General features: G+C 39.0%; 1 long non-coding RNA gene across 2 annotated transcripts; it reads right to left on the bottom strand.

Annotated features, from left to right (window-relative positions):
• Positions 1 to 43,291: 43,291 nt before the first annotated feature.
• On the bottom strand, positions 43,292 to 55,477 carry LOC132521849 (uncharacterized). Of its 2 annotated transcripts, none has more exons than XR_009540975.1 (2): positions 55,342 to 55,477; positions 43,292 to 43,604 (listed from the first exon to the last, which is right to left on the bottom strand). It is a non-coding gene; the product is annotated as an uncharacterized LOC132521849 (long non-coding RNA). The 2 variants fall into 2 exon arrangements; XR_009540976.1 differs by lacking the exon at positions 55,342 to 55,477 and adding an exon at positions 51,285 to 51,364.
• Between the last annotated feature and the right edge of the window lie 16,612 nt (positions 55,478 to 72,089).

Raw genomic sequence — 72,089 nt, 5'->3', positions numbered from 1 at the left:
TAAGTAAGATCTCTTAAAAATCTTAAGATCTCTTAGAAAGAGCCGTTATCATATGCTCTATAGTAAGATATTAACTGTTTGATGAAGATAATAAAAAATTTTAAATTGAAAGACGACATTGGGAGAAAAAAAGAATTCACAGAGGAAAGAACTGAATTGAAAGGACTCTGAAATTCAAACTTTTTAGTATGGCATCCAAGACCCTTCACAATCTGGTCCCAACTTTCCTTTCGAGCCTCATCTCCAACATCCCACCACCATAAATCTCACACTCTTGGCTTCAGGGTGCTATTCACCATTCCCTGATTTTGGTCCCAAGTGACTGAAAATAAGAAAATGTGATTTAAAATAAAAACAAGATAAATCAAAACAGAGATGAAAATCCCTCTGTTTCTCCAGCTCTTAAGACTTCTCTGTAACTTGACAGAATATCTCAACATATCTAAAGGGAGAAAGCATAAAAAAAAAAGGGGGGGGGGCTTCCCTGGTGGCGCAGTGGTTGGGAGTCCGCCTGCCGATGCGGGGGACACGGGTTCGTGCCCCGGTCTGGGAAGATCCCACATGCCACGGAGCGGCTGGGCCCGTGAGCCATGGCCGCTGACCCTGCACGTCCAGAGCCTGTGCTCCGCAACGGGAGAGGCCACAGCAGTGAGGGGCCCACGTACGGCAAAAAAAAAAAGAGGAAAGGGGAGGACTGGTCAGCAAAGAAATCAGAAAAGCCATCTAGGCAAATGTTCACAAGATCAAACTAAGCCACAGGAGAGGAAGTCTTGGCTGAGTTGACTAGAATAATCTGGTTTCCTTGGCAATACTCTTCCTAGAGTTGGTAAGATAGCCTTAAGCTAACTCAGCTGAGAGATACTTCTTCAAACAAATATCCCTCCAGGTTCTCTTGCCATGCTCACCAGGTGGTCTGTGGCAACATGGTTCCCATGTATCTTGCCAGAAGAGAGAGAGCGTGCTCGTCAGAAATGCTGGGTCAACTTGACAGCTGTATTTCTCAATCATCAATTGACATCCATATTAACAACTTGGCTTCCCAAGAAGCCTGCCTACAGGGAGACAATGAACTGATCTGCCAAATCAAGCAATCCAATCTGCTTGACAGTTGTATCTCTCATTGGAAATTAATCAATTGACAAAGACACAAACATATAGATATAAATATCTGTATATCAGTTTCTAAGAGTATGGCTAACGTGGCCCTGCTCCTGAGAGAGGTCCACTCTCAGTGGGCCCAGCATACCAGGTGTCTGAAAGTATAAGGTCAAACACCAGACCAATGACTCCATGAAGGGAAGGCCAGTCACTTGAGGCCCACTGGTGACAACACACCACTTGCATAGCCCTGCAACTTTTAATATTCACACACCAACATATGGCATACACACTTGTGGTTTTATCCCTCTATTCATACAATATGTCCTCTTTCCACAAAGCCCACCTCCCTTCCCTTCTCCACCTGGAGAACTCCCCCTCCTCCTTTAAGGCTATAGCCCAAAGGTCAGTTCTTCAGTTCTGTCTTCCCCAACAACTCACGTAAAATTAATCACATCCTCTTGAGTGCTGCCATAGCAACCCATGCACACCTCTCTCTGCTAGGGCTCTCAAATCAGAGTGGGGAATCCAGTGTGGCTCCTCCCATTCCCTGCTCATCTCCCCAACAAGAGCCATTCATCTATATTAGCAACTGCTATCATAGCACCATGCATGCTTTAAGTGCTTACTAAATGTTAGAATGAGGAAAAGGTAAAGAGTTGGCTATGGATAAGTAAAGAGGTGGAGGTGAAATTATTCTACACAGGGAGTAAACAGCATGAGTTAAAGTGATAAAGTGAGCCTAGATAAGGTCTGTGTGAGATGAGAACAAGAGCAGAGGATTCGGGGCTTCCCTGGTGGCGCAGAGGTTGAGAGTCCGCCTGCCGATGCAGGGGATACGGGTTCGTGCCCCAGTCTGGGAAGATCCCACATGCTGCGGAGTGGCTGGGCCCGTGAGCCATGGCCCCTGAGCCTGTGCGTCCGGAGCCTGTGCTCCACAACAGGAGAGGCCACAACAGTGAGAGGCCCGCAAATCAAAAAAAAAAAAAAAAAAAGGGCAGAGGATTCACTGAGGAGGGTTACTGGTGAAAATAAATAGAAAAGAAACTTACCAACAAATTATTGAGGGTCTGGAAGGGTTGATAAAGGGGTACAAATGGGGTTAAGAAGGCAAAAGGAATACACAGTAAGTTCTTAGGAAGAAGAGTAACATCAAGAATTTGATAAAGGGCATAATGTGGTTGTAAATAGAACCAGAGCTTGGGAGTCAGTTTCAATCTCCACCCCACCCTGATCCCATCACACAAAATGACTAGCAGCTTCTTTAACTCCTGTAAGCCTCAATTTATTTATCTATAAAATATGGATAACAATATCTACCTTGCACAGCAGTTCTGAGGATTAAACAATATTATCTAGCACAGTGACTGAGACACTGTATCAATCTCTGATAGCTGCTACCTTGATTGGTTTTATAGACATTAATGTAGCATTGCAAGTAAAGTGAATTAAAGGAGAGAAGTGGAAGCTGAAAGATCATTAATAGGAAGTTACAATAGTCACTTGATTTGGGCACAGATATAGACTTAAAATCACATTAGCTTGGCTTTAGTAATAGCTCTCACCTTAACCAGTGATGATATCTCAGACAAGTCACTTCTCTCACTATGAATGTCCTGACCTGCAAATTGGAATAATAAACTCTACCTTTCCTATTTCATAAATGTATTATGTTGGCTATTTTAAATTTTAAAAAAATACACTGGAAGTGTTACACACTCTATGAAGTACTTTGGGGAAGATGAGGGAATGAAGTGCACAGGATAAATTTACGAAATATTTTCAAGAAAGACTGAAGAACATAAGAGACATTGGGAGATAAGCGACACCAAATTTAAAATGGCAAGGTATTAAGAGACTGTGACTGTAAAAGAAACTCAGAAATTCAGAGAAGAGAGGCTGAAGGAGATGACTAGAGAAAGATCTGCTCTGAGGCAAAAGGACATCTACCTAAAAGCAGATGGGAGTGCAGGACTAGAGTTTGGGTGATGGGCAATGATGTGAAATGAAGCTCTGAGAATTGCCAGCAATAGCCATCACAGTGAGAGTTATGAGAAATGATGATTTATCTATGACACAATGCAAAGCAAGAAGCACTAAAGTGATAAGATTCAAAATGCAATAAGTAAATACCTAGCAAAGGACAAGGTCAAAACCCACCCCACAAAGAAAAGACAGGTATTACAGGAAGAAGCGTGGGCAGCAGAGAGTTCAAAGCAGAAATCCAAAATAGAGTGCTCATGTAACTGAAAAGCCGAGGTCATATGGCATTATAATGTCAAGGAGATTGAGAACTGAGGGAAAAATTCTACAGATGGCTAGAATGTGGTCACCAGTGACCTTCAAGAGTGCAGTTCCAGTACAGAGGTGGGACCAGCGCCAGATTGCAAGGAGTTAATCATAATTCAAAGATCCTAACACGAAAAAGCAGTTGCCAGGAAACTGAAGGTGAAATTCACAGATAAGAGGAAAGCACATTTAATAACTGAAAGGGGACAAACTTTATCTGAAGAAAGTTTCTTAGGATTTTTAACACTTCCACAGGAGAAAGAAGACACTGGTTTTTCAAAATCTCCCAAAAGACATATAAAAGTAGCAAAACACATGGAAGTTAGATTTTGCTGCAACTGAAGGACAAAAAAAGAAAAAAAAGACTTAGCCCTAATAGTGATTTAAACTTTCGATTACAATTAATTCACATACCCTAAACAAGGCATTTTGATAACTAAGTTATATTAACTACTACAGGCAAGTCACAGTATCCTTTGTGTGAATAAATTACATATTACTAAAAAGGATAGTTAATAACATTACTATGTTTTATGTGACAAGTAAATATTCCTTTCTAATGCCCCAAATTTCCATTTCTTAATCCTATGTTTATCTAAGTAAGACATACAAATGTCTTTTTGTGGTTTCGTTCCTAATGTACACTAACAGATATTTGCTTTACATAAGTACTCACTTGCGTTTAATTCCATTTAAAAGTATAACACATTCAAAAACATCAGTTAAAAATAATAATCATTATAAAGAAACATAATGGGAGAAAATAAGTAAAATTCTTTCAGGAATCATGAGGCTCCCAACATCAAGCTTGAGGCAGGTCTTCAAAAGGGAAGAGAAGAATAAAACAAACAATCTTAAAATTTGCATGGAGCCACAAAAGACCATGAATAGCCAAAGCAATCTTAAGAAAAAAAGAACAAGGCTGGAGGCACCATGCTTCATGAGTTCAAACTATATTACAAAGCCATAGTAACCAAAATGGTATGATATTGGCATAAAAACAGACACAGAAATCAATGGAACCAAATAGACAGCCCAGAAATAAACCTACACATACATGGTCAATTGATTTACAACAAAGAAGCCAAGAATATACAATGGGGAAAGGACAGTCTCTTCAATAAATAGTGTTGGGAAAACTGGACAGCCACAAGCAAAGAATGAAACTGGACTTCTATCTTACACCAAATACAAAAATTAACTCAAAATGGATTAAAGACTTAAACATAGGACCTGAAACTGTAAAACTCCTAGAAGAAAACATAGGAAAAAAGCTCGTTGACATTGGTCTTGATAATGATTTGTTGTATTTGACACTGAAAGCAAAGGCAACAAAAGCAAAAATAAATAGATGGGACTATATCAAACTAAACAGTTTCTGCACAGCAAAGGAAGCCATCAAAATAATGAAAAGACAACCTACAGAAAATATTTGCAAATCATATATCTGATAAGGGGTTAATATCCAAAAATATATAACTCATACAACTCAATAACAACAAATCTAATTAAAAAACTTAAAAATGGGCAGAAGATCCAAATAGACATTTTCCAAAGAAGACATACAGATGGCCAACAGGCACATGAAAAGTGCTCAACATCAGTAATCATCAAAACATTAAAAACAGAACTACCACATGATCCAGCAATTCCACTTTTAAATATTTATCCAAAGAAACAAAAACACTAACTCAAAAAGGTATCTAAACCCCCATGTTCATCACAGCATTATTTACAATAGCCAAGACATGGAAACCACCTAAGTGTCCATCAATGGATGAATAAATAAAGGAAATGTGGTGTATATATATATATATATATATATATATATATATATATATACACACACACACAATGGAATATTATTCCACCATTAAAAAAGAAGGAAATCTTGCCACTTGTGACAATATAAAAGAAACTTGAGGACATTATGCTAAGTGAAATAACTCAGACAAAGACAAATACCACATGATCTCACTTATATGTGGAATTTCAAAACAAAACAAACAAAACAAAACAAAAAATTCATGGATACAGAGAACAGATTGGTCGTTATGGGGTGGGGGAGTAGAGCATAGGAGAAATGGGTGAAAGGTGAAGGTGGTCAAGAGGTACGAACTTCCAGTTATTAAACCAATGTAATGGGAAAGTAATGAACATCATGGCAACTACAGTTAATAACACTGTATTGAATATCTGAAAGTTGCTAAGAGAGTATATCTTAAAAGTTCACATCACAAGAAACAAGAATGTGTAACTGTGTGGTGATGGATGCTAACTAAACATATTGTGCTGATAATTTTGCAATATACACATATATCAAATCATTATGTTGTAACCTGAAACTAATATATGTCAATTATATCTTAATTTTTTAAATTTAAACTTTTTTTTAAAAAAAAGAAGGGAAGGAGGAAGACAGGTCTGCTTGCATCTCAATCACCAAGACTTTGCTGTAATATCAAAAGTACAGATGATATCAAGTTAATTCTTAATTTCTTTTTAAATAATAAAATGTTGCACCAGATTAATAGAGATACAATCAAAAAATGTCATTTGGGTCAAGTTTTATCTTTCTCACTCCCAAATCTACAGTCAAAAGTACTAATTACAAAAAACTGATTTTGTAGAATTGGCTTTTTTGCTTGGATGGAAAAATTCTAATGAAACATACCAAAACAAAATGACCAAAGCAAAGAATCAGTGGGCCAGAAAAATCCAAATTTCCCTGATTCTGACTAACGTCCAGTGGGAAAGAGCACTAAACCAGAAGTCAGGCGCCCTAATTTTAGTGCAGCCCTACCCATGAAAAAACAATTTAATTACTAAACTACTCAGTTTTCCTCATTTAGTAAAGAGAAATCTCACCTACTCCACCTACTTCCAAAACCGTTGTGATGATAAAATGAAACAGCATATGTAAGAAATATAAATAATTACGTTTGTGGAGAATTATAACTATACACATATACACACAGAGCTTCACAAATATAAGGCAACAATCCATTAATCATTATTTTATAGTACAGATGGATTATTTTAATTAATCCATATATTATCTTTATGCTTAACAAATTTTAATATTATAATACTTCGTTATTTCAATTATTCTTTGAACTTTAATAAACATATTTAGTAGTAAATGTCAATAAAGTGAAATCTTGATTATTCAGCCAGTTAGGTCTTCTACATTGTTCATAAGGCAGTTTACCCAGGAAAAAATAATAGCAATTAAATTCAAATCAGATAAAATATATTTCTCAGCTACTCTTTTAAAGATCTGGTAGGAAAGAGAGGCTTAAATAAATGATAAATTTAAGATTATTACGATTAATTTATATTTCATTTAGCAGAGTTCACATTCTCTAAAAGAAAAATATCGCAAGTACTCAATATTTTTTCTTCTTATATGTCTGAAATCACTCCCAGTAAATGTACAACTCTAATTCCTATTAAGTATTGTTCTCCAGGTAGAACAAAACTATTCAACTGTACTTATTTTTCTTCATAGGATAGACAAACCTTTCAACCTGATTTTCAAAGGGAGAATGAGTGTAAAGATTTTCCTTACATTTTCAAGCAGAGGTCTTCCATTCTGCAAATAAACTCCATGAAAATAGCTCTTAGATAAAATCATCCTGTCATAAAACAGGACAGTCAGTAGTCACGAGCATTTGAAAAGCACTTGAAGTGTGACCCTATTTGCTCACACTCTAGAAATAAACATATAATCCATGCTACTTTCTTAATCACTGCAATCTAAATATTGAACAGCTTGGCTTTCGATATTATTTTTCCAGCATACAGGAGGAAACGGATTAGCCATTTTGAGAGTAATCAGTTTAAGAATTAATCCATTTCAGAGGCGGAGGCTCTCTGAAACCAGTTTTAGGACCAAATGTAATCCTAGAGTAAAGAAATTTTGCCTGAGTAACTTTCCAACATAAAGACTGAGAAATCACCTGTAAAAAATATAAGTATTTCAGAGTAGACAATAATATAAATGCCTACATTTAACCTAAGTCTGGAGGAAGTGAGCAGAACTGGGATGAAGTTTGAAAAACATTTCAATACCTTTTTCTGCAGGGCTTTTTCCAGAATCTACAACCCTCTAACCCCCTTACCCCTAGCTTTTCCCTTAATCTCTTCCAATTTACCTACCTTTAAGAAACTGTACAGAACAAGCCAGGAAATAACTGGAAGAAAGGAAGACAAAACCAATTATTCCACTACCTTTGCCCCAACTTGAATCTCTGATTTCAAAATCTCTGACAACCTATAAATCTTGGCTAAAAAAAAAAAAAATTGAAACTTCTCTGTTCCCCTCCCTGATCCCACTTCCCTCCCTCTTTCCCAGAGGTAACCACTTTGCTGACATGTGTGTCTATCATTCCTATCATTGACTATTTAAACATCATCTATATATGATTGCTTTTATAGAATTAAACTCCACAAGCCCACAGGCTGTGTCTGATATTGCCTTCTGTATAGCATCTAGTAATCAGCATACTCTTAATCATTTAAAAGCTACAAATATCTCTAAAGAAAATTAATAAATATTTAGTGAAACTAAACAAAACCATACATTGTCAGAATAGGGAAAAAGAAACAAATTTCTTCCCCATTTATGAAATTCAGCTAGGTGTCTATTATGTAAAGATGATCCAAAAATTCAAATTATTGAAAAATTGGGTTTTGGACTTCCCTGGTGGCACAGTGGTTAAGAATCTGCCTGCCAGGTTTCCCTGGTGGCGCAGTGGTTAAGAATCCGCCTGTCAATGCAGGAGACATGAGTTCGAGCCCCAGTCCAGGAAGATTCCACGTGCCATGGAGCAACTAAGCCCATGCGCCACAACTACTGAGCATGCGCTCTAGAGCCTGCAAACCACAACTTCTGAGCCCGTGCACCACAACTACTGAAGCCCGTGCAGCTAGAGCCCGTGCTCCGCAACGAGAAGCCACCACAATGAGGAGTCCGCGTACTACAAAGAAGAGTAGCCCCCGCTCACCACAACTAGAGAAAGCCCGTGCCCAGCAACGAAGACCCAACACACCAAAAGTAAAAATAAAATAAATTTTTAAAAAGAATCCACCTGCCAATGCAGGGGACACGGGTTCGAGCCCTGGTCTGGGAAGATATCACATGCGATGGAGCAACTGAGCCTGTGCGCCACAACTACTGAGCCTGAACTCTAGAGCCCATGCTCCACAACAAGAGAAGCCACCGCAATGAGAAGCCCGCGCACCACAACGAAGAGTAGTCCCTGCTCACCGCAACTAGAGAAAGCCCATGCGCAGCAAGGAAGACCCAATGCAGACAATAAATTAATTAATTAATTAACAAATAAAAAATAACAAAAAAAGATATATTCATCCCCATATTCACTGAAGCATTAAAAAAAATAAGTTGGGTTTTAATTTAAAAGACTGATTAAATAAAATGTAAAAGACCAAACAAAATTTAGGTTGGAAAAAATGTATCTTTCACCCAAATAATTCCCTATAAACTCAACAATTATAATTTATTCTAATTTTTTTTGTTGTTGTTTTACCACATTAGAAGTTATTTTTCTGTATTCCCTAGGCAGCAACAAATAACACCATGCATGAGGACTGATATAATTACATGCCAAAAAAGACAGACCAGCACCCTCACACTCCAAACTCCCCTCTGTGGCTCCTTCATGCCCCATATGTTGCTAATAAAACTGTTTCAATCATACCTATGAGACAGTTTTACTGACATAATAGCAGGCCTCTTGGTTCTTCACAAGGCAAACCATACCACCAAAACTGTTGCAAATTTTAAGACTGAGGCAAGTAGAAATCTATATTACATCTGTGTGTGTGTGTGTGTGTGTGTGTGTGTGTGTGTGTGTGTACATAGATATATATATTTTGGAGTACAGAAACCTGCATTAAAACTACAATTCCACTACTTGATTCTGTAAACTTTAAAATGCCCATGCTAGCTATACAGACATATAGAAGGTTCCGAGATCTGAAAACAGTATGCCGTCGAGAAACTGTAACCATAGCATTATCCTTTTATATTGTTAAAATGATCAAATCAAATATCTAACTGGTAGAAAATAATGACTGTCAGAATTACTAGTAATAATCATATATATATATATTTTTATGTTAGTTTCAGGTTTACAACATAGTGATTTGATATTTTTATAGACTATAGTAGGGTATGTTCCATGTGTACCTGAAAAGAATGCAAATTCTGCTGGTTTTGGATGGAAAGTTGTATGCATATCTATTAAATCCATTTGGCCTAATGTGTCATTTAAGGGTACTGTCTCCTTATTGATTTTGTTTGGATGATCTATCCATTGATGTAAGTGGGGTATTAAAGTCCCTTACTATTATTGTATTACTGTCAATTTCTCTGTTAATATTTACTTTATAAATTTAGGTGCTCCTATATTAGGCGCATATATGTTTATGACTGTTATATCCTCTTTTGGATTGACCCCTTTATCATTATATGTCTTTCTCTGCTTTATTTTTTTAATATACTTTGTTTTAAACTCTAAGTAGTCTGATATAAGTATTGCTACCCCAGCTTTCTTCGGATTTCCATCTGCCTGTAATATATTAGTAATTTTATAATTTTATAATTATTAGTAATAATTATAAAAAGATCCAAAAAGGAAGGGAAAACAATGGAACACTGAAGCAACAATTAGAAATTTTACAAACCTACTAAACTGATAAATGATCTGGTGTTCATGTGCCTCTCTATTTCAGGAAACTAAAACACTTTCATCACATGTATGGTTAATTTCACCATATGTAAAGTTTTCTCATAAAACATGAATGCTGAAATTATTTAACAAAAAGGTTTTTTTTTTAATCCTGCTATTATAGGAAATGCTCAGTTAGATCAAGATAAATGCATTTCTCAATTTTTTCCAGAAAACTTCTCTAGGGGACCCTCCCTAAGATGTTTCAACATGACCTCAATTAGTAAATCCTCTGGGGACAAGACTCCTTTTAATAAGTCAGCCTAAGAACAAAGGGGTATATGATGAATTCTAGTCTCCTTTGAGCTGTGATGACAACAAATAGGAAACAGGAAGCAGGGGTGGTAGTTCAAGTACAAATCTTTCATAGGACCATATGACCATTATCTCAGGGCTCAAAAGCCCCAATCAACACCACCACGCAGAGGAGGGAAAAGGGCCTAAGCTGAGAAGGACTGGAGAAGTGGTCAAAAGGACTGATCTTCTAGGGAGTGATCAAGCCTAGAAAACATACCAACTCTAAAACACAATAGCTTAGCCTACAGGGATGAACTTCTAGCATTGACATAAGCAACTGGAGGGCATAAGACGAATTACTGCATTTGAAATCATAGAATTCTAGAGTGGGCAGGAATCTGTGGATCATCCATGCTTCCTTCCACTAAATGCAAGAAGGCTTCATGTAGCATTCTAATCAGGTAGATGATGACCCAGTCTCTTCAGGAAAACTCACAATCATGGGGAGCTTAAAAGCAACTGTTGACCCATTCCTTTAGGCTTTGCTTGCATACGAGTGTGTCATTTCAGCCTAAGCCTTCTTGCTCATCAATGACGTTGGCCTGCCTACTTAGACTTCAGATCTGACCTGCTCCATCAGACCCAAACCCAGACTTTGACTTTGTCCAGTTTCTGGACTCCCAGTATCCACATACAGGTCAGACATTCTAAATGGAATTATGACCCTAGTCTATCACTACCTTAGGCCAGTTCCCATGTACAGCTCCCGTGGTCTGCCCTCCTCTATGAAACAGCACTGTTACCACCACCCCTAAGTCTGCCCACTGCTCAGTCCTAACAGCCCTATGATCACAGATAAGCTTAATACTAGAGGAATCCATCTTGGCCCCTCCAATCCAACAATCTTCTCTGACCCATTGCCTTTGGCTAGTTATTAACATTCTACCAGGGCCCAAGAGCATCTGGAGTTCTAATAAAAACTACAGATCTTCTCCGGAAAAGGCCCAATTGCATACATAATATTGTACATAATTTCAAAGGGTTCCCATGAACCGCAAGTTAAGCATCCCTGCTATCTATAACAGGGGTTCTTATATTTTAAAAATTAAATACAGATTCCACATACACTGACACACTAAAGGGTACTTTTGCTAGACTCCCTTGCAACTTGAGATCTGCATGTGCCCTAGGTTTCCCAAGGAGGAACACTCCTAGGAGAACAAAAGGAGAAAGGAACAAGGAAAGTTAGCTACCAAGGACAGTCAGATCAGCCCATCCAGCAATGATGGCAGGCAAGACAATGATTCTTCTGGGGCCAGCAGCAAAAGCCAAGCCTCCTCAGTCACCAGCTTCCAAACCTGAACAGGGGAGCATGGCTCTGAGACCAGAGATGGCTGTGGCTCCCTTAGCAAGCCAGATGAGAAGTGTGGTTCCAGGAGCTGTTCCCATAAGCTCAGCCTGCAGTCCATTCTCTCTGCTCCTCTACTCCTCAAAGATCCTATAAACTATTACAACTTAATAACCCCCCTTCTGCTTAAACCAGCTATAATGATTCTGTTATCTGCCACTAAGAGAGTCCTTTCCAATATATGGACCAACCAAACGGAACGCATGAAATAAATATTCAAATACAGTACCAAAACTAGGCTTTAAAATATAGGCCTATGGTTGCATAACAATGCGAATGTACTTAGTGCCACTGATCTATACACTTAAAATGGTGAAAATGGTAAATTTTATGTTATATATATTTTATCTCAATTTTTAAAAATATGATTTTTATAAACACCCCCCAAAAATCTATATTTCAGCCCAGGAATCAAGAACTCTTAGATAACCTTGATTTAGTTAACTTATTCCTGTTCCAATAGTATCAAGCAAGCAAGTCACTTAGCCTCTCAGTCTAGCCTCTTGGTCTCCTAAGTGTAAAAAGTGGAAGAAATCTCAACATATATTAGGGATAAGTCAGACACTAAAATTCTGCAATGGGTCAAGTGGAGGGTGGGAAAGGAACAAGGCAATATTTGTTGCAAACTTACTATGTGAACACTTACTATATGCTTTCCATATATCCTCATTTAATCCACACAATAATAACACCCACCCAACCCCATTCATAATAATGCTTCAAGGTAGTTGTTACAATCCTTTTCTTACTTATGAGAAAGTGGAGGAAGAAAAGCTAAGCAACTCACCCAAGGTGCACAGCTACTACTGACTGCTGGAGTAATGACAGATCAAGGTCTGTCTGACGCCAAGGCCCCGGCTCTTTCTATACCACATTTCTCTTACTGACTGCCACAGCCACAGTGCTCAGCAGGCAAGGGCTAATTAAATTATCCACAGTGACGGAACCATCGCCCAGCCAGGAAAGCAATTCCTGAAAAGCGTCACCTAGACCATTAATATAGTATGCCCTGTAGAGTCAAGTGTGATGTTCAAATACAGAAATGACTAGATGATGATGATTATAATGATAATAGCATCCAGCTACCATTTACTGAGTGCCTATTATGCTTTAACTGCTTCATATACACTACTTCATTTAATCCCCTGAACATCCTAGTAAGAAATGCACAGTAGGTGTTACCTTCATTTCACAACAGAAGAAAATGAGATGCAGAGAGTTAAATTAAGAACTCTGCCAAAGATTACACCGCAAGTCAAGTTTAGAGCCAGAATCTGAACCCAAGTCTTATAAAGCCCAAATACATGTGTGGGGACCACAACGTGTATTTCCTTTTCTCTTCTAAAGAGCCAGACATGGGCCTTATACCCATAAACATTCAATAAACCAGTGGTTTTACTTTGAAATTAGGGACACCAAATGCAGACCAAGAGGTTACACAAATTTAGCAGTTTAGTGCTGACATGAAGGGAAAAGACATGAAGGAAGAAATGATAATGAAGAGTCCATCCCTGAAGGTCAACATGTGTTTGCCAGTGAAAGGATCAGAATCCCCTTACTTCACACTCTTTCAGCCTAGCCCATCTCTCACTTCTCCCTACCACAAGGAAAAAAAAAGCTATAGACAAGCAATAAGACTTGCTCCATCAACCCTAGCACACTGTTAGAAATTATACAGACTACACTGTCCTAAGAGAACTGTATGAAAGGAAGGAAATCACCGGGAAGGCATCTGATTCAGCAGGTCTGAGGTGGGGCCTGAGAATTTGCAGATCTAACAAGCTCCCAGGTGATAATGCCCCAGACCACACAAGTTTCATCTGGTATCATCCTAAAGCTTCTTTTTGTCCACCACGTTCAGCCACCAAAGAGTAACTAATGACAGTTAGGAAGACGATGTTTATCTCTCTTTGATACAGCAAGGCTTTAAATGGAGATATAATTAACAAGCTGGAAAAGAGCCAAAGGGTTGGCAGGGTAGAAGCTAGGGAGGCGACCACACGGTCTAAATCCAGATATCAATGGGCCCTCAATGAATCCAGTAAATTTCTAAAACTATCAATGACACATGTAATATGTATTTGTTAGAAGTTATAGGGTGGGGTGTGGGGGAAGAGGAAAGGGAATAAAATTTTAATAAATGAAATAAATTTTAAATAAAGGGAATAAGATTATAAATTATATAACCAACATGCGGAAGCACAGCACCAAGAGAAAATGTTGCCCTAGCCCGGTACAAAACTTTATCTTTTGATTAAAAATAGGCCTAACTTTTAGTAAAATAACTTTGTTTCCCAAATAAACTGTAGCAGCATAAAAAGTTGACAGCAATAGGAATTCAGTGTTTTCCCAGATGATAATAATGAGCTGCAAAGGTCAAGAAAACTCAAGACAGAACATACACAATGATGGAGTCACTGTTCTCTTTTATTTACAAACGGAGAAAGGAACTTATTTATTTAGTATAATTATGACAGACCCACCCATATATGGAAATAGTAGCTTGTGTAGTTAACTCAAAATATGGTCCAAAACCACATGTTCTGGACTACAAGGAAAATCCAGTCTCAAAAAGCAAAAACACCACTATTTAAAATTACATGCTAGCAAAATTAACAGCTTATAGAGTCCAGCCTTCTATTAAACAAAAGCCAGGACATGATTTTGGTTTTGTTTGTTTCAATTCAACTGACATCAGGACACTTAAAGTCTACCAAGATACCATATCAAAAATAAATAAAAACTGAAAAAGCAATTATAAAGAAAAAGAAACTGATATAGTGGAACTGACACAGTGGGGAAAAAATGGAAAATAATCTAAATGTCCATCAACAGCAAAAAAGATAAATGGTGTTATAATCATAAAACTGAATATAATATAGCTCTAAAATTCACTGAACTATAGCAGGGTATTATGGGCTGAACTGTACCTCCCCAAAATTCATATCTTGAAGCCCTAACCTCCAGGGCCTCAGAATGTGACTCTATTTGGAGATAGGGCCTTTAAAGAGGTGATTAAATTAAAATGAGTCTAATAAGGTGGGCCCTAATCCAATATGACCAGTGTCCTTATAAGAAGAGGGAATTTGTACACAAAGAAACACCAGAGATATACACCCACCCACCATGTGAGGACAGAGCATATAAGGTGGCCAGCAAGAAGGTGGTCACCTGCAAGCCAAGGAGACCTCAAAAGAAAGCAAATCTGCCAACACCTTGATCTTGAATTCCCAGCCTCCAGAACTGTGAGAAAATGAATTTCAGTTGTTTCTACCACCCAGTCTATGGTATTTTGTTATGTCGGCCCAGGAGAATACAAATGATCTCAAACTCAAATATTCATAAGAATCACCTGGAAGCCTTATTAGAACACAGACTGCCAGGCCCTACTCTCAGAATTTCTGTTCAGTAGGTCTGGAATGAGGCCTGAAACAGAGCTAGCCTCATGGATGCACAAACATGCTTACAAGGGCCCCACTCTTGGTGTAATGCTTTGACATTACCATCTCCAAATTATTAATAGTTTGAACAAGGGTTCTAACATTTTCATTTTGCACTGGACTGCACAAATGTATCCAGTCCTGGCCTGAGAATTTTTATTTCCAACAAATTCCCAAGTGATGCTGAAGCTGCTGATCAGGTACCACATTCTGAGAGTCACTGAACCACAGCAACATCTATCAACCCAGTTAAGTCTAAAAACATAATATTGGGCAAAAAAAATCAAGCTACAGAAGAACAAGGATAGACGGCATTTATATAAGGTTTTTGTTATGGGTACGCATATATTAAAGTATGAAAACAAGCATGGCAATGTAAACACCAAACTGAGAATCCTTGCTAACTCTGAGGCCAGGGAAAAGAGAACGGAACTAGTGATCGGCACCACAGAAAGCCTCAGCTCTGTCTACAAAGTTCTACTTCTCAAACAAAAATTGAAGTAAACATGGCAAAAAGGTTCAGTTTTGATACAGCTGAGAGAGTTACATTGTGTTACTCTTTATACCTTTTTGTACTTTTCTATAAATTTAAAACACTTGAAAATTTTTCAAAGAAAAAAGAACCTTAACTTTTATAGAATCTGAGTAATTTGGTGTCACCCACAATCTAGTAAAATATTCCATTCAAAATTTTTAAATTTGCCAGTTGGAAGAATAATTCTACTTATGAAAAAAAAACTCTTCACAAGAACCAAGATATAAAGTTATTTGAAGTCTGAGAATCATAATTTAAAAGAATAAATAGATATAAATCCACTTTAAATAAACAACACATCTAAAAAATAACTAACATACTATGTAAATTAAGAACACTAAAAATGAGAACTACTATCCCTTAGAAATAATAATAGCTGCAACATTCAGGTTAGTTTGACTCTAGTATGTCTTCTGCATGCAATGACAAATTTTAAGCTGTTTAGTGAAACCAAATAAAACATAATAGGTGGTGACATTTTACCAAACCTAGAGAAAATATGAAAAGGTTATATCTCTAACAAATAGAAAATCCATGCAAATTAAAATGAAAGTAATAAAAATAAATATTAGAAAGAAATTTTCAATCTAAAAAATATAGAATAAATACAAATTTCATAAATAATAACTTTTAACTATCAAATTAACCAATTTGTATAAAAAATGAATAATCAGTGCTATTTTGATTTTACTGGGAATATGAAATGGAAAAACTTTCCAGAAAGCAATTTAAAAACATAAATCAAGGGCCTTAAAAATATTCACTCCCGGGCTTCCCTGGTGGCACAGTGGTTGAGAGTCCGCCTGCTGATGCAGGGGACACGGGTTTGTGCCCCGGTCCGGGAAGATCCCACATGCCGCGGAGCGGCTAGGACCGTGAGCTATGGCCACTGAGCCTGCGCGTCCGGAGCCTGTGTTCCACAACGGGAGAGGCCACAGCAGTGAGACGCCTGCGTACCGCAAAAAAACAAACAAAAAAAAAATATTCACTCCCTTTGATGCAATAATTTTCTTTCTAGGAATATATCCTATGGAAAAAATCAAAATTATGAAAACATTCATACACAGATATATTCATCATAATATTATGTACTATAGAAAAAATTACAAAAAACTAAATAAATCATGATACATGCATATGATAAATGAAATTTTAATGATTTGTGGGAATTGATTATGATATAAAATTAAATAAAAAGGAAGATTATAAAGTTACACATACAATGATCCTAACTATGGAAAACTATAAAATTTCAAGGAAAAAAAAAATGAAAGGAAATACACAATATGAAAGGAAATACACAATATTAACAGTCTGCCTCTGGATAACAGGATCATGGATGATTTGTTTCCTTAGCTTCTTTTCTATAACATATATGTATTATTTTCACATTTAAAAAAATAAAAACTAAAAATATTAGCACTTTTCACTAAATATAAAACATTTCAATCTAAGGTATTAGAGCATTTAATAAAGTACCTTAACTAAGTGTTAGTTTAATAAATCTTTGAGGGCTTCCCTGGTGGCGCAGTGGTTGAGAGTCTGCCTGCCGATGCCGGGGACACGGGTTCGTGCCCCGGTCCGGGAAGATCCCACATGCCGCAGAGCGGCTGGGCCCGTGAGCCATGGCCGCTGGGCCTGCGCGTCCGGAGCCTGTGCTCCGCAACGGAGAGGCCACAACAATGAGAGGCCCATGTACCGCAAAAAAAAAAAAAAAAGAATAAATCTTTGAAACATTCATTCCAGTAAAAAGCTGATTATATCTGAGAAGATATAATATACTTTTCAAACTACAGACATTCTTTAAGAAGTTCTTCATAGTTTTTCTTCTATTCTAATTCCTTTCAGTCAAAGGCACCTACGGTTCTTCTAGCATCAAAGTATCTATTACATATCTTAAATTGGTTTCCTAATCTATCATTTTAGAATACAATCAATGTAACATTCTAAATCACACATTTTCATCAACCTGCCTAAGGATAATGGCTGAGACCCCAATACCTCCCAGTCTCTGAGCTGTCCCTGTACCTATAATATCTCTATTTTACAAACCAGCTCTATAAGGAAAGAATCATTACCTTGACTTTGTAGATGTATGAACTCAGAGAGGCTAAGCAATTGTCCCAACATCACACAGCTAGAAAGTAGCAGAACTGGGACTTAAACCCTGGTCATTCAACTGCAGTACATCACAGCACCTTTCAATAAAGCTGTCATAACATAAAATCCTGGTTTGTTTGGTTTTTGTTGTTGTTGTTGCAATTTTAACCCTGCCTCCTATGGACAAACAAGGACAGCGTTCCAGAAAAAGATACAATTACAAAAAAATGTAATTAAAGGAGATAGTTATTAATCATAGAAAAGGATTTCAATCTGTATCCTTATCACCTACTTTGTACATTTACCTGCTGAACACTGACCTCACACACCTGAATCACTCAGCCAGAGATAAGAGAATACAGGTAACCAGGTAGAGCTGTGACAGGCTATATTTTCCAAAAACAGCCACAGCAATATTTCCAGTCCCACATGCCCTTTCAGGCACTTGCCACTCCCTCACCCAAAGGCAGGAACAATTTCCCCTTCAGCTTATGTTGAGCTTTGTATCAAGGAACAAAATGCCTGAGAGGTAATACTGTGTGATTTCTAAAGGTAACCTATAAAAGGCAATACAGTTGTCCCTCCGTATCCGCACCTTCCACATTCTCAGATTCTACCAACCACAGATCAAAAACATTCGGGGAAAAAAAAAAGAAATTCCAGAAAATTGTGAAAAGCAAAACTTGAATTTGCCACACACGGGGCAACTATTAACATGGTATTTACACTGTAGTTACACCCATTTACATAGCATTTACCTTGTATTAATTATAATTGTATAATTATAATTGATAATTATAAGTAATCTAGAGATGATTTAAAGTATATAGGAGGATGAAAATACTACACCATTTTAAATATAGGATTGATCATCCCCCGATTGTGGTATCCTGGGGAGATACCAAGGACAACTGTATAGGTTCTTTCTCTCTCTCTCACTCTGGCTCTAACTCGCTCTCTTCTCCCTCCCTCCCATTTTCCTCTCCCGCTCTATTTTCTCTCCCTCGTCCCCCCCTTCCCTCCCTCTCACCCTTCCAACCTAGTCACCATACTGTAAGGAAGCCCAGGTGACATGCAAAGGCTACAAATAGGTGCTCTAACCCAGATTCCCAGTTGTAATCTCAGCTGACAGCCAGCATCGCCCAGCAGACATGTTCCTGAACAAACCTTCACATGATTCTGGCCCTCCCCTTTGAGCCACACAGCTGACACAAAGTGTAGCAAAGACAAACTATGCCAAATGGACCATTCCAAATCACAGACTCCTGAGCAAAATAAATGTTTTTAAGCCACTAAGTTTTACAGTGGTTTGTCAAGTAGTAAGGGTCACCAAAACAGATATTTGGGGCTGTATTCATAGCAAATTAAAGAGTTTTGTGATCATTCCATTCAAACTTGTATGATAACTTTCTGCAATTATCCTCTTTAAAGTAGCTAAACCATAGCCAGCCCATATAGCTCCTTTGACTTCAATCGGTCTTTGGAAACCTGAACCTTCAGGGCTGCTTGATTCTCCTTTTAGAGTCAAACTGTATACCTTGGGCTTCCCTGGTGGCGCAGTGGTTGAGAGTCCGCCTGCCGATGCAGGGGACACGGGTTCGTGCCCCAGTCCGGGAAGATCCCACGTGCCACGGAGCGGCTAGGCCCGTGAGCCATGGCTGCTGAGCCTGGGCGTATGGAGCCTGTGCTCCGCAACGGGAGAGGCCACAACAGTGAGAGGCCCGCGTACCGCAAAAATACAAAAAAAAAACAAAAAAACAAAAAAACAGAACTGTATACCTTGTTGAAATAAAGTTTCACTTTAAAGGTTGGTGTGAGGTGTCACATCCTTTCAGGGTGCAGTTCTAAGCAAGGATGCCAAGAAACTCCCCTCTAGAAGACAGTCGTGGCACCCGTGTTTTAGCTGATACCACAAAAGACACTTGTAGAAAGTTATCATTAATTACCAATGATCTCTAGAGTACGGTAGTTCCACAAAATATTTTTAAGCATAGAGAATGCAGAGTAAAACAGTGCAGAGTGAAATAAGACAGATTTGAGTAAAAAGGGAAAAAAGAATGATAAAACATTGCACTTCTTATGCAGACACTCTGTACTCTGCAGATTTGTCTACCAATTTAGGCCAGTGTACTGTTTATTGACTGCCTTGACTTTTCATTTTTTTATATAGCTTCAAATGCAATTTCTAATCAAATGAGCTGAAATAAGTTAAAAACTTCTCCTTTTTCATATAAATATAATTTTACCAGCTACAAAACATTTCAGTGATGAGGTGTGCATGAAGCCAACTAAATGTAAATAGAACAGAAACCTTGAAATCAGTTTACTTCATAGCTTTTAGGAAGGAATTTTAGAATGGTAGTGGCAAGTATCACATTAAAAATTTAACCAAAGTTAGTTATTTGTAGAGATAAATGATCAAATAATATGATCATAACATGTTCCTTGATGATAAAATACATCAGGTTGGTAATCAAATATAAAATCCATGAAGATGAGCCCCCCCCAAAAAAAAAGCTTTTGTTTTAGGCATAGTTTTCACTAGCACAAGACCTTTTTTTTTTTTAAGACCCTTTTGATAGTATAATGAAGACCAAACCTTTTTCTCCTGTTAAACCTAGGTCTCTCACAGCTCTAACCTCCCAATAAAATCTTATTGCAGCTCACACAGTATAGGAAATACTAACACCACTGGAAAAGTAAAATTCTTCTGTTCTTCTTCATTAACTTTTGAGGGTGTGGTTTATGTTCATCAGATTGTTAACGAACCATTGACTGAAACCGTCCCCCGTGGCCAGGCACGATGATCACCACCTGCATGAGTTGTCTTGCAACAGGAGGTCCCAACACGGAACATGGTGCTGCAGCCGAAATGTAACCAGGAGGATTCAGGAGGGGCCAAGAGGAGGGAGGAGACGCCAGTCCTTATGTCCTGCCAACCTCCCAGAAAACTTTGCACTGGAATCCATCTTGGCTGAGAAATGCACACACCACCAAGAAGGACCCTGAGTCAGACCAAATATGGGCCCAGCAAGATGATTGGCCAGAGACAAGCCAGAAACTAACCCCATTACCATAAAACCTGACACTGCGAGCCATGTGGCAGAGCAGTTCTCCTGCTGCTCCTCACTCAGGCACCCCTTCCCCATAAAGTCTTTTGCTTTGTCAGCCCATGTGCCTCCTCGGACAATTCATTTCCGAGTATTAGACAAGAGCCACTCTTGGGCTCTGGAAGGGCTCCTCCTTCCTGCAAAAACATGAGTTGCTAAAATATATGTCATATATAACGGATACGGGGTTCATTGCCAAAACAATTTATATCCAATCCTTTGATGGAAATAATATTCTTCAAATACCTAAACTTCAGATTGAAAAGAAAGAAAATGAATCCAAAAGTTTATCTGTTATCCCTCCTTCTTTTGAGGGGGGAAAAACACTGTACAAAAGAAATTACAATCTATAAACCTGCAAAACTATAGAGAACAGTGAAAAACAAGGTGAAGGTTTACAAATATTTATGCTTTTTGAAATCAAATGTTAAGATGAATTTATCCCTTGTAGTCCATATCTGTTGTGTAAAACACTAAGGAATCTAATAAGTTTTAAGGGTTGGTTTGATATAATGTGAACTAAACAGTTGAAAATACTCAAAACTTTAAAGCACACTGGTTACTGGAGCAGGTTTTCAAGACTGATTGGGTAAACTAACCTATACAAACCTAAAAATAGGAAGCGACAAGTGAAAGTTTGTTAAGAATTTGCAACAATTCCTACTACAGAGAAGGTTTTCATTAAAAAAGAAATGATCCATGGCCTGCAGACCTCTTTTGTTTTAATCTCAATGAGAATACCCTTGGAATTGGCTATAGATCCTACCATGCCCTATGGTGTATTCCTGGATATTCCAATGCTCCTTTAAGAATCTGAGTTAGGGCTTCCCTGGTGGAGCAGTGGTTAAGAATCCGCCTGCCAATGCAGGAGACACGGGTTCGATCCCTGGTCTGGGAAGATCCCACATGCCGCAGAGCGACTAAGCCCGTGTGCCACAACTACTAAGCCTGCGCTCTACAACCCACGAGCCACAACTACTGAAGCCCTTGCGCCTCGAGCCCATGCTCCGCAACAAGAGAAGCCACTGCAATGAGAAGCCCGCGCACCACAACGAAGAGCAGCCCCCACTCACCGCAACTAGAGAAAGCCCGCGCTCAGCAACAAAGACCCAACTCAGCCAAAAATACATAAATAAATAGATAGATTAAAAAAAAAAAATCTGAGTTCGTGAAATCTACTTTAGACCCTAAGACTTGGGAAGAGACCATCTGATTTATACATAACAATATCTCAAGCCCCTGGTAGAGCACATACATTCAAAATATATTTGTTGAATGAATTAGAAGGAGGGATACAGGTAAGGAAAGAACAAAAGAGGAAGGAAGAGAGGGAACAGATGCCCTGCTACAAACATGAATAACAAAAGGTTCAAACTGCACAAGAAAATGTAATTGTTTCCCAAGAAAAAAATTCCCAATAAAAATGTACGCTTAGATTCTTGCTAAAAATCCTTGCTTTGGAAATTCTTGCTGTTTTACCCTTTGACCATAGCAGTTGTTCCAAAATCTTTTCCTCTTTTTGAAAGTTCTCAACACCACTTCTGCCTATTCACTCTTAGTAGATGACCACTCTTTTCCTTCAATAAACTTTCTAAGTCATTTAACATGAGTAACTAAACTCTTCCTACAAATTATAAGTAGACACTCAGCCTGGAACAGGAGGGAAGGGGGCAGGGCACAACCTTTACAAGAATGACACAGCCATAGGACATGACAAAAACTGATTAGAACCAACTAGATCCAAGCGAGGGAAAGATTCGACTTCCAGTGGACCTTGAGCCTCATATGCGCTCACTGTAATACACTACCATGCTAAGTGACAACCCCCCCACACCCGACCAGCACCATGACAGTTCTGAGGCCAACCATAAAAGGTCAAAGAGTGGGCAGTGGCCCAATTCCTAGAAATCCCTGCCCCTTCCCCAGAAATAGTTGGAATAGTCCTCCCACTCATTAGCCCTATGAAATGACCCAGCCCATAAAAACTAACCACCACATTCTGGGGGACCTCTTGCCTTCTGAGATGACCCACACTCTCTGTGGAGTATGCTTCTCTCTAAATAAATCCACTTCTTACCTATCACTTTGTCTCTCACTAAATTCTTTCTGCGATGAGACATCAAGAACCTGAGCTTCATTAAGTCCTGAGACCAGGTGTGTGATTTCAATTAGAAGACCGTGGGCTCAAGTCCCAATCTGGGTTTAGGCTGGGTTCCAGTCCTGGCACGTGGGTTCAAGTCCTATCTGAGTTGCACAGTGTCAATCCCACATATTTTATTTCCCTGCCAACTCATAAAGAAAAAAAATCATTTTTCTCTCAAAGTTTAGCCCACATACCTGTGTTAAACATGCCCACTATCCTTTAATTAAGACCATGAACCACCAATCACTCCCTCTCTAAAAGCTTCAATCCCTTTCTTAACCACCTATGCCTTTGTAGCTTTTGACAAATTAATCCATTTGCCTCAATCATTAAAATCCTTTGCCTTAATCCTTTACCATTTCAACTCTGTCCACTAAATTCTTCACCAGAGTCTATTTTACTGTCTCCACATCAGTGAAGACATATAGTTGTGTATCTTCAAACTCACTCTTCAATCCTTTATTTGGTTTCTAATCATACTACTCTGCCAAAGTTGCCCTCAAGAGCCTCCAGTGGTCACCAAACACCAAATGAGCTTCACTTGGTCCTCATGTAATTGAACAAAGTTTGTGTGCCAAGGCACAGTGAGGCCAAATAAACTTGAAGTCGGAGTTTGGAGCAGAGAAAGGTTTACTGCAGGACCAAGCAAGGAGAATGGGTGGCTCATGCTCAAAAACCCCGAACTCCCTGATGGTTCTGGGGGAAAAGGTTTTATAGGCAAAATTTAGGGTGAGTGCTGCAGACTGATTGGTTGGTGGTGAGGTAGCAGGGCAGTGCTCCAGGAACCTTGTGCTCAGCCTGAAGTTGCCATCCTCCACCTGCATAAGAACTTCAGATAAGATATTATGTATATTCCTTGAAGGAGGAACCAGGCAGCCCCAAGTCTGCACTACTGTTTCTTATATGCTCCTCCCTTGCCTCTGCATCCCCTCCCTTCCCTGATTAGCAACTGTTTGAACCTGCCCTTTGGAACTCAGGGAAGGTCATGGAGGCTAAATGAAGCCAATTTTCTACAAACAAGAAACAGGGGACAGGGAAAGGACTTGTACCTGGGAGCCCCACAAGGTCCTGGTCTACTTCACTCATGTACCTTCAAGTCTACATAGTATTTAACGTAGTTCATTACCCCATCTTTGAAACTTTCTTGTTTTGACTTCCATAATAGTATACTCTTCTGGCTCTCTGTTTTCTTTCCAGGCTTCCCTGTACCTCCTAAATGTGAAACTGGAGGGAAGGGGGCAGGGCACAACCTTTGAAGAATGACAAAGCCCCAGGACATGACATAAACTGATTAGAACCAAATGGGTCCAAAATATTGGACAAGTCGACTTCCACTAGACCTTGAGCCTCAGTACAGTTCATTGTAACACATCAGCAAGCTAAATGACACACCCACAGGCGCCATGAGAGTTCCAAGGCCAGCCATAAGAATCAAAAAGTGGGCGGTGGCCCAATTCCTGGAAATCCTCACCCCTTCCCCCCCCACCCTGAAATAGTTGGAATAATCCTCCCACTCATTAGCCTATGAAATTACTCACCCCTATAAAAACTGACAACCCCAGACTTCCCTGGTGGCACAGTGGCTAAGAATCCGCCTGCCAATGCAGGGGACACAGGTTCAAGCCCTGGTCCGGGAAGATCCCACATGCCGCGGAGCAACTAAGCCCATGCGCCACAACTATTGAGCCTGTGCTCTAGAGCTCGCAAGCCACAACTACTGAAGCCTGCATGCCACAACTACTGAAGCCCACATGCCACAACTACTGAAGCCCACGCGCCTAGAGCCTGTGCTCCACTACAAGAGAGGCCACCAGAATGAGAATCCCGTGTGCCGTAACGAAGAATAGCCCCTGCTCGCCGCAACTAGAGAAAGCCCGCGTGCAGCATGAAGACCCAACACGGCTAAAGATAAATAAATTTTTTTTTAAAACTGACAACCCCATACCTGGGGCCACTCTTGCCTTCTGAGATGGCCCACACTCTGTCTGTGGAGTGTTTTTCTCTCTAAATAAATCCACTTCTTACCTATCATTTTGTCCCTCACTTGAATTCTTGAGACATCAAGAACCTGAGCTTCATTAAGTTCTGAAACCAAGTGTGTGATCTCACTTGGGTTTTGGCGGGGTTCCAGTCCCAGCACATGGATTCAAGTCCCAATCTGAGGTGCACGGTTGCAAATGCATGCGTTCTTAATTAGCCAGACTTGACAATTCTGCCTCCTTAATCTCATATACAAACTCTCTTTTTCATTCCTATTGTATTACCACTTGTCTGAAACACTAAAATAGACTCCCAATTGGGCACCATGCCTCTCCAGTATTACTCCCTCATCCAAGAAACCAACTGCTTTGGTAACATTCCTGAAGTTTAGCCTGCCTCATTCTTCCACTTAAAAGACAGAAAACACACAGGTTCAAAAAAACATTTGGTTTGAATCCTAGCTCTGACAATTATTTGTCATGAGACCTTGGGTAAGTCACTGAACGCTTCTGGTCCTCAGTTTTTCTTTTCTTTAAAATAAACATTGTAATATCTATTAAACAAGGGTTGTTATAAATAAATCAGAAGACCTGTTCAGATCTGACACATAAGAGGTGTTCTATAATCTTCAAGGGCTGTCCAATGCCTAACAAGTAAGATCTATATATGGTTACACAGTTAAACCCAATTATTCTAGTCCAATAGCCAATTGCTCCCTGTCTGCTCCCTATGTAGGACCATAAGACACCCTTCAATGATACACTCTGTACCTTTTGCCTGTTATGTGATCAGCCTGAAATATCCTTTCCCCAAATCTCCCCCTGCCAATTTTCTACCAGTTAAAGTCCAGCTCAAGTATCACACCTTTTAAGAAATGCCTAACATGAAATCTTTTTTTCTCTGAATTTTATTTGTACCTCTCTTACACTATGTATTCCATTGAAGTTATTTATACACTAGCCTTTCTTTCTTATTAGAATATAAACTCTCTGAGGGCCAGAATTATATATATATATATATATATATATATTTTTTTTTTTTTTTGCGGTATGCTGGTCTCTCACTGTTGTGGCCTCTCCCGTTGCGGAGCACAGGCTCCAGACGCACAGGCTCAGTGGCCATGGCTCACGGGCCCAGCCACTCCGTGGCATGTGGGATCTTCCCGGACCGGGGCACGAACCCGTGTCCCCTGCATTGGCAGGCGGACGCTCAACCACTGCGCCACCAGGGAAGCCCCCAGAATTATATATTTTAACCACTGCATTGTTCAGTACCCTATTCTACAAACAGAAGCATTAAAAGAAGTGACACTTAGAATTGTGAAATTGATTTTCAGTACTATTTATAAAATTTATCCCAAATAATTTACATAGCCACCTATCTTGTCTATATGCTCACTATGAAAATCAAAGTAAAATGTTCAATAAACTGGGGCGTGTCTAAAGGGAGATATGATTTATTTGATTATGTAATTGAACACAAAGAAGAAATAAGACTTTTGTAAGTCTGTTTTATGGAGAATAATATGATTTTAATAAGTTACATCCAATCAATTCAAAAGGATAAACCTTGTCATTTTATTTTATTTTTAAAGATAATTTACACAAATTATCAAATAATTTCATTTTAGAAACACTCAAACATAACAAATGACCATATGCATGAACAAAATGCAGCATAAAGCCGTGTCAATGAAATTGCCAAGGTATTTTACAAAAAGTAATCTGAGTTGACCATTTTTGCTAGAATATATATGTAATTCCTGAATACTAAGCAAAGAAATAAACAAGCAAATCATACATAAGAAGAGTGATCAAATAGTCAACTACAATATTCAAGCACCAAGTGACATTAAGAATGAATAAAAAAGACTACATTACAGCTTTTTTTTTTTGCAGTACACGGGCCTCTCACTGTTGTGGCCTCTCCCGTTGCGGAGCACAGGCTGCGGACGTGCAGGCTCAGCGGCCAAGGCTCATGGGCCCAGCCGCTCCGTTGCATGTGGGATCTTCCCGGACCGGGGCACGAACCGTGTCCCCTGCATCGGCAGGCAGACTTTCAACCACTGCGCCACCAGGGAAGCCCTACATTACAGCTTTTTTGTCACACATCTATTCCAGAACCTATAGAACCTAAACCATAGAGATGCCTATAGTATACAGAGTGTGCAAGCAAGTACAACGTGAAAAAACAGAAGCAAAGATTAGAGAGAACGGGAAGCACATGCTTCCAATTGTCTAGTATATACAGTAAATAGTACCTGCTTCCTTGGATAGAAAAGCTCTAAGAGGAAATTACACCACTGCACTAGTGTGTGTGCAAGTATATGCTTATGCTCTCACATAGTTGTACCAAAAGACATTACTTGGGTTGCAAAATTCAAGCAAGAGCAAATCTGGGTAAGTATCAAGATAAACATTAATGATGCACCCTTGGTAAGGTTCAACAAAGAAGAATAGATCTGAGCACAACTCTTAACACTCTTCAGTCTTCCTGTGTTCACACAACTTGCTTTTCAAACTGGACTAAGCGAGGACCCTAACTAACACTGTCTGGGGAAAGAAGCAGTATTTTTACTTTGGATATGATATCATCTCTCCAGTTGTTGAATCCCTGGCCTCTGGGTAAAACGACTAAACCAATTATTTCATATTTTAAGATACATAATCTATAACTATCTACATAACTGATTTCTCGGCTATAAGAAGAGTACAAATACTTATTTTCCTATCTATTTGCAATAATAAACATTACTTGCAGTTGACTAAACATCTGTCTCTGAGTCTCTTGGTTTTTCAACCCTCATGAGGGTTTAAGTTGACCATTAAGAAATCCTTAACTACTACCAAATCCAATTCCTTTATAAGGGACTATGTAATGGCCCTATTTTATCACAGACCTCTGAGGTCTGATGAAAACTAAGGGCCCTCTCCACAGAAATACCTACTTAAGTACATATAGACAAGATTTTACATTCCACTGGGGGCGGTATCTTAGACTTTCCTAATGTCTGGTGAACTTTGACTTAACTTGCTCACTTTCTCCAAGACTCCCTTGGAAGTGTTTCCAGAGCCTAAATTTGTATACTAATCTCCATCCCAACACCCCTCCAGTTCTACTACCTATCATCAAGATAAAGCTCCTTTCCTGTACTTTTTCTTCATAATCCTATAATTCTCTTGCAAATTAGATGACTGTATGCATCATGCTGTACTATTTTAACTGATTTTATTTTCTTCTCCATTGGAATGTGAGCTTCTTAAGGCCAGAAACCGTGTCAGGTCCTATTCTATAGCTCCAACAACTAGTACCACACCATGTACAAAGAAAATACTCATTCCAATGTCTTTCAAATAAAGCCATGAGTTGATAATTGCTGAAGACGGGCAATGGGTACATGCAGAATAAGGCAGGAAGGGTGCGTCATTCTACTAGTCTGTCTCATTTTGTATATATTCCAAGTTTTTCAAATATTAAGGGGAAAAGTCTAGAAAAAAAGAGGCTTGTAGCTATACATCAGTAGCCTCCACATACATGAATGCATCTAAAAACAAACTGAGACTTGTTCATTTTGCCTCAGAGAACTAGAATCAATGAGTAGAAAACAAAATTCTGGCTTCACAAAAGTAAGAACTCTAATAATTAAAGGTGTCTAAAAATGAAGCTGCCACTGGGCTAGGTACAGGCATACCTCGGAGATACTGCAGTTTCAGTTCCAGACCATCACAATAAAGCGAACATGGCAATAAACTGAGTCAAACAAATTTTTTGGTTTCCCAGAGCATATAAAAGTTATGTTTACACTGTAGTCTACTGTATGCAATAGCATTATGTCTAAAAAGACAATGTACATACCTTAATTTAAAAATACTTTGCTAAAAAGTACTAAACATCATCTGACACCAGAGGGTTGCCACAAACCTTCAATTTGTAAAAAAAAGCACAGCGTCTACGAAGCACAATAAAGAGAAGTGCAACAAAACAAGGTATACCTGTATATTCAAGCAGGAGTTGGCCATTCAGAATGGATTACTATTTAGGGGGAAAATGGGAAAAATGAATTCTAAGGGAACTTCAAATCTGTGAGTATCTGAAAACAGTTTATTATTTTAAAACAGATACACAGAAGTCAATATAAAGGTAACTGTTGATTTCATAAAACATCTACAAAGAATGAAGTCCTTTCTCAAAACCAATTTCCTCGCAAGCCTCATTTTGCAGGCGTGCACTCTCTGGACATCAGCTTCCCCAGCCTTCTGTCAGGTCCTTAACGTGCCCTGCAGCCTCCACTGCACATGCTGCTCCTACTGCAACACTCTTCAGATAGCAGCTAACGCACACTTCCTCAGGGAAGCCCTTCCTACCTGACCAGATCATGCTCTCTGACAACTACCATTCTTTTCTAGAAAGCAGAGACACCGTGTTTTTGCTCACCATTGTATCCCCAGGGCCTGTCACAGAGCCTGGCATGTTGTAAGTGCTCAATAAATATTTGTTGAATGGATGAATGAATACAACATTCCCTATGACCCTAGCATTTTCATAAATTATGATCTAAACTGAATACAAGTCAACTTGCCAAAATATAACCAAGCTATTTCTTTATCACAAGTGATTAAACTACCTCCCTAGAGGCTAAGGACAATAAGAAAATAGTTAGCTAGCTCCCAAGGCAATCTTTTTATACTTGTTTTATTATGAAAATATAACACATTTTCAATAACTTTTAGCTTCACAATAAACACAAAAAATTTATTTCCCAGAACTCTAAGCTTTTGACAAGCCAAATGATTCTCAAGTCAAACTGTGGGTTATTAAGCTGAAAGAATATACTGTATGAATGTGAAGTTTAATGAGGACATTTAGGTAATGAAGAAGCAGTGAGAGCTTCAGGACAGAGGGACAACCATCAGGGCATATATTTTCAAATGTGTGTTTATAAGAATTATATGAAAATGCCCAGCACAGGAATACTTTGTGTTGCTAAAAAACACTGAACACTGATGACTAAATTGTCTCTTACAAAGGTCAACAACAATCGTCTCATTTATCAGTGCAATTCCTTTAATTATTCATTCTTAAAACCTTTACATAATATACTAAGCAAAAAGGAAGACATAAATTGTGTTTAACACTCAGAAATCACTAATAGGGCTTCCCTGGTGTCACAGTGGTTGAGAGTCTGCCTGCCGATGCAGGGGTAAGATCCCACATGTCGCAGAGTGGCTGGGCCCGTGAGCCATGGCCGCTGAGCCTGTGAGTGCGGAGCCTGTGCTCCACAACGGGAGAGGCCACAACAGTGAGAGGCCCGTGTACCGCAAAAAAAAAAAAAGAAAGAAGTCACTAATATATCTAATGTATACAGAGACAGAGTGGTATTTTATTGACTTCCATCAAAACTGTTTTTTAGGATAAAGTTACAAGATCCTACCTTTAGTATTAAGATTGTGAGAACAAAATTTATTAAATTATTAAAAGTATAAAAAAATTCTATCCACACCAAAACTATCACTATGGCTAATACACAAAATATTTGAAACTCTAAATAAATTCTAACAAAGCTAAACACTAGGTTTTAGGACTATTTTATTTTTAGTTGGGAGAAATTACCCACTGCCATCTTATTCAGAATTGTGTATTACCTGATAAATTTGAGTTAGAGCCAGCACTGCAATATGTTGAAATCCCTTAGACTCAACCCTGCTTCTTATAACCTTTAGCTTCAATTTTGAACCCAACATGAACCTTCACCCAGGTCATCCACTCCATTATTAGCACCAATCCTAGGCTCAGTCCCTCCTCCACTTCAGAGAGAAATGACAAACTAAGGAAAAGACAAGGTAAACCTTCAAACTGAGTAATAAACTCCAAAGAATGATTGTTTTTCAATGAAATAAATAAAATTTACCTGGAGATGCTGGAATGTGAATGTGGAACATGTAAAAGATTTAGCCTAATGCCTGACATTTATTAAATACTCAAAAATTGGAACTAAATATTATTACCACTGTGTTTTAATTTTATAAATTGATTTCCTCTGATATTAATAGTGTAACATAATACATGATTTTCTAACATTCCAAATCTACAAATTAGAAAACACAAGACTCTAAAAATCCTTTAACTTTTTATTATGAAAACTTTCAAACATACACAGCAGCAGAGATAAGAGTTTAATGAACCATATCACCTGGCTTAACAATTATTGTCACTCTGACAATTTTGTTTCATCTATAGGAAATCTATTCTTGAACAATGCAAAAGTACAGTGAATTGAGATACCCTTTCAAAAGTGTACCCAACTTGTTGACCACACAGAAATGATGGGTTTCATGCAAAAACTTTATTTTTGTCTCTTACTGGTCTATTAAACCTGTTCAGCAGTAAACTAACCTCTGCCTTAGAGAAAAAAACTCAAGTAATCCTCATGACTTTCTGGTCCCTAATAAGTAACAGAAAATCATATGATCACTTGAAATGGTAAGTCTCAGTTCAGTAATTTAAAATAACTAGTCTCAGACAGACAACTGGGGAAATTTGAATATGGACTATACATTATATAACTTTATTGTACCAATGGTAAATCTTGGGTGTGATAATGGCATTGTGTAGGAGAATATCTTAATTTTTCAGAGAGAAAAGCTAACGTATTTAAGAGTGAAGTGTCATTTTCAAATGGTTCATTCCCATTCCACTGGCCAAAAAAGTATACCGTATATATAATCTATACTCGTACCTAACGTTGTTACCTGGTAAAAGGTATGAGGTGTTTATTAGATTACTATTTCACCATTTCTGTAGGCTTAAAATTTTTCAAAATTTAAAGACTACATCCAAATAACAGTCAAAACTCCAAAGTACAGTTAACATTACATCTCATGTTCTCTTTTCAGCTAAGGCCTGCCAAGAGCCGGCCACTGTCAGTGAGGGAGATCCTTCTCTTCTCACCAAGAAGCTTCTCTTCTGCCAGCTTCCAATGCCATCTTCCAAGTTTTCTGACCCCACCAGGATCAAGGTCAGGGAGTCGAGAAGAGCTCAGGCATCACAGAACAGTTCTTATTTGTCTGCTACTGTACCAAAATGACCTAGCGTTATATGAATACGGCAGGTGCTTAAAGCTGATTTTCCTTCTCTTGGGAAGTGCATATGCATTCTTCCATGGGTATGAGCCTCCAAGTGCAAAATTCCTGCCAGGAGCAGTGCTCTCCTTTAGCTAACAGTTCCCTCCCAGTGTCCCCTCAGTTTCTGACCTTTGGCCATATACCCCACAACTCTTCACTGCAGGGATCTTCTTTCCCTGGCAAAAAACTTCCTTGGGCAGGATTCCTTTTCAAATAACACCAGGGTGATATTCATATTCTGGGATACATACATACCCTTCTGACCTGCTGGAAGAAAGCAGTGCAATTACTTCTCAAGCCCAGGCCTACTGCCACAGAACACTTAGGCTTTCTCAGGCATGAGTCAAGCATCAGTCCCTTGTGACCTCAGCTGCAGACCACGTACTACAGTTGACGCTCCCCTCACTACGTTTCAGGAAAGATTCAGATGCCTAACTTGTGAAAGGCAGGACTAAAACACACAGCACTCCAATGACATTCCAGAGAAATTAGCCTAATGAAGTCTTTCCCTCTTTTGATATCCTCTATGTGAGTGAAGGGATTCAAAGGTCACAAAACTAGCTTTCCACAAATCTGTATATGTTACAGTACTTCCTTGGGATATAGAAGCATTTGTTGAATACTGATGCCTCAAATGAAAGGTCCACTCCTCCAGGAGGCAGGTCTTTTTTATTTTAGTGCCAGCACTAGCATCCAGCGCATCATGGCTCCTCAAGAAAATGTTTTCTGAAGGGATGATCTCAGCAAACGACAGTAGGTATAAATAAATGGAAGAGTGTATAAAACTAAGCAATGACGGATGACTTTCAGTATCTGAAGAACTATCTGAAAATAGACTGCTCAGTCAGTGAACGTTGGGCTAAGCAAAGCACATTTGGTCCTCCCCAATTTATACACCTAGATATAGGCCTATGAGAACCTAAAAGGGCAACCAAACACCCAAGTATTCCTCTTCTGTTCTACCATGATACCCATCTCCGCACTTACTCATGGCATACAGAAAATATCCATGTGTCTATCATTTGTATACAGGTCATTGAGGGCTTAGTTGGTTCACCCTTGCACCATAAATAGTGCCTGTCCTCAGTAAAAAATCATGTTGACCAACACAGGTTAAATTAAAGGACTGTCATAAAAGAAGAGAGAAAGATACGGATTACATCAGAGGTTGGGTAATTGCCCACAGCAGTCCTCCAACTTTACTGGGTGAACACTATTTAGATGAAATAATGGCCCCTTTCTTTCTTTCTGTTCCCTACTCTAAAACTATAGCCGTGCGAAAAGATCTATTTGGGGGGCAGCATGATACCTGCAGCAGGTAGTATACTCTTACATATCTGCTTATTCACTCAACAAGCCACACTGGAGATCTAATACTTTAAGGTACCCTAAAGGCTTTCTATTTTAAAGATTTTTTATGTAAATGTTCAATAAATATTTACAGAACATTAACTATGTGCCATGCTCTGGGCTAGTGAGACACTACGGGAGGATCAACGATGAGTAAAGCAGTCAATGAGCTTGCAATTTAATAAGAAGAATGTGACAAATATTTAAAGGACTGTAATATCCTAGTAAGAAAAGCACCACCATAAAGAAATGAGAGACTTTGAAAAATGATTAGGATTTTAAAAGGGAGAGGTGAAGAAGGGCTTTCAGCAAAGGAAAGAGTATTATCAAAGAAAAGGAGGTAAATATAGAAATACTGACCAGGACCCTGGAGTACTTGTTAGGTATAAAAAAAGGAGAAAATAAAGGTAGAAAAAGTAGACTAAAGCCTAACTGGAGAGGGCCTTAGGTGCCAAGGTTAAATATTAAAATGCCCTTTCATGAGTAACAAGAACAACAAAAAATAAATTAAAAATAAAACATAGTTTCAAGGACATGGTAATGGAAAGGATTTCGAGGGTGTAAACAATTTCAAAACAGAACAAAGTTAGACAACTTATACTACTTATTTCAAGACTTAGTATTAAACAGTGTGGTGTTGGCATGATAGACATATAGATCAATACATAATAGAGTCTAGGAAAAGATTCACAAATATATGATTAGTTGATTTTTAACAAAAGTTTCAAGATAACTCAAAGGAGAAAAGACAGTTTTTTCCACAAGTGATCCTTGGAAAACTCGATACGAAAAAGAATGGACCTTGATCCTTACCTCACACTCTACACAAAAATTAATTCAAAATGGACAAGAGACTGAATGTAAAAGGTAAAACTATAAAACTTCTAGAAGAAAACACAGGAGAAAATCTTTACAACCTAGAATTAATCAATGATTTCTTGGAAAGAACCAAAAAGGAAGGGAGGGAGGGAGGGAGGAGAAGACACTGATAAAATGGATTTATTAAAAAACTGAAACTTCTGCTCTTCAAAAGACACCATTAATCAAAGGACAATCTACAGACCAAGAGAAAATGTTTGACTGTATCCAGATACATAAAGAACTCTTAAAGCTGAATGACAAGAAAACAAACAATCCAATTTTTAAAAATGGCCAAAAGATTTGAACAGATACTCACAGAAAAAGATAAAATGGTCAATAAATACATGAAAAGATCAATGTCACTGGTAAACAAAGAAATGCAAATTAAAACCACAATGAGATACCACCACACACCCACTAGAATGTCAGAATTTAAAAGAATGATAACATCAAGTGCTGGCCAGAATGTGAAACAACTAGAACTTTCATACATTTGGGGAGAATATGGTACAATCACTTTGAAAACAGTTTGGCAGTTTCTTATGAAGTTAAACATACACTTATCAAATGTCACTACAATTCTACCTCTGGGTATCTAACCTAGAAAAATTAAAGCATAAGACACAAAGACTTGAACATGAGCATTCATGGTAGCTTATTCCTTACATGCAAAACAGAAACACCCCAAATGTCCACAATCAGGTAAGTGGATAAGCAAGTTGTGGCACAGTTATACAATGAACACTACTCTGCAGTGAAAAGGACCTAATTACTAAGGCATACAATAACATAGGAAGAAGCTTCAAACACATCATGCTGAAAAGAGTACACAGCATGTGATTCTATTTATATGAAAATTTAGAGCAGGGAAAACTAGTGACAAAAATCAGATTACTAGTTGCCTGGAAATGAGCATGAGGGAGGGAGGGAGAAGTGACTGCAAAAGGACACAAGGGAACTTTTTGAGGTGATGGAAATATTCTATACCTTGACCATAATAGTAGTTACATAGGTGTATATATCTATCAAAATTCACTGAACACTACATTTAAAGTGCCTTTTATTTTATGTCAATTACACCCCCAATACATTTGATTTAAATATGTAAAAGGAAAAGTTATATTCAGACATTTGGAAATAGCATCATTGCCCAAAGACACCAATAAGTGTACATCAGGTTTTACTACAGGTTTAACCCCCATATAATAAATTTTTATTCTTTTATTTATTCAATAATTATGTATTCAAGTACGAACTATGTGCCAAGAATGATTCTGAATGGGGTGGTACAGTAGTAAACAAAACAAAATCCCCTGCCCTCATCAAGCTTTCATCCTAAAAAGACTGACCATAAAAAAAGTAAAATATACAATTAGTTTAGGAAAGTGCTAACCAGAAAAATAACGCAACTGGAAGGAGGGGGATGTTTTAAATAAAATGGTTAAGGAAGGTCTCACTAGGAATGTACCATTTCAAAAAAGACCCAAGAAAAGCTAGGGAATAAGCTAAGCAGTTATCTAGGGGAAAGAGCATTCCAGGCAAAGGGAAGAACAAGTGCAAAGGCCCTGAGGCCAGCTATTCCAGGAACAACAGTCAGGTTGTGAATGGGGGGTAGTCAACACAGTCAAAGGATGAGATTGCAGATGGGGCAAGATCATGTAGAGCCTTATAGGCTACTACAAAGACTTTAGTTTTTACAGCGAATGAGAAAGGAAACAATTGAAGTTTTGAATTGAACAAAGACAAGATTTGAGGTATGTTTTAATTGTGATTATTTTGGCTACTGCACTGAGACTAGACTGAAGTGCTGGGTTACACATTGAGCTGAGGATTGTAAGAGGAAGCTAGGAGACCAGTTAGGAGACTATTAAAATAATCCAAGTAGGGACTTCCCTGGTGGTCCAGTGGTTTAAGACTCTGCGCTTCCACTGCAGGGGGTACAGGTTTGATCCCTAGTCCAGGAACTAAGATCCTGCGTGCCACTCAGCGCAGCTAAAAAAGAAAAAAAAAATGCAAGTAAGAGATGATAATAGGTTGATGAAGGCAGTAGTGGAGGTGGTGAGAGGTGGTCAGATTCAAATTCTAGATGTATTCTGATGAAGAGTCAACATGAACTACTGACAGATGAAGTGTACATATAAGACAGAAGAGTCAGAGATGACTCCAAGGTTTCTGGTCAGAGTAACATGGGTGGAATTGTCATTAACTTAGATGAGGAAGACTAAAGACGAAACAAGTTTGGGTAAAAAGATCAATTCAGTTTTGAGTATTTTAAATACCTTTAACTAACCATATGCAGGTACCACAAGACAATTGGGTATGTGTCTGGAGTTCAGAGAAAAAAAGCTCTTACAATTTTTTTTTTTTTTGCAAAGTTAATCACTGGGCATCACGCTGTGTGCGTGTGTGTGTGCACGTGTGTGTGTATAAAACTTTTAGGAAATAATCCATACTTGAATTTAATACATTAGGGCCTCAGCACTAATGAACTCTGTGTTTTCTGATTTACATAAATCCATACAAGTCTGTTAGGCACTTCACACCTTTATTTTTACTTTCACATCTGAAGTACAGCAATATGGATAGATAAGGTGTGTATTTAAGATAACAACGTGAACAGACACATTCCTGGAACTATAGCTATTTAAAAGTGACACTAGCATCAAGATACTCATTCTTATTCTGGGAAGGCTTTAAAAAACGATCACTTGTTATGAAACTAATTGCACTGCCAAATGCTCAAGATCATATGTAAAAATCATCATCTTCTCTACATTTTACTGTTTTAAATCAAGGAAAGTAATAGACTTTATGATCAGACTTAGAAGTTTGGTTTTGATGCTTATAACCATCTAGGTTCTAACGTGAATAACGTTTCCACACTGTATCTCATAAAGGAATATACTTTGTGCATTACTAACAAAATGCAAAATGGCATGTAAAAAAAAATCAAACTTCAACTGGAATTGTAACATGGGCAAACACGTTAAACTGGTGATGGAAACCATTTCTTAAAAAGTAAAATGTTCAGTGTGGATAAGCATTATTTCCTCCCAGCCATCTGTTCATTCCCAATCCCGTGCCTTCGACTCTTCCCTCACGCCAGAATGCCCTTCTTCCCAGCTGTTACCATTCTCTTCCTTCAAGGCACAGCCCAAACTCTGCCTCCTCCACAAAACCTGCCCTGAACCCCAGAGGTATTCACTTCTTTCCACATCCCCACAGCATTGCCACTTATAGGTCTAGAGCACCTATGTTGCTCTGTCATGGATTAAGTTTACCTATTTACACTAAAGCGGAAACCCCCTGAGGACAGAAAATCTTCCTCATCTTTGCCTGCCCTAAAATGCTTAACTGAGTACACCTTACAGATCAGATTGTAGGTACTTACTAAAGGTTTGTTCAATGAAATTAAAATCCTATTAAACTAAGAAAATGATCTAATACAATGAACTCAATGGGATATATGCTCTAATTTCCTTTCATCACTTCAAATATACTTCTCTGGATCTCACTTCCCCATCTCTCCATAACATCCCAGATAAAAATGCTGCTGCTTCTCAGTCATTTTCAAGTACTGCAAAATATAACCTACTCCAATTTATACCTTCAGTTTCATATCTTATTCAAACAGTACCCATGTACCCTGCCTCAGCCCAGGACAGCCAAGAGAAAGAACAGAATCAGTTTCTTTCAAAATCCTTGCTGGCTCTTTCACCTTTCTCCACTTCCTTTTTCACTTCCTCATTCCTCCAGATCAGGATAGGCAGAGGAAGAGGGACAAGTATCCCATGTGCCTACTTCCACAGGGGTTTACTCGACAGCCATGAAACAGGATGATCTGTTATACTTGTGTAATTATTGATAGCTACCTCCTCTCATTCTCAAAGCCCAGCTTGGACAGTATATTTCAGGTCTTCCCAGCAGGGGCGCCTTAAGTTACAGCAAGCAAAGAGGCTGGATCTTCCATGCTGAATTGTTCCCTGGTGTGCGGGATGCACTCTCAGGCTGACCTCTTACTATCCCACCCAAAATTCCCTCATAGGGCAAGCAGCCTTCCTTGGCAGGATCCATTAAGATTACTCAAGCCTGGTTACTTCCCATGGCATCCACTTGGTCCATAAAAAAAACTTATGCCTTCTTACTACGCTAGATGCAAATGTCAACTCTTTCCACTACTGCCCTCTCACTCAACATGCCATCTCACTGGCTTCCGTCACTCTCCTTCCCTCCAGAAACGAGTCAGTTCAGGAACGCCCCCAAACTCTAGGAAACGTATGCCATGCTCTCTCAAGAATCCTTTGCAAGTTGCCATTGTGGTATCAAGAAACATGATTCTGGGGCTTCCCTGGCGGTGCAGTGGTTGAGAATCTGCCTGCTAACGCAGGGGACACGGGTTCGGGCCCTGGTCTGGGAAGATCCCACATGCCGCGGAGCAACTGTGCCTGTGAGCCACAACTACTGAGCCTGTGCGTCTGGAGCCTGTGCTCCACAACAAGAGAGGCCGCGATAGTGAGAGGCCCGCGCACCGCGATGAAGAGTGGCCCCCGCTTGTCACAACTAGAGAAAGCCCTCACACAGAAACGAAGACCCAACACAGCCAAAAAAATAAATAAATAAACAAATGTGGGGTTTAAAAAAAAAAGAATTTAAAATTAATTAATACAATCATAAATAGCATGTAGGTCAAATAATAAAGCATAATTTAAAAAAAAAAGAAACACGATTCTGTAGCTGATTAAACAACCAAACGTGAAATTAAAGACCAATCTACCCTCCTGGAAGACATAGCCAAATCCTGGACTGGAAATAAAAGGTCCTTTTGGAAAGAACAAGGGAAATATCACAGAACTAACTCTCCACTAGATTAACAATTCTTCACTTGAATGACAGTTTTAAAACTCCTCTTCTAATTTCACTTATGTATGGGAAGTGGATGCTGCAATCCTGTTCTTCTTAACTAAGCCCCACATTCCTCTTTAGAATATAAGGATGCTTACTACCCTTTATTTTCAGTGTTGGAGCTTCAGCTGAAATCCTGAAACAAAGAAGTCTTAGTCATCATCCTATCATCTTATGACAGGTGTGATTCCCCTGCATTACATGTACTGCTTACCTATAATAAGGGACCCTTCATTTTAAGCAACTCAATATGAAATAAAAATTTACCAAAGGGCTTCCCTGGTGGCGCAGTGGTTGAGAGTCCGCCTGCCGATGCAGGGGACACGGGTTCATGCCCTGGTCCGGGAAGATCCCACATGCCGCGGAGCGCCTGGACCCGTGAGCCATGGCCGCTGAGCCTGCGAATCCGGAGCCTTTGCTCCGCAATGGGAGAGGCCACAACAGTGAGAGGCCGGCATACCGCAAAAAAAAAAAAAAAAAAAAAATTTACCAGAAAAGGCGAGTGGGGAGCTACTGACTAAACATCAAGGGAAAGAAAAAAGGGAGATTCCTCATTTGGTCAAACAAATTTTATCTTAGTAAATTAGTATGTTATTTATACTCAAACACTTCATTTAATTATAAATACATTTAGTGAAGAGTCACTGCACAAAATGGAGAATTCCCACTTTAAAATTCAGATTAAAATATATGGTATCTACAACTAAACATTCTGTACAACAATATACAACATTATAAATCAACTACACTCCAATATAAAAACATGTTTTTAATTCTCTACAGTAAATAGTACAAGGTAATAACAAATCAACTCTATTCTACTGATATCCTTACTCTAGCACCCTTGTCAATCCAAAAAAGGAGTGCTTATCTATGATCTTATCACCTAACACATTTACCATCTCATTCTCTCTTTTGCAATCCACTCATTTCCTGATGTCTACAATAGCCTCAATATCTCCATTCACAAAGTTACCTCCCATTCGCCTCAAGGAAAAGCAGCTTTAACCAGTGACTACGACCTTGGGGGAAAAGGAAATGGGAAAAGAATCCACCTAAATAGTCACTGCTCTACTAAAATAATCACAGGAATGTATGCCTACTACATTTTACCTTACAGTAATCTTTCTTCAGAAGTCTTTTTTGGAGTCTATAAAAGTCAGGTTCACTGTCTTTCTTATCTCCTATAAATATGACTAAAGAAGTCCTATATAAAACATAGTTCGCGGACAAAAAGATGTAATTGATGAATTCTCAAGACCCTATAAATCCCAATGTTTTGTCATCTCAAAAATCAATTCATAAGACCTCACTACATGGCAGGATGAGAGAAGATAAAACAAAATATTCTTCTGACCACTGACAGAAAACTAGTTTTAAATACCTGGATTTTGGACTTCGCTGGTGGTGCAGTGATTAAGAATCTGCCTGCCGAGCTTCCCTGGTGGCACAGTGGTTGAGAGTCCGCCTGCCAATGCAGGGGACATGGGTTCGTGTAAGCCTGTGCACCACAACTACTGAGCCTGCGCTCTAGCGCCCTCTAGGCACAACTACAGAGCCCATGAGCCACAACTACTGAAGCCCACGTGCCTACAGCCCGTGCTCCACAACAGAGAAGCTACTGCAATAAGAAGCCCACACACCACAACGAAAAGCAGCCCCAGCTTGCTGCAACTAAAGAAAGCCTGCAAGCAGCAACGAAGTCCCAACACAGCCAAAAATAAATTTTTAAAACTGGATTTTCTTCTTCTCCTGATTACATTCAAGTCAATTATTGGCCCAAGAACCATCTAAAAGGCTAACACAGGGCTTCCCTGGTGGCGCAGTGGTTGAGAGTCCGCCTGCCAATGCAAGGGACACGGGTTCGTGCCCCGGCCTGGGAAGATCCCACATGCCGCGGAGCAGCTAGGCCCGTGAGCCATGGCCGCTGAGCCTGAGCATCCGGAGCCTGTGCTCCACAACGGGAGAGGCCACAACAGTGAGAGGCCCGCATACTGGGAAAAAAAAAAAAAAAAAAAAAAGACTAACACAGATGCTTGTCTGAAATAATGTTCTCAAATCCCAATAAATAGCACTTCCTTTCTGCAATTCACTACTTTTTTTCATACTCACTTCTATGAGAGGTCTTCTCAATTTCAGTAAGTACAGGTGAAATAAGAATAACTGTAACCTATCAAGCTATAGCTCTGCATCCTTCTGTATATTTTGAAAAAAGTTTAGGAAAAAATAATAATTGCAATCTACAAAGGGATCTATTTATTGTCTCCTCCCCTTTATGGAAGGTTTCCAGAAAATGACAGTGGAATTCCTGATTTGAGTGGTCTACCAATGTTAAATCCATGTATTTCTTATTGAATATATCTATAAAGTAAAAGTGTTTTGCTGCTCTATTTAAACAAACACACAAACACAATCACAGTCTTTCCTAAAATGCCTTATATTTGAAAATGGGAAAGTTTTCCAAATATTAATCACAATGATCCAAAATAAAATCTGCAGGGCAGTTCAATTATGGCACAATAAATGACAGCATTTTATTTCAAAATCCTTGAGTTTTAGGATCTGAACATCTATAAGACAACTCTTTCACTCCAGATTCAAGAGTTTAAGGCATTCAAATGTTACAACACACCTGTCACTCAGCTATAGGCATTGCTTCAATGAAAAACTAGCTTAAAAACCATAAAATCAACTTCATATGACTCTGATCACTAATTTGACTTGTAAATTAGATGTGTGTAACTTCCACTATTCAGCAATCTTCAAATCTTTTCCTAGCAGGATGGCTTTTAGTTGCACTGCACTCTGACCAAAAATGTGCAATAGTAGCAGTGGCACACTGACAAACTGATTAGTATAGGCCTTAAATAAAGATTTCAAGGTAAGTCATGAGGAAATCTTTTTCTGTTTGTAGATGAGCTGTATGAACTATATAAAATGTAATCTATGTTTTACATCCTCGGCTGCCAGAGTTTTTGTTGAATGCTAGATGAAAAAAATGTTGAAGACTCACTGAGGAAAAAAATGGAATTCAACTTTGAGAGAATCCACCCACCTCATTTCCCAGCACTGCTTTCAAATCCTCTATAACTGGTATAAATAGATGTATGCCAAAAGCAGGGACTCTAACCAAATAAAACAGTGACTTGGTTCAGAGAGTACTTTGATGTTCCAGTTTTCTTGTGATTCAATAGTTCTAGAAAATACATATGTTTATTTCCAGTTAACATCTGCTTGTTAAATTTTTTTTTTTTTTTTTTGCGGTACGCGGGCCTCTCACTGTTGTGGCCTCTCCCGTTGCGGAGCACAGGCTCTGGACACGCAGGCTCAGCGGCCATGGCTCACGGGCCCGGCCACTCCGCAGCACGTGGGATCTTCCCGGACCGGGACAAACCCGTGTCCCCTGCATCAGCAGGCGGACTCTCAACCACTGCGCCACCAGGGAAGCCCTTGTTAAATCATTTTAAGTGAATTTATTTAATAGGTCTGAAGACATTAATTAATAGTAGTAGTTAGTATTAATTTATAATACTATGTTCTATGCACATTAGCACTGTAGAATACGATTTTCTACTTACTATTGATTTCAGTAGCCTACACAAAAGGATATTCTCCTAGAAAATTCTGGGAGCAGTAGCTTTTTACAAATAGAAGCATATTTTAAACACGCTAGGGGAGAGCAAAATTTCAAAAATCTCCCAAGCAAAAACTTCCATGTGAAATCATAGTCTTTAAATTAACGTTTTTAGGTTAATTTTTTTAGGTTAAGCAGATGTTTCTCTTTACAATATTACCCTTAGTGTAAAAAAGCCCAATACTAAAAGGTGATAACTGTAATACATTAAAATCCATCAACAGACAGGATCTTTAAAGTCTGATTACCACAGCAATCACCATGTGTCACTATGGAATGATAATGCATTACACATTCCCCAAGTAAAGATCAAAGTTACTTGAACCACCCCTGCCAAAAAAATCATTTTTATTTAGTCATGCAGTTCTTGGAATCACAGTAGGGCTCGATGCCATATTGGTGTCACATTCTGCCAGTCATCCAAAGAATATGCCAGCCTTCTTTTTCAACTTCTCTGTCTACTAGTGCATCACTGGACCCAGCAGGCAGTTCACCCAGACAATCTCAGTAACGGATTTTGGCTCTCTGCGCATAATAGATGACAATCTTTATGAAGTATCCAGTTTGTCTTATAGCTGAGAGATCTGAACCTGCTGCAGATGTCACATCTAAATTCTTGAACGGATTTGTATCAGTGTCACCTATAAAACAAGACAGTGTCACCAACAGCATTGTCCTAGAGAACATCTGTTTCAGTAATGCTAATATGATGCTTTCTGCATCATAACTGATAGTCATTTATTTGCCTAAAACAAAGATCAGAGCCTGTGGCCCAAAACTCAGTCCATTGCCTTTTCTTACACAGCTATGATCTAAGAATGGATTTTGTATTTTTTAATGGATGAAAAGTTTTTTTAAAAGACCAATATTTTGCGACATATGAAAATTACATGAAATTCAAATTCCAGTCTCCATAAACAAAGTTTCATTGGAACATAGCTACTCATTCATTTATGGATTTTTCTACGGCTGCTTTCACACTACAATGGCAAACTTAACAGAGACCATAATCACCCATAAAGCCTAAAATATTTACTATCTGGTGCTTTAAAAAAGAAGTTTACTGAACCCTAGCCTAGAGAATATTTAGTGGGTAGGTAATATGGTGCCTAGTGTCTGTTGCATGAAGAACATGAGTGTAATGACCCAGTTGTTCCCCTGCCTTACTTCCATCCATTGGTTTAACAAATATTTCTTGGGCAGGTCTGTCACTCCACTACACACAGCTAGCTATGGTCACTCTGCTTGCCACTTTGGCTCAGCCTTGCCTCAATCCAAGGGGTCAAACAATACCCTTGAGCAGAAATAAGACAAGCTCAACTTCAGGTCAAATTCTAGTTCTCCCAAGTTGGCCTCATCTGTGTGCACAGGTTCTCCTGGTTCTTGCTTTCTGCTTTATAGCCACCATTCCCCATAACAGGTGTCCTGTATGGATACCACTCTTAAAAGTCTATATTTCCTACCAGAGACCCTAAGGCAGCAGGCTGAGTCACAGCATTCTTTGACTGAACTGTGCCAGCTGATCACCAGTTCTACCCCTGCCCTCACAGCCACCCTGTAACGTGAATTTGTTTGGGGCCCTTGTGAACAGCTTGCATATTCCAACACCCTCCTGGCTTCCACTGCTCTTTCTGATTATGAATGCCCCTGGAGTTCATCATTTCCTTTTACATTCAAACCTCTGGCCTATAAATCTATGAGTTCAACCTTCCCAACTGGCTTGTTGTTCTATTTCTTGAGTTCAGTTCATATGATAACCAAACGTAAGAGCACAACACAACAAAACTCTATACATATGGATTTCCCAACCTAGGACTACCCATCCCTTACTTTTTTAGCAACTGCCGCAAAAGGGTATCTATCACCTGCAAGCAGTATCTGGAATATCCCTTCTTCTTCCCTCCACCATTGCTGGTTGACCCAAAGTTTCTACACCTGCTTCACCTGAGAGGGTTACTCACCACCCTTTCTACCCACCTGGGGTGCCTAGGATAACCTGCGTCTCTTGAGCGTTGCTTCAGAATGCCTCTCTTGCTTCTATTAAAGCTTTAGCACTCCTGTTTCTATTGTAAGCGGGAAAAGGGGGTTTCTTGCCACTGTTGGACTGCAATGGAGTAATTTATTTGGCTAGACTTCTAGGAGTCAGAATATAATTCCCCAAAGAAAGATGTTAATAATCCACAATGAGGCTCTGCCCATAGTATCAATGGCACTATGGAACCCATCTGTAATTCATATTATATTGTTGGCAAATAACTAATTCACAAACACATTCACAAGTTGTGGACTGACCATCTAGAAAATAGCTATGAAATGTCAGGAAGACTTCACAGCAGACAGATTAGCCTAGTGTAAAGACTTCAGAGAAAATGGCAGTTTATTTTCAGCAAAGTGAATTTCACTACAACCCTTAAGTAGCCTGCCATGGTGAACAGCGCTTAAAACTACATGAATAGCTCACAACCAAAAGAGTGGTATCAAGAATGAATCCGCTGATAAAGTGACCATTAACCATTATCTCAACTCTGGGTAGCAACAATATAGGTAGCAGCGATCTTAAATAAAAATGAAAATCTTCTTTAAAAACACACAGGAACCTTCTGCCTACTTGGAGAATGACACAGAACTCCATCCAGTAACATATCATTACAACCAGGAAAAGAAACTAGAGGTATGTAGTCCATATTTCAAAGAAATACGCAAAATATTAAAACTTTAGAACTTTGTTCATTTGATGACTCTAGCCACCATTCCTTAAAGAAACAGTTCTCAAACTTCTTAGTATCAAGCCTCCTTTGTGTTCTTGAAAATTGAGGACTCCCAAGAGCTTTTGTTAATGAGTTATAATTATCAATATTTACCATATTAGGAATTAAAGGCGAAAATGTTAACTATTTTTTAAATTTTTTTAAAGCGTGATTTATAATTTAATTTAAAAATTGATATGAGATGCAACACAATTGAGCTGATTCTCCCATCCATGGGACATTTAGGTTGTTTCCAATTTTTCACTATTATAAAATGATGTCATAGATCTATAAACATTAACATGAAAAAAGATTTGCTCTATAGTGTTAACAGGGGGAAAAACTCAGGTTATAAAATGGCATTTAGTTTGCTATCTTTTTTTGGTGAAAAAAATATGCAACTTTGAACAGATGTTTATTAAAGCACTTGTTTCAGTGAATTGTTAGTATCTGAAAATGAAGACATCTATCTCCCTACCTACACTGAGTTCCTGCACGTGGAAACTGCTTATTCACATACACTCTGCAAGTATTTGTTGAATGAAATAGAATAGTTTCCATTTCTAGAATGTGCAAGACAATGATTAAGTTCCAGTTTTGTACAAAATATGTTCTGCTTTCCTGATTCATTTAAAATTTTTAATGACATTTAGTATGAGAATATATTTTATGAAAAATTACTTTATTATACAAAAAAAGCTTAGTGATAAAAATAATACTGTTTTACAACTTTTGCAAATTTCTTTCATGTCTAACTTAATAGATGACAGCTGGATTCTCATATCTGCTTCTACATTCAATTTGTTGTGATACATTGTTTTGATTGAACTACATGAAAAAAAATAGCCCCACACATATATGCAGTGAGAAGAAAGAAAGTATATGTTAATATTAATATCATTTTCAGATAACTGTGGATGTTCTTCTTTGATACTACACCAAAACTTGACAAGTAGGAGTTTTCGGTTAGCTGTAATATGAAATCTAATATCACATAAGCTTTTTGTATTCTGTTACTTGCTTTCTATAAGGGCCTTTTACCATAATTTTGTAACACTGATCACTTTGAAAATATTCATTCATTGAGTTATATAAATATTGAAAATCTTGACATAATTAATACCATAGCAAAAACTCACATTCATAATATCACCACCCATCCCATCAGAAAACTCTTTAAGTACTGGGAAGCTGACAAGAGCACAGCAGTTGACTTAGGTTTTCCAAAATTTTAATTTTCACTAGCAAGCTCAAATTTTATCATCAGCAACAAATATTGTCTATTGTTTTGCCATGAAGTGAAAAGTCTCACTGTGTTCGTTTTCAAGAATATCACTGCCAAATACCTAAGTCTAAATAATCCTAGTTTGTCTGGTAGTCATTCTTTCAAGTAAAAATGATGTTTCATGCAAAATACGGCTAGCTCAGCTCACAACTCAAAAGAACACGTAAGGGTTTTCCTTGAGACAAACAATGTACTCTGGATATGTAGCAGAAGTGCCTTCTGCATATTTCCTACCTCATCACATAGAATATTAAAACAATGCATTCAAGGATCAAGATTTAATAAAACTAATAATTTTTACTGCTTCATTAAGGACACTCAAGTAAAACTGGCTTTCTGAGTTTTTGTTTGTTTTTTTTTTTACAGTGAATGCGTGGTAGTGAAGAATACAATGATTACTAGTACACCCTGGTGCCACTGCCATTTAATATCTACTAAGATACCCACAGTTTTACCCACTATTCCTTTAGTATCAGCAAGGCAAATGTAAAAACAGTGGAAAAGGCAAACAGTATTACTATAAAAATAGTTTTAACCTAATGGACGCCCTGAAAGGGTCTCAGTGACCCCAAAAGGCCTGTATATCACAACTTCAGAACTACTGCTGTCTTAAGGAAACACTGAAAGCTAATGAATGATAACTTGCCATCCCCAAATCCATAGTAAATATCCCCCAACATAAAAAATATATTAAGTATCTGTATGAATTCTTTCATTTTGACTCAAAATCGGTCCAATTTGTTCTGAAACTGAATTAATAATAATATAAATAACAGTAGCAATTAACTCTTTTTTTTTTTTTTTTTTGCGGTATGCAGGCCTCTTACTGTTGTGGCCTCTCCTGTTGCAAAGCACAGGCTCCAGACGCGCAGGCTCAGCAGCCATGGCTCACGGGCCTAGCCGCTCCACGGCATGTGGGATCTTCCCGGACCGTGGCACAAACCCGCATCCCCTGCATCGGCAGGCGGACTCGCAACCACTGCGCCACCAGGGAAGCCCAGCAATTAACATTTAATGAGTTCTTACATGTATTATCTCATTTAATACTCATAATAACTCTATTAATTTTCCCACATATTCATGTTACAGATGAGGAAGCTTCTTTACTTCAGAGAAGTAAAGCCACTTTTCCAGTCATAATAAAAATTATCAGTATTTATGGATTCCAGCTTTACTCAATATTTTACGTACCTGATCTCTTAAGTCTTAACAACCTTTTTATTATCCTTTTTTCCCTTTTTAACTCTTTAAACTTTAATACCCATTTTACAGATGAAAAGTTTTAATCAAAAAAGTAAAGAACCCTGCCCAAGGTTACTCAAATGTTAGATCTATATTCAAATCCAAGTCTGTCTTACTCCAGCAAGTACACTCCACATTCTGCTTCCCTATCCCACATATCGGTATATCCTTTGTATATAAATAGATAGTTGCAAAAGTCTTATGTACTTTCAAAAGAGAAAGAGAAAAACAAATATCGTATATTAGCGCATACATGTGGAATCTAGAAAAATGGTATAGATAAACCGGTTTGCAAGGCAGAAATAGAGACACAGATTTACAGAACAAATAAGAGGGGGAAGGCCAGGGAGGGGGGCGGTTATGAATTGGGAGATTGGGATTGACGTATATACACTAATATATATAAAATAGTTAACTAATAAGAACCTGCTGTATAGCACAGGGAACTCTACTTCACTTTTTGGTACAGTAGAAACTAACACAACATTGTAAAACAACTCTACCCCAATAAAAAATAATAAAAAATAAAGACATAAAAATAAATAAATAAAACATATAATAGCAAAGCAGTTATAGGAATAAAAGAAAAACAAAGTCAACTGTGCAAGACCTCTATTTGGAATAATTCTTGCTTACTTGACTATCTCTGTTATCAAATGGAACAAAATCTACTTTTTTTTAAAATCGTGTATGATCCAGATAGTTCATTAATTCACATTACTGAACACTTATCTGCACATGACAACAAATCAATACAGCTAAGATTACTCTTTAAAAAAAAACTCAATACACTAAGCTGATATTATTCCTATATTACATATGAGGAAACTGAAACCCAGAGAAGTAACTAACTTCCCCCAAAGACATGCTGTTCATAAATGGTACAGAGTCAAAATCAGTTTGGACTGACCCTGAAGCCTAAACTCTTCAATCATATTGCCTGCATGTATTTAAGAAGGTCTCAGGCAATGAACTAGAAATTGCTTACAAGGTCTGTATACAGAGCTTGCTGATATCATATCCACTCTACCCAAGGCAATCATGATATGAACCGTCTTGTATCTCAAAGACCAAGAGGTGAAAAGGAAGCTGGTGATGCTGAAAATAAAGAGCCATGTTCTGAGGTGGTTTAAGTAAAGCATCTATAGGTAATGCTGAAGAAAGAAGTAAAATTCACTTACAGAGGTGTCAGATAGCACACACCTCTGCTGCTAAGATGAGCTTACCTCTGTTTAAACAAAACATACCAAAAAAACCAAAGCCTAGAGGAAAATGTCACCACAGCTACACAGACTATCTACAGATTGCACAATAACTTTCAGATGCCAGGAGCCCAGGAATGCTGCAAACCTTAGTAAATGGCAGCAGAAATCATTTTCCTAAAACACTCTAATCAATCACAAAAATTTTCATTTCAAGTTAGGATTTGCAAAGGTCAGGGGTTATGCCCCAATGCTTGTTTCTATTTCAAGGGCTTACAGTGCAAACTGCTGCTTAAATATTAAAGCCCAAGGGGGACAGGAAAAGAATCAAGGTTTTATCCAGCTCAATTCACCCTCCACAACTTGTTGCAACAACTTGCAGGAAAACATCTTGAGACTGGACAGAGGAGTGTGGCTTTAATTTCAAATCAAGTGTATTCTAAAGGAGTCCCCAAACACATTTGACGTTTGACAGGAAGGTGACAAAATGGGAGGCTGTGGTGTACCTCCTAAAAGGGCAGGCAGTACAGGCGAGAGATGAGCAATTATACTTGTCACAGAATACGATATTCTGGATTCCCTCTGTGGCAAAAGAAAAAAAAATTATAGAGCAAACTTTACCTCCTCCATCAATGATTCCCAGCATGATTAAAAAGAATCAGAATCTAGTAATGTAAAACCAGCTGACAGATACATAGAAAAAATAAAAATCAAGATTGAGGTCATGGCCCTTGACATGCACCATTTACACTAAGGATTCCCCCACTTATCTGAATTAATTTCACATACCTCATCTCATTCAGATAACTGAAGTTTTCCTCTTAGAGTTGTAAAGTGTTTACCTCAACATAATTAGTAAACTATCCACTTAAAAATTCCACTACAAAAATTACCACCCCCTCCTCTCTACACATAAATGTATACTCCACTATCCTTTAAAGTATGAGATTTTGGCCTTCATGGGGAATGCAGTTCAACAGTCCTCTTTAAAAAATTAGCACAAGAAATTCTACACGAAAAGTTATGGTCATTACTTTTTTAATAAGTGTCTGCATTACTTGTTAAAGACATGGTAATTTGGGTATTCAATACATGACTACTGTTCTGAAACCAAATTAAAGGTTTAGACTACTAAAGAGTTTGATGACTTGCTTCAATACAATAACTGGGATTGTATGGAGAACAAAATCAAAGAGGTCTCTCTTTTTTTATGAGCAGGCATTTAAGGGCCTCTTAATGAGAATTTACTCTTTAGTATATAATTACTAATGCACAAAAATAGGGCCATTAGGGCTTCCCTGGTGGCGCAGTGATTGAGAGTCCGCCTGTCCATGCAGGGGACACGGGTTTGTGCCCCGGTCCGGGAAGATCTCACATGCCGCGGAGCGGCTGGGCCCGTGAGCCATGGCCGCTGAGCCTGCGCGTCCAAAGCCTGTGCTCCGCAACGGGAGAGGCCGCAACAGTGAGGAGCCCGCGTACCGCCAAAAAAAAAAAAATAGGGCCATTAAATTCACTTCTTTATAGTGCCATAAAACTTCTATTTCTAAGAAATATAAAATAATATACATTTAATCAAACTCCAGAAAAACAGAAATGTGCAACACCTAACAATACATGGTGAAAATTATATACATTTTCTTCTTAAATAAACTCCCTGCAAGATGACTAATGATGCTATTTTGTATGTGGATATGCTTGTAATTTAAAATATACAGACTCCCTAGTACTTATGATGGCAATGAAATGTCTGAACTTCTTGTATGAATTCTCAATTTCTATATGAAAATTGGTTTCCCATACTGATAACATACTATTGATTATATCCAATCAATATTTATTTATCACCTGTTATGTGCCAGGTACTGTACTAAGTGCTGAGGACACCAACAGGAACAGCACAAATTCGGTCCCAACACTCTGGGTACACACAGTCTAGAAAGAAAGACAGATAACGAACAAATGTGCTATGGGAAAGTATAACAGATACTTGGTCAAATGAAAGCTCAAAACTGAGAGAAAACCTGGTTAGAAAATCAAACACCTGAAAATAATTAGTTACCACTGAAACTGGATAGAAATCACCCAGTAAGTAACTCAGCTACAAAGGCAGAGAACCAAGAGCAGGGTAGTCAGGAAGGGGATCTACATAATGACTGGATGACCAGGGTGTCCTAGCGTCAGATGCAAATGAAAGTTGACCCTCAAAAAAAGCTGAAATTATAACAGCCAAAGAGCCCAGCTCTCAGCTGTCCTGTCCTCAGTACCTAAGAAGTCAATCCAGTGAGTGTGAGTCTGAGAAGCAGTATCAAGGTATCTTGACTCTGCTAGTTCTGCCCCAGTTGAAATAGGACCCCAACCGTCCACCATGGACAAGACCAGGTCCAAGTTCCCTGAAGGAAGAGAGGATGGCGAGGAGAGGAAGAGCTCTGGAGCAGGCTCAAGACAAGGTTCCAGGTCCACAAGGGATTTGGAATACAAAAAGGAATAATAAAAGAAATATATCAACTCTATGGATTATTTTATGCTAAGGAAATACTGCAGAACTGCTTCACTTTTAAAAATAAGTACTCAAAAAAATTGTAATCTTGAGTTTAAATGACTTAAGTGTGACCTTCAAGTGTGGGAGAAAACGACTAGACAGTCTCACTAATTCTTATCAATTGTCTGATTCTATAAACTAATTCCATCTAAATCTATATTAATATATTCTAGATGCTTCACACATACTTCCCTAAAATGTTTATGCCATATATTTCAAAACTCCTGATGAGTGAAAGCATTTTTCAAAATGAGAATCTCATTTTGAAACTCAGTCAAAGTGAGTACATGCCAAGGATATAGTAAGACACCAAACCTCTGTGAGCAATGGATGCCGAGGGCACCAGAATAATTCCAGATCCCACCTCCTGAAGAGGCTGGGGATCTTAAGGTATTTTCAGTCTTAAAAATCAATTCAAGAAGTGGGTGGAAAAGACAGAACAGGGAGTGGGTGGGCCAGGTAGCCTGGGACTGACACAGGAACCAGCAATGATAGATATGAAATTATTTGCCCCCTACAAATTAAGCACTATCATACTCTACTGTACAATTGTTTTCAGTAATAGTCTCATGAGGGGAAAAAAAATGCATGTAGTCCAAAGATGATGTCCCTATGAAAACTATTATTCATATAACTCAACATACTCAAATAGGAATCACACTATGGAAATGGCCCTGCCTTTGCCCAAACATTACTTGCCAAGGCTATTCAAAGGGTGGAGTGGTGGTACTTTCCAAAAGAAATGCTTGAAAAATGTCCTCAGTAATTTTTTTTTAATACACAAAGCACACTATAATAATCTATTAAAGAAAGAATATAAGCCTAAGGGAAAAAGAAAATACAGTAAGGTTTGTTTGGTTTGGGGTTTGTTTGTTTGTTTTCATTATCACCACCATGAAGCACAAGGCATCAGCCAGAAACTGTGTAAAATATCATTTCAGGACAGCTTTTTACCACAGGAGTCTGAACTCCATAAGTCATGCTGCTTCCAGAAGTCTATGTACTGAAAAATATATCTTTATAAAGTGAAACCAAGGCCTTAAAATGTGGCGTACAGTAACAATTAGGGTCATTCAATTCACAATTCTCAAACTTTGCTCCAGTGGAAAATTTGTATTATTTTAGCTCAACTGAGGTGTCCTATCAAAAAATTTAAATAATGGTGTCCTTTTCCAATTTCACAGTGGGTAATGTACATTAAAGAACAAAATTCTCAATGTTAACCTCTTGCCTCAACTTATCTAAAATATTAGATACCTGCTACCTCTTTCAATATTGGAATTCAGCCTAACAGAGTATCTATTCAACACAAAAATGGAAATGAGGTATTTCAAGTTTATAATATCATGATTCATGACTTCCAAGCACTCTGCTACCTTGTTAAATTTGATTAAGCCCAACAAAACCACAAGCATTACAAAGTACACTTCGCTTGACATGAAGCATACAAAGATGAATAAAACACAGCCCACCTTACATGAAGCCACACCAGGGAAAATGCACACAAGCCAAAAAGTATCTACTAAACACCTGCAGTAAACACTGGAGTGGGAGATGCAAAGAATTCACCCTACCCCAGCAAGGACCTGGGGACTTCTGCATTGAGGACCACTACCAAAAGGGAGCTGAGGATGCTGGAATTCGATGACTCCATGTGTTACAGGACCTTTCTTCCTAATTAATATCAAGGTTACATACACCATAACCCTAGGACTCTTGCAATGCCAACCTGCTGGAATTGACACAGACTATCTGAATCAAGAATATGAATAAACATTCTCGAAGTGAAAATAGTTACTAAATTCAAACAAACTGGAAAGTACTGTTTCAACTGATGAAATGTAAAGATTGCCTAAATATAATCTGTATCATTTGATCTAATGACTCCAAATCACAAACTAAGGCATATACTCCAAACACCGGGAAAAAATTCAACGTTAGTAATAACTTGGCTTTTTTGTTTTTAAGACATCAAAATCAAAACAAATTTTGGTACAAAAATATCCATTGGGGAGGTATGAATGATCTACATAGGTGTTCGGTTAAGTCAACTAGTTCTATTCAGTTCATGTTAAATCTCTTCAGGAAACTTGGATTACTTTTACTCTGCAAAATTATACGGTTGCAATAAATTAATTATTAATAATAATTAATAGTTAACTGCTGAATTTCCTCACAAACAGAAAATTCTGTACTTCTGCAGTCTGTCAGATTAAGATGTCAACACGGTTTCAAAACAGGAGTAAAAAAGCCTTCTTAACTTCTCAAATTGGTAATGCTATAAAATTCAGTTTCCTACCTTATCTCAGTATCACGGTTCACATTTTACCTACCCAGTTTTCAAGTTCGTCAAAGTAAGTTTCATGATTCAAAGGGTACTCCTCCCACCCCCAATACTAAAACTGTTTCTTAAATACAAGATCCTAAGGAAAATATATAATGAAAGGCAGTGAGAAATGTGAATCTATTCCACATCAAACCTGGAATGCACTAATTAAAATTCAATATTGCACTTGGTACGTGGGCTCCTACATGAAACTCCTGCCATGTTCTAGCTTAAGGTTAAACAGGTTAATAGAATCCAATAAAATGGCTCTATTGAATTATACTGGATTTCTTTTCAACAGCTCCTTTACCTGACCATTCTGTTGAACTTTAAAATCAACTTCAGGGGTAGCACCCAATAACCAAGGAGAGCCACGGCTCACGGGGGATGCATTCTGCAACCCACCTGGTGTGGAAAATCACCATCAACGCACGTTTTCCATTTCAAACTGTGATACAGGTGGAGGAAAAAGTGTAAAGCCTTCTCTTTGAACCTCCCATCACACTGCCTCCAAGCGCTAACTTAAGAATTATCTCAAAGACAATGTAATGCAGTACAGTTCTCAGAAAACTCTAAAAGTTGCCTTTGCCAGAGAGAAGAGACCAAAAAAAAAAAAAAAAAAGAACTCCCTCTAGACTAAAGGTTAAATTAACGTACTACTGCAACCTCGCTGTTGGGTACACGGCTGGATTTACAGGACAAATTCAGAGAACCTTTCCCCCGCCCGAACAGACTGCCTGGGTCCCGATTAAAATAAGTATATGCGGGATCGTCAGAGGGAAGGGGGCGGGGAGAGCGCAGAGTGAGCGAGGTCTTTAGCCTCCGCTAAGGGGCTGCTGAGCTCAGGAGAGTTAGGGCGATAATGGGGCCAGGCGCAAAGGGTCCTTCAGGAAGACCTGGCGGCGCGCGGCGCGAGGGACCACTGGCCCGGCAGTCTCGTGATCGGCAAGGAGGCCCCTCCGCTCCTCGGGCCAAGGCCGGGAGCCCGGCCCCTCCTCCTCCCCGCGAGAAGGCGACGCGCCCCCAGCCACCCTCACCGGCCGCGCGACGAGGCGGCTGCGGCGCGCTGGCTGCGGGAAGCCGGCCCGCAAGGCGCGCAGAACCCAAGAAAAGAAGGTCAGAAAATGGCCAGCGCGTATCAGGAATGAGACACAACAGCCGGGGTGCCCAGCTCAGGGCGCGGGGCGGACGGCGGCGCCGCGAACGCAGCGCGTGCGTCCGGGAAGCGCGCCGCCCGCGCGGCCCTCAGCTCCGCCCCCCGGCTCCCCGCGCCGCCGCCGCCGCCGCAGCCCCTCTGGGAACTCCAAGCCGCGCGGCCCCGCGAGGCGGGCGCCAAGGAGGGGAGGGGCCGCGCTCCCCGCCTCCCCGCCGGCCCGCGCGGCTCCCCAGCCCGGAGCCTACTCACCTCCTCCTCCTCCTCCTCCTCCTAGTCTCTCCCTCCTGGCCACCAGCGCGGCCCAGCCGGCGACGCGCTGACGCCGTGCCCCTCCCCCGCGGCCGCCGCCGCCGCCGCCGCCCCGCCCGGCCCGCGGCCGCAGCGGCCTCGGGACGCGTCAGGCGTAGGCCCCGCCTCCCGGCCCGCCCACGCGCTCACCACTCCTCCCCCTGCGCGGCCAGGTTGTTGCGGGTCTCTGACTCAGCAGGCGCTCCCGCCTTCGCGAGCCGCGCCGCCTCCGCTCACAACCCCCGAGCCTCTCCTCACCTGCCCACTGCCCTAGGACCTCACTTCGCCTCCCACCTCCCCGCGCGCCCTTTCCCATCTCTAGTCAGCCACCGCGTCTTACCCTTAAGCTTGTTTATACTGTTTCCTTAATCCCTAGTCTGGTTGTAAGCTTGCATTGGTGCCTTCTCCTTCCTTCTAGAAGGTCTTCGCTGCTCACTAGGTCAGCCTCGGTTTCCTCCTGCAGTTTTCCCGCCGGTCCCTTCTCTCCCCGGTCTCCGTTCCCCTCCCTGGCCTGCTGGAGCCGCGTACCCGGCTTCTTCCCTGCCACTGCTACCTGAGGCGCAGCTCGCACCTCCTAGGCACCTGCTTGGCCAACGCGTCCTAATTTCCCTCCCCCTGGTCCCCTCAGAACCCTCTGGACAGGCTCGTTCCTTCCTTTACCTACATTTTGAGCGTCCTTTCTGTTCTCACTACTCCAAATAGTTCATATGCAGTTTGGGAGTTAATGGTATGTGCGCAGCCCCACTCGCCTCAAGAGTCACCCAAGTAGTTAAAAATCACAAAGCAGAGCGATAGCAGTGGTGACAATCTTTGACTTTCATCGTTCCCATCCATACTTTCTCTGCGATAAAATGTCAATTAACACAATTTCTATTGGGTCTTACAGTCCACAAATTTTGCCTGTTTTTCCCTGCAACCTAATCTCAATTCAGTTCTTTTATTTATAAAATTCATAGTCTGTAGAAAGAGCACCAGGATCTTTTAGGTCTCTCGTTTAATTACCTGTAAAAGGAGGAATTTGTTTCTTCCACATTTAAATTTCTGTGATTCCGAATCAAAGGATTTTGTATTTGGAAGGAGCTTGTGGGTTAAATGAGTCAGAAGAAGGCAAAAGATGCAAATGTAACTAGAAGTCTGGTAAACTTCATTTTTAAAACTGCAACTTGGAAGAGTTAGGCTGTGATGTGGAAATGAGTTGAGAGACATACCAAAATAAGGGAAACTGATTAGGCCTTTAAAGTTACATCCACAAGTTGCTTTAAATTATGTGAGTAAACATATTATCCTTAAATTGAAGAATTAAAACTATCTTCCATTCTAAACAAAATCCGGGCTCTATGAAGAACCTCAAAGTTTAAAACCATTGTGGACTGAACAACAGCATTATAAGCATGTGAAAACCTTATCAATCATCTGTCCATACACTTTAACACAAATTGGGAAACAGAAAAGTATAAATGCCAAAAGCTGAAAGTGAGTGTTCCTAACAACACACAAGACTAGTAAATCCTATCCCATGGAATAAGTATAAGAACTCCAAAGGCTATGGCTGCCATTTCACTGCTATGGAAATAGTCATACAATTTTTTTTTAATATTTATTTACTTTCCTTCTTTTTATGGCTGCATCCTGTCTTTGTTGCGGCACACGGGATCTTCGTTGAGGCATGAGTCATACAATTTTTAATTAACTTATCTAGTCCTTAATATCATCTGGAGTCTAATCTTTTCATTTTACTGTTGAAGAACTGACACCCAGAGAAAGTAAATCGCTTACTCAGTAATGCCCAGATTAATTGGAAACAAAGCCAGAATTCAAACTCAGATCTTCTGTCTCGCATAGCTGCTAGCATCTGGCTTATAGTTACCAGTTATATAAAGCTATTCAACATCAGAGGTCTTTAACTCTGCCGTTTCGCCTACATGGTCTGAGTGATGTATGAAATCATACTTGGCATTAATTAGGAAGGTATCCACTGGTTTTAAGAATTCCTTTTGCCCAAGCTCCATCTCACCTGGTCAGGGTTCACCTTTATTCCAGGCAATTCTGACCAGGCCTCTGGAGTCATGTCCCAACCAAACACATTCATCCTTGGAGGTGCCAAGAGCTGTGCATGATTGTAAGAATTATGAAGTCCCTATTGCCAAGAAAATTACAACATTACTTGGGGGGGTGGGGGGTGTAAAATATGAAACATAAAATGATCAACAATTCACCATTAGTAAAAACGGATTCAATTATAAAATTCATATTTTAAATTGGAAATTAACCATGTAGATTAAGGGAAGCTTTTTTAAAAAATTTATTTTATTTATTTATTTTTGGCTGTGTTGGGTCTTTGTTACTGCGCAGGCTTTCTCTAGCTGCAGTGGGCCGAGGCTACTCTTTGTTGCGGTGCGCGGGCTTCTCATTGTGGTGGCTTCTCTTGTTGTGGAGCATGGGCTCTAGGTGCTCGGGCTTCAGTATTCGTGGAGCACGGGCTTAGTTGCTCCACGGCATGTGGGATCTTCGCAGACCAGGGCTCGAACCCATGTCTCCTGAATTGGCAGGCGGATTCTTAACCACTGCACCACCAGGGAAGTCCCAAGGGAAGCTTTCTTAAAGGACAACAAAGGAAATGTAGAATTTGGATTTGTTTATAGGGAAAAGGTAAAGGAAATTGCTTGAACAAAGGCATTGGGAAAAAAATGAGCAAGCTAACAATGGGGAAAAGGTACGAGATCAGATGAATTAAAACAGAAGGTTCACTTAGAAACAATAGAAAACAAAGCTGAAACGATAGGGTAGAAGACCTGAATTTGAGCCTGACAAATTTAGATTTAATCTAATGGAAGATCGTTTTGAATTTGGCAGGGGGAGGGGGTGAAGATGAGACAGGAGACTATAACCTTGTCAGGTTCTGAAGTAGCAAGTGGGATTTTAAAAGAAATGGTAGACATAAATGCCACTGAGGAAATGACTTGGGTTTAGTGGTTATATGTAAGGGATCAAAGATCAGTAAGCAGTCCAAGATGACTTTAAGTTTGTGGCAAGTCAACAACAGTATACATAGACCTTAGCACCTTAGAGTTGGAAGATGGTTGGCCCTCAGTGGTACAGGCTCTCAATTGCTAGAGAAGGAAGCACAAAACTTCCCAAGGTATACCTTCCTATTCATCACATCCTCATTCCAGAAAACTTTAGTTTGCTGCTCAAATCAAATTAGAAGTTAAGAAAAAAATCTCTTACTCTGTCATGGGCTCTTTGCTGGTGTTTTATGGTCGACCTATTTTTACTTCCGTTTCAGCCCCACTGATGTAAAAGTGCTCGGTAGTGCAGTATATAATGTTACAGCTGGAAATAAATCAATAAGTGTTAAATACATACCAAATGCTGTTCGGCACTCTGCTAGGCCTGGAGGGCTGGAAAAGTATAAAAGGGCCTCTACCTTTCATAAGCTTATAATCTGGTTGGAGAAAAAATGTCAACACACTTGACACAACAGGGAATACATTCCATGGATAGTGAGAACAACCCGGGTGGACTGTAAAGTGTGCGTATATAGAAATAGTGGGAAACAGAGTTGAATGAATTGGAAATGATATGATGGATACTGTTCATCATTTAACAAATTTTCATTAACCTTTAAGCATGTTCTAAGTTCTGGAGGTAAAGCAGTAAAATAAAAAGTTCCTGCTCTCATGGAGCTTCCATTCCATTTAGGAGAGACAGAGAGGAACAAATAAATACACAATTATCAAACAGTAATAATTGTTCCAAAGAAAATAAAATGTGAGATGTCAATATAAGTGTATGGAAAATAGGTAAGATGTTTCTGAGGAACATTTAAACAATGGCTTGAATGAAAGAAACAAGCAGTCTTGGCATGGTCTGGGGAAGGGCAGTTCAGACAGAGTTAGCTATTGCAGAGCCCTAAGGAGGGGTCAAGCTTAGCGTCCTTGAGACTAAAAAAGACCAAATGTTTCTGGAGTATAAAGAGCCAGGAGGAAAGTGAGGGAGATGAAACTGGAAAGGTAAGCGAGTTCTTGTAGGTAAGAAGGGATTTTGAGGTCAGGTTAAAGTACAGATATTTGGAAGATTAGTCGCTGTGGCATTCTGGATTAGAGGAGGGGAGATTAGAACCTGTAAGACCAGATGGAAGCCTGGGTGGTAATCTGGGCAGGAGGTGATGTGAGGTAGACAAGGCTGGTGGCAAGGTCAGCAGGGAAGACAAAAATGTCAAGGAGATCAAGTAATGGGTATTTATGAGGGGTGGTAGGCGGTGTTGGGTGGGGAGAGTCCACAGTGTCAAATGCAGCAAAAAGGTCAAGGAGAACAGGCATTAAGTCAGAGCTAGTATAATTAACAAGAAAAATGTCACGTGTAACCTCCAAGGGAAGAGTTCCCATAGGATGGGGTGGTGAGAAGTGAGAAAATTGAGACAGTAAACTTTGACTGTAAGAATCAGTATAACTCAAAATGTACAGAGCATTTGCTCATTTTATTTACCTTTTAAGACCATTTACATTTGGGAATTATTAAAATTTTAAACCCATTTAAACATTCTGAGTCAGGTCTAATTTTTTGTCTCTATACTGAAGGGAGAACAAACTTATACAATAGAGACATATCTTATATGTCTTTCTGGGCTCAAAATCAGTCACACCAATGACTCCCTGTTCTAAATGTAATTAGAGTACACTTGAAACACCAATGACATTTTTCACAGAAATAAAACAAACAGTGCTAAAATTTGTATGGAATATAAAAGACCTTGGATAGGCAAAGTAACCTTGAGAAATAAGAACAAAGCTGGAGGCATCATTAGTCCCTGATTTCAAACTGTATTACAAAGGTATAGTAATTGAAACTGTGTGGTTTTGGCATAAAAACAAACACATAGATCAGTGGAAGAGAAGAGGGAACCCAGAAATAAACCCATGCATGTATGGTCAGTTAATTTATGACAAAAGAGCCAAGAATATACAATGGGGAAAGGACAGTCTCTTCAATAAATGGTGTTAGGAAAACTGGACCATTATCTTGTACCATATATAAAAATTAACCCAAATGGATTAAAGACTTGAATGTAAGACCTGAAGCCATGAAACTCCTCAGAAAAAACATAAGCAGTAATCTTCTTGACATAGGTCTTGGCAATGATTTTATGAATTTGACACCAAAAGCAAATGCAACAGAAGCAAAACTAAACAAGTAGAACTACATCAAGAGCTTCTAAAGAGCTTCTGCACAGCAAAGGAAATCATCAACAGAACAAAAAGGCAACCTACTGAATGGAAGAAAATTTTGTGAATATTTTCTCATACAACTCAGTAGCAAAAAATAATTTGATTAAAAAATGGGCAGAAGGTTTGAATAGACAGTTTTCCAAAGAAGCACACAGATGGCCAACAGGTACATGAAAAGATGCTATACATCATTAACCATCAGAGAAATGCAAATCAAAACTACAATGAGCTATCACTTCACACCTGTCAGAATGGCTATTATCAAAAAGACTAGAAATAACAAGTGTTGGTGAGGATGTAGAGAAAAGGGAATGCTTATGCACTGTTGGTGGGAATGTAAACTGGTGCAGCCACCATGGAAAACAGTATGGAGGTTCCTCAAAAAACTAAAAATAGAAGTAGTATATGATCCAGCAATACCACTTTTGGGCATTTATCCAAAGAAATATATGTATTTAAACAAGCTAATAGATACAGAGAACAGATTGGTGGTTGCCGAAAGTGGGGATTGGGGGTGGGAGAAGAGGGAGAATTGTTTTTGTTTTTAGTTTAATAAATTGAATTTTTTTTTTTAGTTCACTCTTACTCCTGGGATATGGCAAGAGTCTAACTGTAGAAACACTAAGGCAGATGTAGTACCATGTCAATTATGATTCTATTGCTGTCAACTGTCAGATCCAAACCATGTGGGCTGTGGATATTACCTTGAACACATCACATAACCTCACTGAACTCCAGGTTTTCATTAGTAAGGAAGAGGAACCTCTCATATTTCAGGTTTAGAGGAATACAAGTTAGCACTTCTATAAAAGAGAAACAAATACCATTCTGTGAGATCCACATGAACAGCTACCATGACTCCAACAGATAGTTTTGCAAAGTCCTTCCAAAAGACAATTTGGTTGAACTAGATGTTCTTTTGCTCAGCAACTTGTGAGACAATTAACAAGTACCCTTCTTCCCTGGAAACAGACTAGGCTAGTTTTTGGCAGATGGAGTGGAAGGAGAAAGTCAAGCCCCCTCCATTTGTAGCTCTGCAGCTTTAGCATCCGAGGAAACCAAGCCTGACTCAGGCTAAGTTTTGTCTACACATGCACGTACATGCCTTCTCTCAATTGTCTGATGTAGATAGGTAGAGTGTGTTAATTTGTTAGGTGTTATTGAAGGATGGAATGCTATTAGCACTCTTTTTTACTTGGAATATACTTCGTTTGGGGGGTCTATTGGGAGCAGTTAATTTCTTGGGATGGTCTGGAAAGCTTCATTAAATTCAATGAAGGAAAAATAACCAAGTTTTTCTAAAAATCATCATGAAATATATTATGTTTAACTTGCTGGCCCAAATGCTTCTCAAGTCAGTAGTCACCAAGGATTCCTAGTATTAATGAACAATTATTTACCATATTGCTGAAATCAACACCATATTTAGCCTGCAAAGCCTTCTCATTTTTGGTGCTAAAGAGGCCAAAAACATCAGTTGCCCAGGAAGCATAAAATGTACTCTCTGTTGATGACATGATCTCTTTAAATTAGGGCTTAGCTATTCCAACACTATAATGCAAGGGAATTTGCTTTATCATTGTTACCTTCTGGCCTGGAGACATTAATATTTTATGCTGTGGTTCATCCTGTACCTTTTATCAAGGATAAATTCATGTTTTTGTTTAAAAAACAAAGAAAGCTTACATAATCTCTCCTCATGATTAGCCCTTCCAGTAATTATCTGTTGCTCAGAATCAGTGTCCGCCAATCAAGTTCAGATGGCAAAAAAATATTTGATCTGCAGTGATGTGATTTAGAAGACTGTGTGCATGGAAGGTATAGTTATGCACATACAGAGAACATATTTATCTAATTTGACTGCCAGTGATTTAATTAATGTTTGTCAAGCACTTTGAACATGAAAAGAATTATCTGAAAGCTGAGAGCTATTACTCATAATTATTTTTCCTATTTGTTGAACTAAAATTAGCATACAAATGTGATACAGTATCTTTGAGAGATGTGCTCCTATTCTAAAAAACTCGTTGGACTACACTTTAAGAAAGTCTCAAAACTTCAAGGCTCTGGTTTCTGAAAGTCAAGCTTCAAGCTGGTTGGGTATCATCCATCAGTAGATTTTGAAGCATACAGGCTAAATAAACAACAGTGACAGATTGGGGAAGTTTATGCACCTGCTTATTGAGAAGATGTTAACAGGGGCAAATCTAAAATAAGAATGCATACCGCAACCTGATTTTCAAGAAGTTTTCGTACATGCCTACACTTAAAATTACCCATATTATCACCTCATTTTTTTCTTCTAGTTTTCTCTCCAAAGAATAAAACCTGATGAGCATGAAGCCTCAGTAACAATCTGAGAAGAAAAGAAAGAATGGAAAGACCCTATTTTAGAGCTTGGAGGAGAAGCAAACATGTTTTCCTTTAACACATTTTCTCCAAGTCAAGTACAAGAACAATTGGCAAAAGAAGAAAACCTGAGATTTCTGTAAGGAGTCTGAACAAAGGTCCTGATCTAACATGATTCTTCACAGACAGGGTTTGGCAGTGCTGCATTTGTACTTACGAGAGGTTGGTGGGATATTTGTCCAACTTCCTAGGACCATAGGGTAGACTGGACTCCCCTGTGGTATAGAAGGGGTGACTCAAAAAGACACTGACTGTCCCATATGACTTATTTTTGAATTTTAGTTTCATTTCATTTACATTCTAGTTCCCTAAAGAGATTTTTTACATTACACCTCAATGCAGAATCTTTCCATGTACCCCATGCAGCACACATACCTTTGTAGAATAAGCCTAATTAGGGCACTAGCTCTACCTTAACCCTACTAAACCAAACTTGACACACGGGCCTGGGAATCTGCCCTTTCAACAAGCACCCCATAATTTTATATTCATTAATGTTTGAGATAAACTTCTAGGAGAGGGATTACTTACTCTGTCTAGACATTCTTAGCACAAATTTTTTTTTTTTTTCGGTACGCGGGCCTCTCACTGTTGTGGTCTCTCCCGCTGTGGAGCACAGGCTCCAGACGCGCAGGCCCAGCAGCCATGGCTCACGGGCCCAGCCGCTCCGCGGCACGTGGGATCTTCCCAGACCAGGGCACGAACCCCTGTCCCCTGCATCGGCAGGCGGACTCTCAACCACTGCGCCAGCAGGGAAGCCCAGCACAAATTTTACTTGTAGTAATCAGATACGGCAGGGACAGTGGTGCTCATGAACCATTGTGTGGCTCTCTTATATATTCCACTCTTTTGTGTAGCTGGGTTGGGGCCACATAACTAGTACTGACCAATGGGCTTGAAAAGAAATGAAATTTGTCACTTCTAGTCAAAGTTTTTAAGAGCATATTTCTTCCCATGGCCCTAGAAACCCCGTACTCCAGATGGTGTAGCTATAAGAAGGAAGCACCCCTGGATCCTTGGGAGCTAGTCTGGTGAGCAACTAGACCCTCAAGAAATTTCTTATGATCTAGAAGTAAACCTTTAACAGTTAAAGAGCTGAGTGGTCCAATATTGTCAACTGTGCTATCATTGTGTAGCCTATGCTGAAGAACCCAACTGGATTTAGCTATCTCTCTTTCACAACTGCAGAAACAGTTTTTAAATTTTGGACCATAAAACGGCTGCAAAAGAATAATAAAATGAACAGTGCACAATTTACTAAATAAATAATTTAAGAACAAATGGATATATAAAGATCACAAACAGTATGTTGCACGGTAGAAAAAAAAGTATTTATGTAGTTCAGTTCTGGTGCTGCTTTCCAATCCTCCCTTAAATTAAAGAATTAGTGAAATCTTTAGTCCACTGTATCTAGGAAAAATATCTTTGCCCTTGTCATTTCTAGATCCTCTTTTTCTCCAACCTGGTCATACATCATTAACAGTCCATCTTCCAGGCTCTCAGATGGATGGAGTTCCCATACTCAATACCATCAGAAGTGGATTGATTACTTATTCGTATTTACCGCTTAAAATTCACTCCTTAAATGCACCAACTAAATTTCTATGGGATTAGTCCCTTATATTCCTAATTCATTACTGCACAGATGTGTGCAGTGCTCAAACATGGAGATTCGCTCCTCTGTGTGCTTTGGGTGCTGCCCTCACACACCTGGGACCAGCACCTATGGGAAGGATGAATCAGACAGCTTTGGTGGAGGAGATGAATGATGGAAGAACAGCTCCCATAGAGATCAAATACCTTGCAGACATCACTGATCTATATTATTTGCTGATGTACCCCTGACAGCAGAAGGCCAGTGTTTACTATTGAACCATTACAAAAATCATTGTAGTTTGAGAGCTACAAAGGCACATAAAGAAGGGGCAGGGAAAATCCTCTTTTCATGGGTTCTCAAGCACTGCAGAGACTCTTTTGTCAGTAATTAAGCCCTTGCTTTAAAATCTTATACCTGCCTCAAATCTTTTTTTGAAACGAGGGGGATATAAAACACAAACTAGCTACAGTTTGCTTCTACCATGAGTAGAGTACAGTTAATAACATTTCTTATATTTTAACACATCACCTTTCCCGTAATTCACAGACCAAACAGAAAAAAAAAAAAAGTTCTGTTCTTTTTCCTGTTGCTTTTTCAATAATTCCAAACAAATCCACACAACATTCATGCAATTATACCGAAGAACCATATGAAAAGGACTCACTGAAATCATTTTCAGTTCTATTTAGTGTTTATTTGTCCCCATTTTGAAATAGGGCCATGCTGCTTTTGTTCCTATAGAAGAGAAGTTATGATTTAAGAAAACTTTACAAAAGGGAAGCCGATCTTGATGTTATCAAACTTCCCTCTTTTCTTTTAGCAGAATGTTTGAGAAAATGCCAATTGGTGTCGCCTATCATCAGAACATTTCAAGATCTGTTTGCTTCTGAAAATTAACTTGCATAAAACTATCTGACTTTTTTAACAGATGATATTATATTCCTCGCTGAATACTTAGCACCTATATGTTTCTCTGAAGTAGTTAGACTGTTTCAAATGTTTTAGATGAAATAATATCACAATTTCTACAGGTTCCCCCATTTTTAGGTGGGGACATGCATTGGTATAAACTCAGGCATCCATATTCTTTTGTGGTATTAACCAGAATGCCATTTTTGTCCAGACTGTCACCGGATGGTTTTATAATTAGAAGATCCCCTCTAAAATGAAAGTCTGAAGTTGATGAGGCAGAACCAGCTGTGTTTTAAAGGGAAATTCTTATTAGTACAAAATATTGGAGGACAAACAAAATCAATTTTTACAGGCAGATTAACCAAATTGTTCATTATTGTAGTAAACATGGCAAAAATCAAGAGGATAGACTATATTAGCCATACCCGAGCAAGAGAATGAAGTGCCACGGGCTAATTTATGTACAATAATTATTCATACTAGCATTCTCATAGTTTAGGTAATGACTCATTTTGTTCTATGTGACCTCTGTTCTCCAAGATTGGCTGCTGTTAAAAAGTAGAAGCAATAAAAATAAAACAGGATTTTACCAGGCTAGCTTTGGGTTTTTAAAAATACCTGAGAATAAAGGGTAAAGCAAAGACTATTAGTGTTTAGTAATCTGGCACCTTTACATCTTTACAATAGGTTTGAATGTTTGAAAAGTAATGTTTTCCCCCTAAAGGACTCTTTTGTTTTTCATTCCCATTCACCTGCCTATTCCTCCCCCCAAGGACATTTAGTAAGATGTCTTTTGGTGGCATATTATTTTGGCATCTAAAAAAGTTGAACACAAAGATCAAGTTAGGTAAGCAGAGGCTTTTGCTTTTTCGTTTTGCATTCCTGCCACTTGGTTTTCCTTTGGGTGTAGATGGGCATGTTAGAGGAGGGGGTATGTTTCAAAAAAAAGAGCTTAATAATTTACTGTCAGCAGGTCACCACTGATAAGCAAATCTTTTATAAATCGTGAGACAGTAAATTACAAAAGATGGGATGAAAACCACTGCCAAAGACACAATTTCCAAGGTGCTTTAAAAAATGATGAAAGGATCTAAATGTCAGTGCAAGAATACACATACACAGATGAATTAAATTCTTAAAGGTGTTTCACTCTACTTTTTTATTGAATTATAACTGACATATAATATTATATTAGTTTCAGGTGTACAACGTAGTGATTCAATATTTTTATACATTACGAAATGATCACCATGATGTCTAGTTACCATCTGTCCCCATACAGAGTTATTATAATACAATATTACTGACTATATTCCCTATGCTATACATCACATCCTCGTAATTTAGTTATGTTATAGCTGGAAGTTTGTACTTCTTAATTCTGCAATAATTTTTAACTTTTCATTCTGGGAATTTCCAAACATACACAAAAATGGAGAGAATGTTACTACTATAAGGGACTCCCCATGAAGCCATCAACATGTTTGCTTCAGATTTGCTACACTTGCTTCAGATTTCGTGATTTCTATGATGTTGTTTTTATTGCTGGAATATTTTTAAAGAAAATCCTGATGTTATGTTATTTCACCCCTCAATGAAACAGTATATCTCAAAAAATAAAACGAATATTTTCTTATGTAATCATAACGCAATCATCACACCTAAGTGTGTTTAAAATACCTATTCTCACATCCTTTAAGTCATTGTATGCTAACTATTAGCATTTTCTTATGTGATTTTTATCTTTACTTTACTTTCTCCTTTCTAGGCAACCCCTCAATTAGCAAAAGAAATCCTATACTTGGATTAGGTTATTTTTAGCATATCCCTGGGACCCTGCCTATGCCTTTCTCTGGCATGGTGTGTTATTTAGAATCTTAACACTATGTCTGAATTCTACATTTAAGTTGGCATGATACAAGAAAATTAAATTAGAGTTTTGCTCAAATTCCAAAGTTTTGTAGCATGTAAAAATACTGTAATTTATAAAAAAAAATAAAATGAATCCATAATCTAGCTATGACTGCATTAAGTAATCTACTAGGTAATATCTAGGATGTTTTTCCTGGGATCCTTTGTTTGCAAATATAGAAAACCAACTTTAGCCAAATAAAGCCAAACAACAAACACATAAAAATTAAAAAGTAAATGACTGGAAGAAAAGGTTTAAATGCTAGCAGGAATCAGGACGGGAATCAGACACTCCGGGAGAAGAGAGTTCCATGGAGCAGAATCTTGTGGGCAGCCTCTTGAGAGCACTGCCATTGTGATGAGCCAGACCAATGTGTTTTCCAGCTGTGTATCACTCCACTCTGCTCAGAGTTATAGTCTATGCCATGTACTTACTTCTTGGCTAGGGCACAGCCGTATCCCTTAAAACTGGCAGTCCCACCAACCCACACACAATGAGGCAGAGGTGGATTCCCAAAGAAAATTCAGGTGTTGATACCAGAAACGAGAATGAATGCCTGGTAGGCAAATTCAGGTGAGGCAGGATGAGAATATAGAACCCCTTCTTCTCATCAGTGACTATCCTTCCTTCAGATCTTATTGATGGGTCGTTGAAAACCAAGCTCTCACCAACTCTGATATTGTTCTCTTCTCTATACCTATGCACTACTGTCAGGAACTCCCTTTTCTCTCTGTTCCCTCATCAGAAATCAGTGTTCCAAATATCTACAACATCCAGGCTGCCAGAACCAATGTATTCTGTGCACCTGATACCACCGTGCTCTCTTTCTTGGGCTGGTGAGGATGGACTAGAAAATTCCAGTCTAATTTAAAACTTACCGTTTCCTTTTTGGCTCACATTTTGCTCATTTGTTTCCTTTCCTTCCAGTACACTATTAGAATAAATAATACTGATTTAAAAACATGGATCATTCCTTCTGCTCTTTTTGCTGGAACTATCCCCTTCCATACACAAACACCCCACTCACGCACAGTATTGGCATACATTGAGTACTGGAATTTAATTGGGTTATAGGAAATTTAGTACTGTACAAGTTTGTTGTGTAATGGAAGAGTTCAGAGACTATTGGTCTAAGAGATATGGTATTTAGGGCCAAATGTTCTAATCGGTGTTTAAGAAGTTAAAAGGATTTTGTCCCACTGTCATCAGACCTAAGTGGGTCAACACTAAACATCTAGCTGTATACTTGGCTTATTCTCCCTTCTCTCCAGAGAACTTTCCAGTTCTCTGGCCTGCCAGAGTACCAAAGTGGGATGAATTTGGTCTTGCTGGGGCTGAGGCGTGGGAAGAGGCTCAGAGAAAAACAGCCCTTCTTGGTTGTGTTTAATCAGTTCTATCTCCTGACTCGTTGTAGGGTGAAAACAAGATATACCTAAAGAAAAAAAAAAGAAAGAAAGAACCTTTGTTGGTGGATAATTACATTCTATTGAAACTCCATACAGAAGTCATTGGAGATATTATTAATTTCCCAACACCATGCTTTCCTAGTTCTATGGCTTTTCCCTTCCCTCTGCAAGCAGTTTTTCTTCTACCTGTATATCCCCATTTTCCCTAATATGTAAGCCTTCTTTGGGGCTTCATCCCCATCCTTTTTTCTCACAACTCCCCCATGCATACACACTCTCTTCAGTTGATCTCAATTGGTTATCATATCCAGGGGAATCTACCTTCTAAATTTTTTTTTCACTAGGTTCTCATTATCATTCTTAATTCAGGATCTCGTTATTTCTCTCCTGGACAGTTGCAGTGGCCTCCTGACATGATTCCTTCCAGACAGTCTGGTCTCTGCCCAATCACTTCTCCAGAGAAATCTTTCCAGCACGCAAATCTGTCAAAGCCCAGCTCTATCTAAACAATTCCAATGTCTCTGCAGTAGTCATAGAGCAAAATCTCAAATATTTAGCATGACATAATGCAAATGTCTATGGTCTAGTCTCTGTCTCTGCCCCCTCAACCTCCACCCCTGGCATAACCTTTCAGCCCAGCCCTAACAAAAATACTTTCACTCCCTAATATGCCTTACTCTTTTATAATTCTGGGCCCTTGGCTTTGTAGTTTCTCATGTTGACCCTTCGTGGTCAACCAGGTGACATTAATTCACTCCTCCAGAGGCAACAACAAAGTTACCTCCTTTGTGAAGGCTTCCATGATTTCCCCAGACTAAACATTTCCTCAGTGATCTCACAGTAACCAGTCAATACTTCTATTATAACACTTCTTGTGTTGCTACTTCTTGTGTGCCCATTTCTCTCATTGGAGTGGAAGCTGCTCACATAAAGGAACTGTATAGTCTGTTTGATTCCTGGTAAGTAGCACAGAACTAGGAATATTGTGGGCATTATTGCTTAATAACTTAGTGAATGAGGACACGAATGGAGAGAAACTCTTCTACAAGTGTAAAAATCTATTAAGCCTGAGCACACAAAAACAGAGATCTAGTACAGACTTCTTTGTTTGCAAATCACACAAATGCAACTTAAATTAGCTTAGGATAAAAGGAGGATTTATTGGAAAGACACGGGAATATCTCAGGTAATTGAAAAAAGAATTTGTCAACAGAATGGAGTGAAACAAAGTCTGAGAAGCAATTCAGCCGTGTGTGTCTCTTCTGGCATTGCTGCGGGTCATGACTCTGTTCCTTCCCACTACAAATTTTGTTTCTTGGTTCAGTGGTTCTCATCACTAGCTGCACATTCAAATCACCTGAGGAGTTTTAAAGAAATATTGACACCTGGGTCCCACCCCAGGCCAAGTTGATTAGAATTTCTGGGGGTTGGTGCCAGGGCAGTTTTTAAAGGTTCCCAAGGTGATCTTAATGTGGGAAACAAAGTAGCCAGTAGTTCCTGGGTTTCAGATCACATTCCCACAGCTTTCCCCTCAGGATAAGAACAGGCTGGCTGTCAGTTCTCATTCAAAAAATTTCCAGGAAGGGATCTTTTTGATGTAGGTTGGGTCCAGGGCCTATTACTGGATCCATGAATACCGGTCAAGTGTGTGGAGTCACATTAAATATGGCAGCTCACGCTGACCATTAGGCTGGAGAGTGTGTTTGAAGCAGTAATCATTCCAAAGAATGAAGATGATGCTCCTAGGAGGAGACCGTTAATTTATAAAACAATACCTAATACATGTAATAAAATCATATTTACAACAAAATTAAAATTCATTAGGAAATAAATATTTGCTTGTTAGATGAATGAATGAATGATAACATACATTAAATTATGTGGTCAATCAGTATGGTTAGTAAATGATGTCATTAGTGTTACTATGACATAAATCTACTAAGTTTTGTTTTTTCCTTAGTTCTCTACTATCTATAAGCAATGTCCATCTTACAAAGTTTTGCTTGTTTGTTTGCTTAATATTGGGTCAGTTTAATCCTCTTTATACACAGAAACAAACACAGGCCTAATTTTACCATGTGAGCCAAAGTGTCAAGTTTCAGGCCAAGAAAAAAAAACAAAGGATAGGGAGTGGGCACAGCAAGAATGAACTCTGAATCCTGGCATTTGGGCATCTTGGGAGTAATTGTTAAGAAGTGTGGAGGGTTTCCCTGGTGGCGCAGTGGTTGAGAGTCCGCCTGCCGATGCAGGGGACACGGGTTCGTGCCCCGGTCCGGGAAGATCCCACATGTCGCGGAGCGGCTGGGCCCGTGAGCCATGGCCGCTGACCCTGCACGTCCGGAGCCTGTGCTCCACAACGGGAGAGGCCGCAACAGTGAGAGGCCCGCGTACCGCGAAAAAAAAAAAAAAAAGAAGTGTAGAAAGACATTTCCATTTGTGTTCAGGCAGTAAAATGAAGGAAAGGACAAGCTACAGGGAAGGAATTTGCCAGCAGGTAGATCTGTACTTGGGCAAAGAAGGTGCCACATTCCAGGGCTGGTATTAGAAAAAGCCGGAGGTGTCTAGACACTCCTGTCTGCCTTCCAGACACCTCTCCTGGGACTGGGGAACTGAGAAGTGCCTGGAAGGGAGACAACAGCATATACTACCTGGCCAACCTCCTCAATATTTTATTTTACGTTTAAAAACTTAAATATAAATGCTTTAGGAAGTGTTAACAGTGGTTACCACTGGAAAATAGAACTGGAGGAGGAAAATAGAACTGGAGGAGGGCTTTCACGTCTGCTTTATCTATCTCTGTAGTTTTATTGTTTTAGGATGGTTGGCCAATAAAAACGGAAGTGTTTTTTTTTTTTTTGCAGTACGCGGGCCTCTCAC

This window comes from Lagenorhynchus albirostris, chromosome 6 (genome assembly GCF_949774975.1).
Source record: "Lagenorhynchus albirostris chromosome 6, mLagAlb1.1, whole genome shotgun sequence".
NCBI lineage: Eukaryota > Metazoa > Chordata > Mammalia > Artiodactyla > Delphinidae > Lagenorhynchus > Lagenorhynchus albirostris.
This window is presented reverse-complemented; position numbering and strand designations above follow the sequence as displayed.